The sequence below is a fragment of the Mytilus californianus genome, unplaced genomic scaffold (genome assembly GCF_021869535.1).
Source record: "Mytilus californianus isolate M0D057914Y unplaced genomic scaffold, xbMytCali1.0.p SCAF_2, whole genome shotgun sequence".
Lineage (NCBI taxonomy): Eukaryota > Metazoa > Mollusca > Bivalvia > Mytilida > Mytilidae > Mytilus > Mytilus californianus.
In genome coordinates this window covers 26064396-26136484 of record NW_026262668.1, presented here as the reverse complement: position 1 = coordinate 26136484, position 72089 = coordinate 26064396, and the positions used below count along the sequence as shown (strand labels likewise).

Here is a 72089-nt window from a genome sequence, read left to right as displayed (position 1 = left end):
CATTTATGAAAGCGGATTAAATGAATAATATTTCGCTATTAACAGTCAGTTTGGTTCAATTTCGTCAAAATAAGTTAAAACATTATCACTGAAGTATCATTGACTTGCAACTCATTTTAACCCGTTATCATGCAACCTTTAGTCTGATCTTTTTGCGCATGCATTCAGCATGTGGTGATCAGCATGTTCATTAATTATAATGAAAAGTATGTCAACATAAACAAGAGGCTCTCAAGAGCCTGAATCACTCACCTGTTATTTTTTTGCTTAAATCTTTCATCAATGATTATTTTTGCTTTTCAATATATAATAATGGGTGGCTTGAAAATGCCATTTAAATGTTCATTGTATCTGTCATATTTTCTTCAAAAGCAAATAAATACATTTTACCCATATGTTCCATTTCAGCCATAGTGTCTATGTTTCTTGACATACAAGGAAATAATTTTTACTAGATTTATTTGAGAAGATTTGTTAAGTTAAAAAACATAAACAACTTGTGTAAGATTGTCCTTAAAGGGCAATAACTCCTTAAGGGATCAATTGACAATTTTGGTCATATAAATTTTTTGTAGATCTTGCTTTGCTGAAAATTTTTGCTGTTTACAGTTTATCTTGTTCTTCAATAATATTCAAGATAATAACCAAAAACTGCAAAATTTCCTTATAATAACCAATTTAGTGGCAGCAACCCAACAATGAGTTGTTCGGTTTGTCTGAAAATTCAGGACCTTTTAAACATTTTTACCCCATGTCAGATTTGCTCTAAATGCTTTAGTTTTTGAGATATAAGCTAAAAACTGCATTTGACCCCTATGTTCTATGTTTAGCCATGGCGGCCATGATTGTTGATGGATCAAAAATTCGGATACAATTCATAACTAGATTCCTAAAGGAACATTCATTTAAAGGAACATTCATTTAAAGTTAAGAAGTATTAGGCACAATAGTTTCAGAGGAGAAGATTTTTAAATGTTAGCAAACTTGATGAACAAATTGTGTAAAATTGTCTTTAAAGGGCAATTACTCCTTAAGCGGTCAATTGACAATTTTGGTCATATTTACTTTTTTGTAGATCTTACTTTGCTGAACATTATTGCTGTTTACAATTTATATCTATCTATAATAATATTCAAGATAATAACAAAAAAATGCAAAATTTCCTTAAAACTACCAATTTAGTGGCAGCAACCCAATAATGGGTTGTTCGATTCGTCTGACAATTTCAGGGCTGATAGATCTTGACCAATTAAACAATTTTACTCCATGTAAGATTTGCTCTAAAAGCTTTAGTTTTTGAAATATAAGCCAAAAACTGCATTTGACCCCTGTGTTCTATTTTTAGCCATGGCGACCATGTTTGTCGATGGATCAAAACTTTGAATACAATTTATAAACTAGATACCCTAAGAAACATTTAGTTAAAGTTTGAAGGTATTTGGCTGAGTAGTTTCAGAGGAGAAGATTTTTTTTGAAATAGTTTACGACGACAGACGACGAAAGACGACGACGACAGACGACGGACGACGACGGACGCCAAGTGATGGCATAAGCGGTGAGCTAAAAAGTGAACTAAGGCAGACACTAAAAAATAAAAAAAATGTTGACTGATCCGGCCAATAAAAAATCATTCTTATACAAGTGAAAGGATGATTTACATGTATTTAAAACCTTTAACATCAAATCAAACAGCTTTAAAAAAAAAAATCATATTGCACGTGCTCGCTATCTATCTATATTTGTATTTATGTTTGTATCGGATTATATGATCGTCGAAAATGTTCGGATGTCATTCCGATATGTCATACGATGACGTCTGGTCTAAAACACCCACGAATAGGTGATACATTATAGTTGGTACATGCATTGTAAGTTGTTCCGTTTGGACTTTTTGTAAATCGAATAAACGATGAGGTATGTTATAAAGAAAAATAGACGAATTTGGGTCAAATTGGTGTCATGAATTTGACAGCTTATGTCCCTTTAAGCAATAACATTAAAGACAGGCAGATTTTTAAAATCGTATGAATACGATATTTCTAATATGACTTCCACTATCTTTGGATTGTATACAGCAAATGCTGGACAGATGTTTTCAGTAGAGCTCACTCCTTGAAAAGTGTGCAATATTTTCATTGTTTCTTTGTCAATGATGGAAAACTCTTGACGCTTCATATTGACAAAAAATCCCAGTCTTCCAGTGACATGAGTTCTAGCTGTGTTATCGTAACTGACGGTTTTGATCTTTTCATTTATCAACTGTTTCTTGTTCTGAGCGGAGATGCATATGGAAACCCAACAATTATGTATAGAAAATGACCATCCGTCACTTCCTCCAACATAATAGTAATTGTCCGCTTCGTTTCGACTGACCAAACCTACTTCAGCAACAAGTCCTCGTTCATTTACAGGCATGGTGTAAAGAATGGTAAACGTATACTTAATCTCGAAATATATTTTGTCTGTTGATGTGAAACACCTATTGCCTAGTGCTCCCTTGTAATACTGTAATTGTTCCGGATGGTTCACTGCATCCGATGCCTCTGTAGTATAAAAGTTACTTAATATTGTATTGTCTGTCGAAAGATATACCGATGAATGTGTCGATGTTCTATTAAACTTCAAAGTAAAATTGTAAGGGCTGCCTGCAATAAAGAGCACACATACTTATACACAAATGCTTATGAATTTAAAAATAGATACACTAAGCATGATAGATACCTTGCTAACACATTTGTACGGCAGACGCGCGTTTCATTAAAGACTCATCAATGACGCTCGAATAAAAAAAAAGTTTAAAAGACCAATTAAAGTACGAAGTTGAAGAGCATTGAGGATCCAAATTCCGAAAGGTTTTGACAAATACAGCTTAAGTTATCTATTCCTGGGATAGAAAATACTTAGTATTTTGAAAAATTCAATGTTATGTAAACAGTTAACTTATCATTATGACAATATCAATGATAACTCATGACAACATAGAACTACAACAGGATACCTGTTCGCAGGTAGTAACATTGCTCTATTGATTTGGAGATGTGAGTAATTACTAATTTAAGTCACTTCCCAAACAATTACGTCCGTTCTTTTCATATAGGCAAAAACAACGTGTCTACATGATGTTGAAATTAATATTGGACGTTAAACGTTCTACATTGAAATGGTCACCAAAAGAATTAAACGCACGTAAAGAGCAAGGTCGAAAAATTGGCAAGGTTAAGTTACGCGATTGACATGGTTTAGTTTATTGTTTATAGATTTATCATAGTTTACATGTTGATTATAAATTCTACAATGAACGGGAGCAGGATTCAAATGTGCAACTGGTGTACTCACAGCCTACATTCCTACGATACATATCATAATTAAGACTTCGGAATGATCAATTGTAGAAGTAACGGGAAAAAAATAAAATAATATTAACTTCATAATACAAAATACATGTACGTATTCGCACTTTGCGAAATCAAAAACAAACTTACAGCGCTTTAATTGCTGTTCTCAATCCACAATTCAAACGTATGAACCTTATAAAGTGTTGTTTACATTTTTTCAACATAAAGCCTACAACACAGATCAATAGGGCATGTTGAAGACGCCCTAAGCACCGCTTGGGATTTACCACTTTGTAAAATTCTGAAAACGCTACCCCAGTGCATTAAAAACTTACAAAGATGAGGATAAAAAAATCAACAAATACAAACTATAACCGGCAAGGAAATTGACATTTTTCATATTCAATTATTTATAAACACCTTTCTCATTTGGAAGTTAAATAAACAGTTGATACGCTATTTAAAGGAAAATGAAAAGGAGTAGGCCCGGTAAAACCCCTTTTTGGACCCAAAATATAGCATTTTTACAATTTGTTCAAAATGTAAAATGTTAACTATTTATTGGAAAGTAGAATATTTTAGTTACATGAATATGGACTGTTTTTGACAATACAATGCACTTCATGTAAAATTACTGAAATCCTCAGAATTTTAGCATTTGTATTAAGTTTGAGAAGGTTTTTGTCTAAAGTGGAAGTGACCGCACTTGTGTTCAGTCTTTATATTTAAATACATGTTGTATTTGATGATCATGTATAACATAAAGGTTGAGACTGAACACGAATGCGGCCACTTACATTTTAGACAAAAACAATCTGAAAAGTGACCTTTTATGGCATATTTGATAGATTTTTCGTATTGAAGCTTGGATTTGAGCGTCTTTAATGACAAAGCAAGTTCATGAGCGTCTTTAATGACAAAGCAAGTTCAAATATTTTACATTAATTTATTGAATCGAATGAAGTAGACACTTAAGTGTTTCCAATATGTCAAAAATCTTTCATCAGATGTATTTCATATTTTAGGCAAAAATGAGCCCTTACCGGACCTTCTACTTTGCATTTCCTCAGTACACATACCATTTTAAAAGCAGACTTTGTAATATTATCTATACAGATTGTCCAGTTTCCGTCTAGTGAGAGTGTGACACATAAGTGCTCATTATTAAATATATCAGCAACCTCATATGCAATATATGTACATTGTCATAAAATGTAAAAGTCTATGTGTATGAGCTTGAGAAGCAGGACGAAGGCGAGGGTCGCCGAGCTTTTCTCCTGTTTCGTATCTAAATAGTTGTCCCTGGTTTTTCAAAGAAATCGATATAGTTTAAGCGCGGACCGCGAAGAGGGCCCCGAAATGAACTGTTACGCAAAAGGAAATATTCACATTTATACCGCTTGCTCAACATTGAAGCGGGGTAATAGGGAACTTTATTTGTCCAAGAACAAAAAAGAAAAATTTACTTGTGTACCTGTGATTTGTACAAAAGATGACAGAATGCAAGATAAAACGTTTTATTTTTGAAACACTATAAAATTATTTAAATCCGGTTGTGTAAAGTTTGTAATAACTGATGGTTTGAATAACTTTTGCTTACTATTAACATTTTATTTCTTTTGCCAATTCATTAAGATTAAAAATGTTATGACTTATATTCACAGTTGATTAAAGTTGCTACCGGTTATGAAATAAAAGGGTAATCTGCAAACAGAGGGACTAGGTTACAGATATGTCGTGTAACCCAATTAAGATATAACAAAAATTGTTGATGACACTTATTTCTTTTCCTGAAGTCTTCATTTTTGAGATTTAACTGTTTATAATAACTACTAACTATCTGTTGCTGATGTAGAATTTGATCTTGTTCAAAGGGTAATATACATAATATAATCTCTATGTATGTCCTATACCAACATGAAAGGCAATATTAACATAGGAATATATGATATTTCATAAAATATTAAATTGTAAATAGTTTTTGTATCCAAATTTTTGACATAAAGTAGATTGACACGACGGGTGCCACATCTGAAGCAGGATCTGCTTACCCTTCCGGATCGGAGCACCTGAGATCGTTCCCACGTTTTGATGAGGTTCGTGTTTTTAGTTTTCTATGATGAGTTTTGTGTACTGTTGTTTGTCTGTTTGTCTGATTGTCTTTTTTTTCTTTTTTAGCCATGGCGTTGTCAGTTTATTGGTTCCGAGGGTTACAGTTGATTTATGATGATTAAGGTCGACTATATATGAACAAAAATACTCATTTCAGAGATGCAACTTATATCTTTCACTAGTACTGGAGTCTACAAATGAAAGTAACCTGAGCAAAAACAGCTATGAAGGACGCCTTAAATAGCTATTTATGAATTTGTGAAGTTTTACAACAGTTATCGAAACGGGAAAGTGGTTGTTGAAAAAACAATAAAAAGCTGCGCCACGAGCACATGATACGCTCGTCGTCTTGTGTCTGAGGTTTTATGCAATAATCATAAATCGTTTCTGAGATACGGCGCGACATGTGAAAACCCCCCTTTTTGATAAAAAAAATCAATAACTCTAAAATAAAATTTTTAATCATCACCAAAAAGTATACAGATCTTTAGATTAATATAACTAAGAAGTGTGTACAGTTTTAAGCAATAATCATAAAAAAAATTTGAGATACGGCGCGACATGTGAACCCCCCCCCCCCCTGTTTTAGTTACAAAGTCCCGTAACTCAAAAAGTTTTAATCTCATATTCACCAAAAAGTATACAGATCGTTTGACCATCATAAGAAACAACTATGTTAAGTTTCATGAAATTTGGATAAGTCGTTCTCAAGTTACGGTGCGACATGTGGACGCCGGACAGACAGACAGACGGACGCCGGACATTGTATACCATAATACGTCCCGTCAATATTTTGACAATATTTGACGGGCGTATAAAAACACTGATGACATACTTCCGTCAATTTCAGTCAATTGAATTGACCAGTATAAAGAATAGTCTAATGATTCAAAGTACCATCGCTAGTGTTTTAAATTATAACTAGCAAAGAGTAACAATAGATTTATCGTTGAACCAATGAGAGCGTCTAAGCATGAGAGGTGCGGGCTATACGTAAATGAGACAACAACCCATCGGCATTGATTACTAAATCGAACTTATATAAATAGTTGGATGAAGTTTGCACATTGTCATCACTACTTTAAGCCATTTGTAAACGATTAGAAATGAAAGTTCTGAACCATGACGATAATGAACTAAACAATGCTATAACTTAGCTAGTAATACAGAGTTATGAAAAAAAACTTAAAATTGACACTTATTATTTTTACCACCCTCTTTCCATTGCTTTCTAACAAATAAGGCTTAATGTTTGTGCTATGTATGTACATATGAATGGCAACAGCATTTTCCATGAATTTGAATTTCAATAGTTAAAATGGTGAAATAAAATCTCTTTTTGGTGTAACCATGGCAACAATCTGCATTTATTTGATACAAATTATTGCAAAAATTGGTTTGAAAATATCACAAAAATCCCCAAAATTTCAATCCATTAGAGTGATACTTTTTCTGAAACCATTGACATTTATTCCTCTATATGTATATTTTTAAAAAATCAATCATATGCATTTCACCTCAATTTTTCATAAAACTGAATTGGAAAGTTCGAGGGTCAAAAATATTTGTTGGGAAACACTATAATAATTTCTAGACCTTTGGGCTGTACGGACGTGAAAATACGTACTGTCAAATAGAAAATGGCCTATAAAACATGCAAAAAACAACCTTGATGTTCATATAAACCAATTTTGAAGGCTTTATTATTTTTCAGATATCTAAAAAAAATCTATCTTATTGCATAATAAGTTTCATATTGAAACAACTTATACGGACCAAAATGCGAAATAAAACTCCTAGCTGTGTATTGCTCCCTCAACGCAATTATGACGCTCGATTTTAACGGAAATTTGTTCCAGAATATTTAACAGCAATAGTACGTGATGAATAATTATATATGACGGTATAGGCAGAAGACAATGTTTGTTTTCGTGTATAGAAAATCAGTGAACAACTTTAAAATTTGACGAACGCAAATGTTTTTTGTGGTCATATTTTAACTTGTTCAATACAAAATTCAAAATAACAAACGTAACAGATGTCACTGAATGCAAAGATACTTACAGTGTAAATGGTGATGGAGTTCATCTTCATAGCTTAACCCTGAAACAAAAATCATTAGGTTTACATATGCTATTGTTTTTTTCATTCAAACACTTTTGACTGAATCATATTACACTGTAGCAAATAAACTCATGAAATAAATAATCCAGGTTTAAAATCGGAAAGCCAGACGCGCGTTTCGTCTAAAAAAGACTCACCAGTGACGCTCGATTAAAAAAAAATTCAAAAGGCCAAATAAAGTACAATGAAGAGCCAAATCATGAAAAAATCACTGTACTAAAAGCTTCGATATGACATCGTTACGTTAAGGTAAAAGCATAATGGCGATGTCGACTTAAATGATTAAATAACAAGTAAAACATAAAACCGAATAGCTGTTGTGTCTTGTGTCATTGTCAAATAATTGAAAATCGTTCCACATATATGGTAAAGATACCAGGTTTATAATTTATTACGCTGATCGCGTCTTTCATCTACACCAGACTCGACAGTGTCGCTCCAAACAAAATGGATGGAAGACCCAATCAATAACAAAGTTGAAAAGCGTTGGAGACCTAAAATTTCAAAATTAATGCAAAATCTGGCTAACATCTTCTATGTCTTGTGTTGAGAAGACCGCGTGACCGGCTACGTCACTTATTACCTTTTCTTCTAAGGTAAACGACAGACCAGTGACGTTTCTTTAGCTGTTCAACATACAACTGAATAGCTGTTATGTCTTTTGACAAAGTAAAATCGTTCCCTCCTTGTTGGTGCCACGACCAGATATATGTTGAGAGAGGAGAACCAACCTAGAGTTTTGAGTGATTCTAACTTTTTACGAACAGGAAACTTATATAAAATGACATGATATATTATACCATCACAGTTCTGACTATTTGGCTTGCGTCACATTCGGGTCGAAAAGTGCATCAGCAGTGGCATCGAACTAGTGGTTGTTAAAATTTATCAAAATTACCAGGTTTATAATGGAGAACTCCAAACGCTCGTTTCGTCTACATAAAAAAGAAACGGAAGCTACCAAAGAGACATTCAAAAATCCTAAGTCGAAGGTAAACTGAGAATGCCATGACAAAAAAAGACGAAACCGAACAAGTTAACAAAAAACTCCATAGGAAACTAAAGACAAAATAACATGAACCCCTAACAATTGAAGGTGATCGCATGTGCTCCTGAAAGGTCAGCAGATTCTGCTCCACTAGTGGCACCCGTAATAAGTGCTGGCTACTGGACTGGTGACCATTAACATATGTAAACCTATATGTGTCTATTGTATGAAAAAGATCTTGTTATTAACTAGTCAATGATCATGAGCCATCACCAAAAGATATAAGGTCAATATATTACGTTCTTCCGAAACACATTTATGTCTGATAAATTTTGGTATAATTGTCAATATCAAATGACATATTTTTTTCAGTTTTTTTTTTTACCCATGCCATTATTATAAATGTGAATTAGAGTTTAAATAACTGTTTACCTTAAAAAATAAAGGAACATGAAAATTATTACCAACAAATTATCAACAAGTTTAAAAATAAAGAAAGGATCAGAATTAATTAAAAAAACCTTTATGAGTTCGATTTCAGACAATGATTTTTAGGGATGATTTTGCATTGTTTTAGAATTACTGAAAAACATTAAAGTATATCTGAAAACATAGACACTTATTTTTTTTAAAGTCCTTTACTACTATATGCTTTGAAGTCAAGCAACTTTTGAAATAATTTTAATAGCAAAAGATAACTGAATACAGTTAAATAACTGATACAAATTCGATACATAATCGATAATATCATATACCACGTATATATTAAGTTACTTTGCGATATTATTCAAAAGTTGGCGAGTTAAGTTTATAGCTAATTACAGACACAAGTTTTACTAACTAATGAAGTCTTCTTGTTGAAATAAAAAACGAAGACAACACTCAATAAATTTCATGCGTCCAAAGCGCGTTTCTTGATTTACCTTCATCAGGACCGACCCAAGACGAATATTTGAAAGCCAACGATGCGTATGAACCGAAATGTTTTTAGAGCTATATGTCCATTAAGGACCTAAAATAATAGCCAATTAAATCTAAGATCAGCTTTGCTTGAAGGAGCTGAAACCTTAGTTTTTGATAATCTTTAAATTTGTAAACGGACAATTTAAAAAGGTTTGTTATAAATCATGTCTGTACCGAAGGACTGAATGCTAGAGATTTACAATAAGTGCATGACTACGACCCGTGTCCGATAACGAGCCAGAATAAGTTAAATGATAGGGGCGATCTTAAAATAATGAAAATGTTGTAAACCTTGTACTTTAATCATAATAGTACTAATTGAAAAGTTGTTTTTAGGCGATTGGCAAAACTGCCACAAACTACAACTATTGCTTTAACCTAAAAATGAATAATGAGTTTGACAACGGAGATTTCAATGCAAACGATGCTATAACGAAAGCTGCCCAAACTTCCACAGATAACGCTTGAATTAGAGGTGCAAATAGCATTGGTGATGCTACTGCATATAACGTCAATGATGCTCCTACAAATCTGTCAGCTACAAGAACAGAAAACTCCGATAAAAAGAAGAAACAGGGATTTATTTGAAAGTGATTAGACTGTTTAGGTCCAATGATGTCGTTTCGCATATAACATGTATAAGTAAAACAAAATTATGAAAACAATAAGTCTTATTTATTTTATTAATCAAAAAAGAAAAACATTTCATAACATATAAATCATATGCATTTAAACGCGTCCCTTATTTCCTCTACAACACGAGTTTTATATGTGTGTTTAGTGGTTCTTGTTTTCTGGAAAAACAAATTGCAAAAAGTCAAACAATCATGGAGAAAATAGTGTAAGTTCCAAACATAAAATAAAAATTTGTTTGGCTGTATATTATCAAATTAAATATTTTTTCTAAAGCCACATCCACATACATGTGTTTTCCATGTTCCTCCCACACACTACTCCGTTCCGTCGTTTTGATTCTTTCTGCCCTTTGTATTTCTATTATATCGTTTTTTGCTCAATTGTATTTCCCCCTTCTAAAATTATTTAAAGAAATGCTAATATAAGACACTCTTTTAAATAACAAATTCTGAAGGGCTACTGCGGACTGGATAGCTGAAATGTTAATGATCTTGCAGAATTATCTTTTCGAAAAAAAGAAGCGTTAGTGCAATAAAAAAAAACTTTTTATGGTCTTCCCTTAGACATATTGTTGTACACTTCTAAAATCAGAAAAAAAAACATTTGCAACCTCACTTGATATGGATGATGATTGGAATGACTTAGAAAGTTATCTTAATGAATTAAATGCATGCTGATTGAATATCATAATATTTCGCAGCTAAAAAACAAATATTCCTTACCGCAAAAAGTTGATAAAATTAGCAATCAGTCAATAAAAAAATATTTATCAAATCCTCCAAGACTATACACAATAGTGGAAACAAATAGCAACCCCCCCCCCCCCTCCTTTTCCCTTTTCCCGCCTCTCTTTGATAAATGCAAAGATTGAGCACGCTAAAACTAATAAGCTTATCCATTATTTTTGAGAACCTCATTATAGCTTACCTGTAGGATTTGTAGTCTTACTCGAACTAGAAATTTTAGTCCGAGAGTTATTGTAAATCTCTAGTGAGCTGATTATACCCTCGAAGACTGATACAAAAATAGGACACGTTAAAAATTACGAATGTTTTTCTTCAGAAAGATATTGTTTCAACTAGAAGTATCATAAAGTACAAGCATTTTTACTTTGCATGCAAGTTTTCTTAAGGTAACATGCATGAGTGTATTAACATATACATGTTTTCGTCAAATTATTTTACTGTGGAATCATTTTATCCTGTATCCGTTTTTTTCTATTTCCGTGGATACTCGAATTCGTTGTTTTGACAAATTTTAAGTAAGAGGCTAGTAGTATATGAAAATTTAAAATAAACAAATAACAATCAATCCACAGTGTAAAGTTATCATTTCAATTTTCACAAGTGATAAATTTAATGAACAGAGGAAAATAGTATACCCTTTTCCGGAGACGAGGATTTAGACACCATCACTGGAACAACTATCGCAAGGGTCAGGACTACACCACATATAAAAGCGAGTATGAACCACTTGTGCTTCTGAAATCTAATCAATATATCTCTGGCAATCACAGGCTCTGTGTTCTCTATGACTGCACGTGTATTCCTCTGAATTGGTGCATGAGGGCCCTGACGATTTCCGTCTACGTATCCAACTGAGGAGTTCGTACCGTTGATAGTACTAACTTGTTCTATTTGGACTCTTAAACTCTCATAATCATCAGACGACGTATCAGCATAATCTCCTTCATTGTTGAAGCCATCTTCAAAATTTAAAAAAAAAGTAATATTCAATAAAATAAATATAAAGTAAACGTACAATGTTTTATTCTGAACTGAAACATTAATTTGATGCTTACACGTTGAGCTTTTTCATTGCCATTACTTAAATGCGAACGTGAACAACTGGATGGATTAAGAGTTGTCTCATTTGCACTCATACCACATCTTCCTATTTATATAGGTGCACTATGACGTTGACGGTAATTTTAAGATTACTGCTCGCTCGAAACAGAGGCAGAATAATGAAAAAAACTAGAAAAGTTGACGCTTTTTGTAAACTATATACATATTGCCTTGGTTTATTTATACACCTGTATTTTTATAGTATAAAGGCCGATGCAGGATTTTTTAATCATAGTAAACGGTCCTACTTTTGTCGAGTTATGAGTTAAACTTGATTGCAGCATTTGATGCATTCAAAGCTAGACAGCAAAAGAGCGATATCAAGAGATTTCATGAAATGAGTTTACCAAGCATTTGTATTTAAAAATATGCGTTCTGTCACATGGAACTTAATCCGAATCACGTCACATTATTGCTCGTAGTTGTTAAGTGTATCAGACTCTAAAGAATTTTTCATATTCAGCTAATCGTGGTAACAGTCAGTTTTCTATTTCAAAACCATATACTTTATTTTCAAACATCCATAAACTGCAACATTTATTTTTTCAAGAGTATATGTAGCTATCTATGTATTTTGCGGATTGAAGTTTGCCTTTTTTACCATGCATGTTTTTTTATTGCTCCTTAACAACTTCCCCCGTTGTCATATATAATATGGATCAAGAAAAATTTTGAATGAAACATAATGCTAGCAATTTTGGGGTTCATCCAAATTCTGTGATTATGTTGAAGCCTACATATTAGCTCCATGAGGAAGGGTTAACCTCGAGGTGCTTTGTAACAGTTAATGGTTATTTCAGAACACCGGGTTGTTGTTCTCACGGAAATAATATCAAACGCATTAATGAAAAGAAAAATAACTTATTTGTGACATAAATGGAACAAACATATCTGTTTAAAGTTATTGCAGGAAGATATATTGGATTTACTAAAACCAGGAAGAAATATTGTATTAAGGTATTTGAGGAAGAAATATCGGAGTTTAGTCATTTCAGGAAGAAATATTGGAATTTAGTTATTTCAGGAAAAAATATTGGATTTGACATATGAGCAAGTCTATAATGAAAGGTACAAAAAAATGTACACAAACGAAAAATTTGTGAAATTCTAAAATGATTGGTAGCAGACTTGTGATATATTAAACACGGTTACTTTTTCTTATACGATTAAGTTGTAAGCTGTACGCACCTTTCAGTACTTACTACCTGTTTGTTTTACGATTTTGCTAAATTATTTCACTTTTGTTATTTATTTGTCCATGTATAGTTTAAGTGGTTGAACTTGCCTTTTCGTTATGTTCTCTCTGGTAAAAGTAGTGATAAGGCTCTCGCTTACAAAGCAGAAATCAATGCAATTTAATGGGGGCAGCGGTTCGAATCCCAACCAATGACGGTTGAATTATTCAATATTTGATAAATTATCTAAACTCTTACGTATATGTAGAGATGATGAAAAGTGTTGAACTTTTCTCTCTCTTGTGTCTTAAATAGTTTTATTTTGGCTCAGTATAGCATTGTCCGGGTAACAAATGATTTTACCTATCAGATATTTCTACATCTTTTTCCATTTTAACTGACAAATTCTGGACAGAATTGATTTTTATGATTGTTTACATTATCAAAAATTTTTAAGGATAAAATCGTTTTTCAAAAATGTTTTAACAAACTGTAAAAATGTGTCCTGTAAATTTTATCAAAAACATTTTTTGTACCTTTTCGCATTGAGTGGCACATATAAGATATCATCACGAGAGATGTACAAAATAGAGTCTATTGTTAGTTAATTGACACTTATGCTTGTCGAATATTGTGTTTATTTATATAAAAAAAAATTCCATGAAAGAAATTATACTTATAGGCTTCAAGAAAATAATAATATAAAAAACCTGCTTTTTGATTTTACTATATGAGTGAAGAATAAGTTCGTCTAACATAGACATACTTTTGTTGAACCGTTTGTCAACAAAACGGTGTACGAACTACACACTATTTGTCATTGAATGAAACGCAATGGCGGCGGTTATGTCTTATTTGTTTCATGAAATAGTGTTAATAAAAGGGAGGCGAAAAATACCTAAGGGACATTCAAACTCATAAGTCGGAAATAAACTGAGAACGCCATGGCAAAAAAAAAGAAAGAAAACATGCATGTCTCTAACAATATGTATAAATCAGATGAACACGTTTCACAGTGTTTATAGCTTTAAATTGAGATTTATGAATTCCGAATTATTGACCTTAATTGTCACTTTTAAGCTCCGAGAAAATAAAATAAAATGTATCAGTGTAGAAAAAGTAAAATTACATGTATTCAAAAATAGCTTCCATTGTTCTGCATGAAATGCCGTGGGGAATGTGTACTTTTCATTGTACTTTTATATAGAACCACCTGGTTAGTAAAAGCATACATGAATCACTGATATAAAATTAAGGAGATCTGGTATGATTGCCAATGAGACAACTATCCATTCAAATGACTAGGATATAAGCAATTATAGTTCTACGTACGGTCTTTAACAACGAGAAACCCCCATACCGTATAGTCAGCTTTCAAAGGCCCCATACCGTATAGTCAGCTTTCAAAGGCCCTTACATGAAAAATGTGAAATAATTCAAACTAGAAAACTAACGGCTTTATTTATACGTTACAATGCAAATTACGAAAATCAGATAAGACAGATTTAAACTAACGACAACCATGTCTGAATTACAGGCTTTTGACTTTAGACATGCCCATAAAGAATCTGGCGGGGTAAAACATATTTGTGAGCGTTCAACCCTCCCCTAACATTAGACAGTAGTGTTAAAGCACATTTTCACCGACACAGATTCAAATACATGCATTTAAATGCAAAACTCCTTCGTAACTGTGACAAATGATATGTTTTTAATGAGTTAATAGGTCTTTTTACATCCGATGCGTTCCAATTCGAACACAAAAACTTTATCTTTCAAATACCTACAAGAGCGACTGTAACCTTTTCAAACCTGGTGCAATCAATTTTTAAAGAACCAATACAAATAGTTAATATTTGCTCCTCTTACTAAGTGGCAATTCTTAAAAAAGAACAACAACAAAAACCAATCAAAATAAAATAAACGAACAAGAAACATGTGATGATGATGATGACGAATCTACTAGTCTAATAAAATGAATTAAATTAATAAAAACTATGTTATCATTAAAAACGTAACTGAAGTGCACTTACTGTTGCTATTCGACTCTTTCATTTTGATTTAAAGTTGGGAAAACCAATACAATGCAACAGTTCATTGTTTTACTAAATTACAATTCAATTACATTAGTATTTGTACTGAACTGATTTATAAGGACTATTGTATTTGTTTCATAAGATTGTCTTATATTATCAACGTCTTTAACAATATGTAGAGAACAGACAAAGAAGCTTCAAACAGTCTATTCTTGAAATATGAAATTGATAGTTTACGCATTCTTGTCTTTAACAATCTAAAAATACAGTCCATGAAAAAAGTTATTCTAAGTTTAAAAAACGATGAAAATTTTCCTGTTTCATAAACTGTAAAGAATAGAGAAAATTTGTCTTACAGGTTATGAAAATATAAAAAGAAATTTCGTGAACTCAAAATAATGTCTTCGCAAATTAATTTTACATTTTACCGTGTTCAATCTTTGTGCGGTGATAGGACAAAACCATTTATCAAATTAATTGACTCATTACTGAAAGGTAGAAAGTGCGCTTTTTCGATTAAGCTCGTTAACAGATAGAATGAATTTCATAACAGCGTGGACATGGACAAATGGTATTTAAATGTTATCGTGTGTATCACGGGATGTCGACAACAAAGACTCCACGCAATTACAGTATGTCAGGGACCTCTCAATGGGGATATACATAATTACTATCTTCACATGTCCATCCATAAAATAAAAGTTTTTACATTAAGTTTATAGGAATTTGTCTTGAATATATTTATATACAAACAAAAAGTTTCTTTTTTCAGAGGTAATATCACCAAGTAATCGAGAAAAAAAAAACGTTATGTTTTTTCTTGAATAAACGTTCTGTGGCTCCTTAAAAAATTAAGAAAACAGTTATTCGTACGAGTTGATGTAGAGTAACCTACGATCAACTTTCATACTAAGATTACTTTTGATGGTAATAATAACCCCGGACCTTCATAAAAAAATCATTTTAGTCATCTTGGTTGCATAATTTTTTGCACGGAACAAATTTGAATTCCCATCGAAGACTCCAACGATCAGATTTTCGTGAACATTTGAATATCATTCTTACAAAAAATAATTCGTGAAAAATATCAAGAAGCATATGAATCCGGTCTTGTGTGCAAAATTTACGTTGATTGGAGTCAGAGTAGCTTTTGTGGAAACATTGATATTTATTTTAGATTTTATTATACCTGAACACGTATAACAAGTTACGGGATCTATATTATTTTACTACAAATTAAGAAGGTAATTTTAAGGAATTTGGTCTTACTCAACTATTTTTTTTTGTTATTTGAGGACGCATATTTGAGACAATTCTGCACAACCGTTTATTTGTAATTTTATTCATACTGATATCAAAAGTCTCTTGCATAGACACCCCTACCTTATTTTAACTGAATCAGGAATGGTCGCCCCACTTCTTTTTCGGTTTCTGTATTTCAATATATATCCATGAATTTAATGAGATATTTGCCATACATCTGTTTTGGAATTATAAATCATGTGCACAAGACTAAACTGGTCAACTGTAACACGAGATGATGTACAGGTTATTACGGTAATATAACAGTAACAGTGTAATAATAACCTTTAAACTGGGTGCACTCGTTTAATTATTCTAGTATAAAAGGTATTGTGAACATATTTAATTCATGGATAAATACTGAAACACAAATTAGAAAAATTAAGTACAATTCTAAATTAAATCGCTGTGATCCGTCTCTTCATTTTTCAAATCAACAGAACAGCTGCATTTAACAGGTCGGGCAAATTTCCTTATACGGACATGTATTATTTAGCATACGTATGCCCCCGTCAATGCATGTATCAGTGTTTGTTTACAAAAAAAACCCATTTTTTTTTATTTTGGCGATTGACCAATCCACTGAATGATTTGCAATGCATTATGGACTACTTGTCTATAACTGACACACTACTTAATTTTTCACTTATTGCCAGAAAAGAATTTTCTTACTTTTTTTCTCTCGATTACTTGGTGATATCACCTCTGAATATACTCATTCTTTCAAAAGAAACTCTTTGCTGTGAGTATATAAATATGTTCAAAACAAATTCCTATAAACTTTCATGCAACAAAAATTATTTTATGAATGGACATGTGTGAAATAATAATTATGTGCATCCCCATCGAAAGGCCCCTGGCATACTAGTGTAATTGCGTGAAGTCTTTGTTGTCGACAGCCAGTGACCGACACGATATCATCTAAATATCAGGTGTCCATGTCCAAACTGTTATGAAATTCATTTTATGTTAAAAATTTAGAAACTTTCACAACAAATATATATTGCTCCAGTTATATGATAGTTTTACCGATTACATTAAAAAAAAACAACCCCTTTTCAAGTTTAAAAAAATATCCTTTCATAACTGACGAATTATGAAAAAGGGAATTGGGTAATACTATTGTTAAGTTTTTTTAATTTATTCTTGTTTTTGTTTTGGGGCTATTTGTGTCCACTGTGTATAGTCTTGGAGAATAGTACGGAGCCCCTTTAAGTGCTATGTAAATATAAATATTTTCGTTTACCGGAGATTGAATCTGGTGCGCAACAGTTTGACAAATCGCGTGCATGCAAGACTTTCAAACTTGTGCACAAGTTCATATAGTGTCAGTCGAACTTTGTTTGAAAGTTATGCCCACGAGTTTAAAAGTTGTGCACACCAGTTTAAAAGTCTTGCGCACGAGTTTGAAAGTCGTGCACACCAAGTTTTAAAGTCGTGCGCACGAGTTTTTAAGTAGTGCACACGAGTTCAAAAGTCGTGCACACTAGTTTTAAAGTCGTGCGCACGAGTTTTAAATTAGTGCGCACGAGTCTGAAAGTGCGCACGAGTTTAAAGTAGTGCGCACGAGTTTCAAAGTCGTGCGCACAATTTTTCAAACTGGTGCGCACCAGACTTAATAGCCGCCAAACGAAAATATTATATTGACATGGCTCTTTAGGGGAAGTAGTAATGCATACTCCTGTTTGCATTGATGTTGATGAGAATTAAAGAACAATGTTCCAATGTCCCCCGCGTTTCACATATTTAACTGGCCAAGGGCAATACAAATTGTTTAGATACCTGGCAAAAATTGTACACGTGAGTGCATTTACAATGCAACTTTCTATAGAATTTGTATTTCCATATCTGTTTAAAAACTAGTTGATGAACACTGATTTTCGAAGTGTCGAAGACACTCCAGATTATACACCTTTGATATAAATTTTACAAAAATCTGGCAAGAATTGTACATACAGGCAAACACAATTTTCTTATTTTTTTGGGAATAGACACTAAGTTTTCTGTATGATTGTTTTACGGGTGCCAGAATAATCTTAATCAACTCCGAGGCTTTTAAACAATTTTGGAACGTGTTGTGTAATAAATGTTTCGGGTGTTTCTTGTAGCTTCAAAATTAACAAGAGCATCATAAATATTATCTGCAGTTCTGGCTCTAGCTTTATCTGTGTCCATTTCTTCAGCTTTTGCTGTAGCATCGACTTCATTTATATCTCCATTGACAGGCCCATTATCCATTGTTTTAAGTTCAGGTTCATCTACAGTAACTGCTCATACAAGAGTGACTGGCTCCTGATCCTCGGCAAGAGAAAGAGATTGAAATATTTCATCAGACTTACACACCACACAGCAGATAACCACAAAGCCGGAACACAAAATAAAAGAGAAAGTGTAGGAGGCTCAACGTACTCATTGCAGAATACCGAGTCTCCGTTGAACATGTTATTGGCGAATTTAAATGTTATAAAGTCATTGGAGGCTTCCTCGTCACACATTTAAAGCCATAGTTAAAGTTTGCGGTTGTCATTGTCTTGTCAATCGCCAAAAACAACTTTTTAATTAGGGACGACATCAAAAGTTCAATGTAGGATAAAAAACTTAATTCACATAGTTTTTTCATTGACCCCCACCCTCTTAACTTAATTTGGGAAAAATTGATTGACCAATATGGATATATGTAAAATCGATTTTGGATAAACAAAACTTGCAGCAATTTTAACCCCCCACCCCCAAACTATTTGATTTAAGTTTTTTATCCTACATTGATCTTTTGATGTCGTCCTTTAATACTATAATAGTTAAAGTACAATGTTTACAATAATGTTATTATTTTGAGATCGCCCCCGTCATTTAAACTGTCTTACTCCGACTCGTATTTGGACTCGGGTCGGAGTCAGACACTTATTGTAAATCTCTAATGATATGTTAATGATAAGTACATATGCCGTTCTATATCCGGTACATCCTGATTCGAGCATATTTACTTTCCAACATCTACCAGAACAAACCCTTTTGCAAAAAAACCATATACATGGTTGGTATAGCTATTCATACTTGTCGACAATCTAATGTTAAAAAAATACTAACAAAAGAATACTACAACAAATAAAAAACCGAACAAGAAAATCATCGTACTAAAATAATATTAATAATAATAATAATCATGATATTAATAATAAATCAAAATGCAAAATGTGTCACTTTGTGGTGTTAATATTCGAACCTTTCATTTTGACCTGAAACCGGGAAAAAAACCAAAATCAATCAACCAAACAAAACAACACAAATTACAAGAAAACCGTGCTAATAATAAAATTAATCGGACAAACTTTATCACAAATCGTATAACTAATTTGCTAATTATAAATTTAATACTAAACAGAAAACAATAAACTTGCGGAAAAGATGATATACCGCCAACAAAAGGTGCAAAGGTTTTTGTACACCATATCCGGATTTCGACAATTAATGTCTCTTCGGTGATGTTAGGAATCGAAACAGTATTTGGAAAGCCATACAATTTACCTCAATTTAGGATAGACTCTTTAATTTTGAGGAGTCAAAATAGGATAAACGGATCCTATAAACCCGAAGGCAAATATAATACAAGCCCAAACGAAAAAATATAAAAAGTCTAAATTGAAAACAACGTTCAAACCTATCATTGCGTTGGATAAAAACACAATTTTTATACGTGTGCATGCAAAACAAATTTCTTTTTAGAGGGGTCTAAATACGTTGTTGTTCGACCTGTTAGTTAATTGCGTTTTGTTAAAATATACTTTTTCACTTTTTTGGTCTTTTGGAAAATGTTGTTTTTGCTGTATTTAGACCCCTCTAACAAGAAATTTGTTTTGCATGCACACGTATAAAAATTGCGGTTTTTATCCACAGAGATAAGATGAGAGTTTTTTAAACCGTGTTTAAGACCTCACTGTGACTTTGAGATGAAGATCAGCACGTAAAGTTCTGTTCCTTTGCTTTTTTTTCTTTCTACTGTGCATATACTGATGTTGTGTCATGGATGGATATCCCATATCATTTGTTTTTCTATTATACTATATTCTATTTGTATTAAATTTATAACAAAAGCACTGACTTCTCAACTGATGATCCCCATATTGGACTAGCAGTCTACAAGTAATTTAACAATGCATGCAACATTTGTTTCTCGATTGTTATGCTCCTGAACAGCAGGCAATGCTTTGGTAATGGTATGATTTGGATTTTTCAATTATAATACACAAATAAGGAAAGTGGACCTAAACTAAGTTTTTATCTCCCTCAGGTAAAGTTGTCCTTTGGTAACTATCAACGTTTTATTAAGGCTACCTTTTGATCTGATGCACTCAAATGTTTTATCTATTTAATCCTTCAAAACTTTTGAAGTGTACAAGAGAGGCGAAAGATACCAAAGGGATATACAAACTAATAAATCGAAAACAAATTGACAATATCATGGCATACCTAATTGTTTTCGAAACATGATTCGTACGTTGTGACATCTTTAGACAATTGTTAGACAAAGTCAACTAGTATTTATCTATTTGATACAAGAGAAACAAACAAAACAAGAACACACGTCATATAAAACTGAAATGAAAACTATTTTAAGGAATTGTTACTGACACCTTAAAAGGTTTGATCAATTTGAGTTTCTTTTGTTCTTTTTGGGGAGGGGTGATAACAAAAGAGTAATGGGGGAAGGTCTGAGTTCACCCTAATTCAGCATAGTTATGAAAAAGAACTACTAAAAAATTGAAAACAACACGTTACAGGCAAATTTACCATGTTTACGATGTTGTTTATGCAGCTTTCTGCAAAGTAATTCTAGTTGCGGTCTTTACTTACGTCACTCTAAAGACACAACTGTTATTAACCTTATTTCGTTTTACAGAGATGTAAAATATCACTTGAGGTTAGCTGATGGGCTGAATGAGAATGTGGATATATTGCTGCTTACAATCATGAAATTACAACTGAAGAAAGCAGACCTGTTTATAGTGTTATCCCACAGAGAATGGATATTTACTACTAATGTTTCACTCATAGTTTATCCATCACACTTTTACAAATTTGGTATAGAGTTTCGACAGGTTAAAAGTTACTGAAACTTGTTTACATCCTGTCTCCTGACCAAGAAGGCAAAAGACAGACATTCAGAGGCCTTTCAAGTTTCCATAGCCAAAGGATCCTGGAGGAATACAATATATTTCTCCCAGTTGGAAGTGGTAGGGTTATCAACATGATTACTTCTTTTTAAATGTGAATTCGAAGAACAAATACATTTATAAAAGGATTTTTTTTGGGGGGGGGGGGGGGGGGGGGGCTCAATTTAGTATTTGTTCAAGTGTTCACTGTGTTTCATGTATGTGAACAATAACTTTCATGTTGCTGTGGGTCCAGCGGGATCCGTCCCTAAAACTAAAATCTACCTGTCCCCATACATATTATACAGAATTCTCCACAGAATTTTCAAATAGCACCAATGGAAATTAACATAGCACTGGTTTTCCAAACATTATAGCACCATGGCCCCACCCCACCCCCATTACATTCTATAATAAATCGTCCAAAATAGCACCATGGTGGAAAATATAGCACCAGGGTACCATGGTGCTTTAATGCCTAGGGAAAACACTGTTATAATTTTAATGTTGCAATTGAAATGGAATGCCACACATGTAGTCATGACAGTTGACTTGTTGAGTTAAATTATTTATTATTACTAAAATAAACATAAATATGTGAAATATCAAAATAGGAAGATGTAGAATGATTGCCAATGAAAACATTCTCTACTAGAGATCAATTAACAGTCACATCAATTGCACATAGAAGTTAACAACTTTCTAGGTCTGACACTGTCACTAACACTGTAAAGTAAGCTATAAATAGCTCAGAAATGACAAATGTGAAGCATTTCAAACAAGAAAACTAACAGCCTGGTTTATATACCCAAAAATATATGAAAAACAAATATGATATGCATGTACAGAAACAAAGGACAACCATTGAATTACATGAATTACAGGCTCCTGAATTGGGACAGATACTTGTACATATGTACATATATAAAGTGGCGGGGTTAAACATGTATGCAGGTGCCAAATGCTCCTTCTAACCTGGGTCAGTGGTGTGACAGAAGGACATTATGGGAACAACCTATAAAAATCAGTTGGACTGGGCTTAACTCAAAAGCACACTGATGGGTTAACTATTTACCCGCCTCAGTATTAATTAACAGAAAATATATATATTTCTGTACTGAAACATCATGTCAAAATTATTGACTCTGGCAAGATAAGCTTATTTAGGGCTGGTACAACCTGATATTACCAAACATGCCAAATATCAATTTCTTCACAAATTGTAACCAGAGGTATTCCCGGTATATATAGAATAACCATACATTGAATACGTCATACATTGTCTAGGAATATAAATTTTATTTGTACAAAGCTTAGAAAAAATTAGAAAGCGAGGCTGTGTCAACGTCATAAACAAGGCGGTATACGGTCAGTGACTGTATATCACATATGAATATACGGTCAATTAGGAGATAACTGTATTGTATTTTAAGCTCCGACGGCATCAATTGGTGATTTGATGGTCGCAAATTTAGTTTACTGGCGACGCGTAAGCGGAGCCAGTAAACGGGTATTTGCGACCATCAAATCACAAACTGATGCCGTCGGAGCTTAAAATACAATATTGTTATCTCCATTCTAATGAAACTGATAGAAAACAACTTTAAAACACACATTTAAAATCTGTCATACGTCATCTGTGCTTGCGCGTACGTTTTCACAGCAATTGTGAATTGATGCCATGAAAATTAGTGACGTTATCCAATCAAAATGAACGTTACAAACAATGTTGCATTAGAATGCAATTTGACTGCGCAAAAAGCACAGCTGCAGTGTATACATATAGATTATAACATGGCATTTTTCATATCAGACCCCTTATCAGCCCTAGGTCATAATATCATCCCGAGAGCCGACAAAATAACAAGGATTTTATAAGATTTTCAAAAATGGCTTTTTAAACTATATGTAAAAAAATTATGAAAAGAAAAGTAGAGGTTAGTGGGCAATTTTTTTTATGGCACTACATGGATAAAACCAGAGGATTCCGAATATCTGACAAAAATTTAAATACAAGAGGAGCAAACATCCTTAATCTATTATTTGTTTTGCATTTTTTAATAATATATTTTCCTGTTTCCTACTAATCGTTTTTTACACTACTTAGTTATGTTTTTACACTAAAATGTACATGTAATCGACACTAATAAGTTAATTTGAGAGCCACTTAGTTGTAAAAATCATTATGGAATAGTATCTAAAGTAACTTACAAATTTCAAACAACATTTATCAATAATTCAAATATCAATATTTTTTGTTTTTTAGCCGATAGTAATTACTCTTTTCCTTATCTTGCCCGATCTCTTGTGGCGCTTAATTGCAGCATATGACAAAATATCGTTTTTATACTGGTAATGTAAGACTTTGGTTTCACATTAGTTTAATACATTATTAAAGGAACGGCTGCTGTATGAATATCATTTTCGCTTTAAAAAGAGTGTTTTGCCGTTTCAAATGTTTCAAAAATTCATCAAAGCTTATATCTCAATTAAAATGATTCTTTGAAATTAGAATGACAATACTCATCTCTTTCATTTAAACCACGAGCAAATGTTTCATCTCATGATTGTGAATATCTTATGTGATTATGTGATTATAGTTATGTTTTCCTGAGTAAAGATTACCTGTATTTGTATAGGTCTTAATGTAACGTTGGGTAACAATTTTTTCAGGTTACTAGGACTCGCTCAGCGTGAAATGACAACGTCCAAACTACGGTATTAATAATTTAATAAAGAATATATATGACATAACACTATTTACTTTATCTGACATTCAATACAGTTAACATCATTGGACGAAACGATCCAAAAAGATATTTCCCTGCCTTGTTGTATTTGTGCCACCAAATAAATAATTAATTATGAAAATAATTAAAGTCACATGAAACGACTTGTAATTATAATGTTATCGAAATTATTGAACCAATGCACGCATATATACTTAGTAGCCTATTAGGGTGCCCAGTCAATGGATTTGAATGATTTGGGTTATTAGAATAACACACGGCTGTACGTTATATCAGTAGAAAGAGGATAACAAGCCTCATCGAAATATTGATGTCGTCGTTGTCTACGGTGGTGACGATTGTCTTAACTTTGTGTCAATGGTCAAAGCTAAAATTTCAGAGAAAACGCAGATCCACCTTTAAACAGCGTGCCGACCTTATATATATCCGTTTAGAGCGAAATAAATTCGAAGAATTTAAAACGATTATTACTTTAGTTTCTATATTTTGTTGATTTGATATTTAGGTTGCAAAATATGATTCGAGATTGACATTTGTACTTTTCATTCAACTGATAAATAACAGTGACATCAATCGATTAAAATCTCCAAATTTTGAATTTTCACATAAGATTCGATACAAGTGATCATAAGAGATGTCATTTACATATTAACATTTATAAGTTGCCCTTCAAAAATGTTATTTTTTCCGTCTTTTGATAGAAGGTGTTTGTAATGCTTTTCTGGGTAAATATCCAACTTTCTTTTGCTAAGTGTGGAAGCACATACAATTGTACTTTGTTCCAAAACAGGTGTAATAATAACGCAGAATATATTGAATTAGCAGGTCTGAGTATATCTTTGCTCTATAGAAACGAGAAATACTGCAAACGGTGAAAAAGGGTGAGGGGTCTGTCAAAGTTTAATCACTCCATCTTACACACTAATATGACTTATTGAGCATCATCTGGCTATACTATTGACATGAAGTTAAAGATTATCTACAAAATGAGTGCTATGTACAGCATCGAAGTATTCTACTTACACCATTTTGTAACACATATAAACAAAATAGAAATATTGTCAAAGCAAGTAGTAGCTTTTACGTTTCATTGTCTACTGTTAGTTTGAAAGTCTAGGTCTAAGTCAGAGAGCTAATTTCAGGTGTTTTTATTTTTAACTTGTATTCGACGCAAGAATGCGAGGCATAGATAATACAATCTGATGGTGGTGGCGGCGGGATCTGCGTAAACTATTTGTATAGTTTTATGTTTCAGAATGTCTCACTTATCATGAGTTCTGGGATAACTAGATCTGGTTACTAGTATATGGTATCCATGCAAGGTCTACATGTCCATCAGACATGGTTCACCTGACCTTGACCTCAGTTCATTGATAAGTGAACAAGGTTACGTTTCCGTGGTATAGTCCATATCTCAGATACTATATATAAGTTGTGGGTCAAATATACTTGTATGGAATGATAGCAATGTATACATTTCTTTGTGGAAGAGTTCAACTGACCTTTCCTCATTTACGCGTGGATCATTGACAATGTTTATTTTATGTAATACTTGGTCTCTTAAACTATCGACATAGTTCAGGTATGTTTAATCAAGCATGCTGTACCTTATTCCTTATCTTATAGAAAAACCTGATATAACATCCTAGCTTTTACAGTAATGATCTTTATGGTCTTACTTTTCACGTACACTTGTTTTTAAAGTACAGTAAATCGTAGCCGTTCAAGTACATAAAACATGTTCTTTTTTTTTTTAATTTGAAGTTAATATTATTTTTCGACGTCCAAATACCTTATTAGTGAGGTATAAATTAAACAGAGTAAAAGAGATGGGATTCGAAGTAATTTCACACGGATTCAAGTAAGATTTGTCGCCAGGGAACCATCAGCTACTATGCAAGACTAATATTAAAATAGTTAAAATTTTAGCAATTAGACAGGTTGAGACATTACAAAAATTCAACCAGTTGAACAAGATTTTTTTTTAAGAAATCAAATAAGTAAGTACTATATATATACAAAGAACGCAAATTACTTGAGGAGCAATAAATAGGCAACACAAATCCTTTAAAACTTTGAGGTTAGGTCTGATTTGTGATAATATATTATTTTACCATGCTATATATATTAAAATGGTTACTGAATAATATCGATTAATCCTGCGTCATATGCTGTTAAGGTAACAAAGGTGTGTGGGGTTGTTTCAAAAGTCGAAGCAACAAAGACAGCTTTTTTGTTTATTTCGAAATCTGTATTTTTACTAACTCAGACCCTAACCATAACCTAACTAACAGGCTTGCTATTTTCCCCAAACGAAAACAGATGAGTTAGATTTAATTATAAGGTTACCACAAATAATTCTGTATATAGCAAAGGTCTCTTAATTCTAATCATATCAGTTCAGAAAACTAAAACGTATCTATGTCACAATCTCGTCCTCTTTTCTTTGATCATGACATAAGGTGTCACATGTGGAACAGTATCCTGCTAACCATTCTGGAGCACATAAGATCGTGTTGTTCAATCTTTAGTTTTTTATGAAGTGCTTTGGAGACTGTCGTTTGTTGTTTGTTTGTTTTTCCTTTTTTGCAAGTTTTTGTTAGTTTTTCTGTGATTTATGGAGTTTGAATTTTCCTTTGGATACCGTACTCTTGTTAACAAGTCGTGAAGCGTGTGAAATTGATTTTCTTACTTTACATCTGTAAGGTCAAGTATTCACTTATTTGAAGCTGTGCATAATTAAAACTATCGCATTGATCTGAGTTTGATTCTATTACACCCTGACTAGTACATGTAGTGATAGCTTATATATAATCTACGCTGGCTGTGGCTATTGTTTTAAGTCCCTATATTTAACATAGCTCCACAAGTATGTATACATAACTGACTTTGCAAGTTCGAATCTAGCCGTTTTGGATGAAGGTGATATCAATTGGAAGCACGAAATTTGTACAGTATCATTTTTGATTTAACATAAATACAACGAAAAAATAAAGACGATTGCGATGTTTGTTTATTTATAAAAAAAAAAGCCTTCTGGTAAAAGCTATGTAGATGAATCATGTACAGAGTTCACTAATTATATAATTTATGCATGTCTTCGTTCAAAATGATTTGATAGGACTTGATTCATCAAGTTTATGTTCTGTCATAAAGCAATGTATTTTCTAACTATACTTTAAATGATATAACTGAATAGGAAAAATATGTACCCTTACCATTCATACACATGTTCATCATGGTAGTTCATTGAGTCATCTGCAAATATTTAACGAAATCATTCGCTAACTTACCACACAAACACGAAGTTGTATGTTTGATTGTTGTAAAGCTTTGATAAAAAAAAAAACAATCCAGCGTTTACGATCTAGTAAATAGTTATGACGAAAACATTTGAGTATCACCCAGGAAAATGACAAGACAATAATAGACGAAATACCGTTATTTAAAAAAAAAAAATATATTTGGTATACGGAATCGAACACTTAACAAAATTGAAAGTCCCTCTTTACTCACATTGAACCGATGTAAATGTAACTTCATGTACTATTTTGTCAGATATTTGATTTTCTTCAACCATATGTTAAAATCGGTGAATTGATTTAGAATTTTATTAATCGGTTACGCAACATCATGTATTAGTTTCTAAGATTGCTTATTAATGACGCAAAATAACTTGGAAATTGATATACATTAATCTAGCAATTATATTCGATAGTCTTTACGGTGCATTCGTAAATAGTCAAGTAGTCAAGAACTAAGACAAAAAGCGTTTAAAAGTACAGAAACCGTTCAGGTGCAAAACGATTATTTTAATACCATTATAGGTTATACCTCTCTACCGTTAACTTAATATGCTTATTCTTCAAAAATCAAATAGCTTCTTGAAACGTGTGACATATGTTATACATAATATGTTTTAATAAATAATTGATCATAGTTAATGTTGTATGTATTCCTTTCCGACAGAGGGGGAGCAAGACGTGCATGGTATACACATTATATCTGTTTGAGTTTGTGAAAAAGGAAAAAAGAAATCCAGTCACATCATTTGTATTGCTTTTTTTCTCGCCGTTATGTGCGGAACATGTAAGTCAAGTCTATAACTACTTCTATGTGATATAATTTTTATTTTAACGAGAACATACATTATACCCACTGACGGTTTATATGAGATAAATAAACATTCTCAAAAATGTTTTCGGAATTAGACAATATTTGATTGCACAGATAACCGCATAATTTTCCGATAAGAAGACAGTGCTCCGGTACTGGCATGATAAGCATAGCATTTTTTCCGTAATTATAGATTATCGATGGTTTTTCAAACGAGACGGTGCTTCTCATCTACAATTTTATCGGAAGGCGACAGCCCTGAGCTGAGATGTGGCCGAGAAACATCCTAGAGTTGTACTCAATAGTTTTTACTTATGGAAAAGATCTTTAATCTCTTGTCCATGGTTCAAATTTGAATTTGATATTTTTAAAAAGGCTTCAAATAGACATGACAAAGGTCAGTTTTTATGATTAATATGACTACTATATTAATCATGAAAACATACTATTTTACATATATTTTGATTTCATTGCTAAGTGTAAATAACTGTAATAAGATCTTTGAATTATACATTATCGATGGTTTTTCAAACGAGAGGGTATTTCTTAGCATTAATATCATCGAAGGGCGATAGTCTTGAGATGAGGTGTGGCCGAAAAACATCCTCGAGTTTGAAAGACCATTGATAATTTGTTTATCGTTATTTTGCCTATGATGTAGTTGATGTTTACATTGACAACGCCACGTGCGCCCTTAGTTTCTGACGATGATTTTCTATCCCAAGCGAGTAGCATGATATGAAAATTTTTACAAAATAGACCAAAGAAAATACACAAAATGGCGATGATATTGTTTTATCGTTTCCTGCATCGATTTGTTAATCAATAAAATAAAGCAAAAATATAAGTTATTGCTATACGACTGTAAATGTTAACGGTCCTACATTCTGTCGAAACATATTTCATGGCATTGCACAATATCATGTTTTCTCTGACTGTGTATGACGTCTTTATACTAAATTTATTGGATGTGTACTGATTGATATTTAAGTACATGATTTTTTCATTAGTTGTTATTGTCTTTGAACTATCTTTCAGTAACTCTCGGTCATAGAAATACACTCAGAACTCGGAGTATATAATTTGTGCTCAAAACACCAAAAACAGTAGGTTGATTGGTTGAATTTCTGAGTCTCAGTACGATAATCGTACTCGATTTTTTTATGACCATAAGGCCCGTACTTTGTTTCTTAAGTCTTGGGTGTTTTGTTTGGATCTCATGAGTCAAGCCTTTTTCAACTAATTTTCATAGTGGATTTTTATGTTGTGCTGTTACATCAATGTTCCAGGTTCGAGGGGGAAGGGGGTTGTTGGGCGCCACATTCTGTGTGTGTCTGTCCATAGTCAGAAGCCTGTAATTTAGTGGTTGCCTTTTGTTGCTGTATATCATAGTTGTGTTTCGTTTATTGTTTGTTACATAAATCAGGTCGTTAGTTTTGTCGGGCCCTTTTATACATGTAGCTTGCTATCTGGTTCAGGTTTTGCTCATTGTTAAAGGCCATACGATGACATGTCGTTGCTTACCTCTACGTTAGTTGGCCTCTGGTGGAAAGTTCTCATTGGCATTCAAATAACATCTTATTATTTTTATATGTAACCGCTTTTCATGTTTCTATGGTCAATTTTAAGTTTTCGCTCAAATATTGGTTTCTCAGTTAGATATAGTAAAAGATCAACAACCTTTGAGTTCTTTAATGTTTATAGTGTTGAGTGCAGTCTGCAGATTAGTTTACATTTACTTTATTACCATTGCTCATATATCAGTCTGTCAATAGCCATCTGACTATAATCTCTTATAGTTGTAAAACATGAAAACTTTCTGTTTAATGATATTATAAGTGAATATGAGCAATAAGACATAGAATTGAGAATGGAAACGGGGAATGTAACAGAGACTTTAGACATAAGACATCTATGTTTTATCATTTTGAATCCTTTGTAGATATTATTTTAATATTTTAGTGTTATTCTAAATCATTAACAAAAATCAATGTTAGTACCGATAGAGATTCAAAGATCTGATAACATAGTTACATTGATACTGTCTTGAATATTTTAGATTAATAAGTTAACATGGATCATATCTAAGTTTACAGGTTCTATAAACAACTCTACCGTTAAAATCAGGATGTATCCTATTTGTAAAAAGGTTTCTACAGTTACAATATTAACTACCGAACTTTCAAACTAAACGTATGTATCTATGAAAGAATTTGAAAAATTTGTCAAGTAATTTGTAGTTAAGAAATCCCTGACTTAATAATTTACCAGTTATATATAGATTGATTTTAGCGAAATTTGAAATTTCATTACAGACTAAGGCATAACGAATGTGTTTGGAAATATACACATCGTAAGAAGGGACTAACTAAATATAAGCACCCCAAAAAAAAAGGATAATCAGCAAGAGGGACTGAAAAATCGCCTCTTTTGTAGAAAAAAAAATGTGTTTATATTTGTCTGTGTGGAAATGAAATGACCAAACCTAGAAAAGGTAACATTATAACTGTTATATTAGGTGCATATTTAACATGTTTGAAGCCGTTTGCATGATGTCAATATGTGTATTATGTTTAGAAACTTCTTGATTATTCTAAGCAAAAAATTATCACCAAAGCAAGTGTTATAAAATTTTTCAATCGAATTGATTTTAACGGATCTCAACTAAATTTTGCCACAAGCTAGCTGTGATTTACAACAGTACAGGAACACATCTGCTCTTAAAGGGTCTCAATTGGTGTTCGTATGATAACCTTCAACCAGTTCATATTATCACAATTTTAGGAAGTAAATGTAGCATATTTACCATTTTCATTACAAAAAGGCTTTATATTAGTCACATCAAAATCATGTCTAATCACATTCTTCAAAGGACTTTTAATAAAATAGTAAAACAACTCTTTGTCAATGATTATATTGTATAGACATGTAATATAGAGAGTCATAACTATATATGAGTTGAAACGAACATCAAAAACACGGAATGTATGTAAACCATTCGAATGATGTTTTACACTCCAAAAAATCATTTCCATTTCTTTTATCTTACACAAGTAATAATAAAAGTTTTAATTGGAGAAGGGGAACTTGTTACAAGAACACACAGATAAGTTGTAAAACATTTACTAAAATGAAAGATGAAACGGTATTTGACGAGTTATTGTTTTGTTTGTTTTTTTTTCGCAAAACTATGGATTTATAATTTCCCTCTGAAAGCCTCCTTTCACATACTTTCCATATATATTTTTTAAACTTAAGTTTGTTCTATCGTGTATTATATATTTTGAAATATAATGTGTTTACATCTTGTTTTCCCGATCAGATACACTTTCTAAACTGAATGAATTGTTAAAGTAATTAACTAAATGTGGAAGCCTTACATTTTACAGGTTATTCAGCATTAAGGTGTAGGAGGAGTGGAGGAGTTTGTACGAAAAGCTATTGTCCAAAGGGGTATTTTGAGGACCATTTGCCACACGAAGACTGTTGTTCTACTGAAAGATGTTGTCTTCTCTTGTGGCATCAAAAGCCATCCAAATTTCCAAGTACTTACTTTGATTTAAATCAATTAGGTTTATTTGGTTTATTAGGAACTCATGTACATTAATTGTCCAATTATGTGCTGTTCATTTCTTCAACAACTATTATATCAGTATGAATTTCATATAGATATGAACATATTGATGACAACGCGCTATGAATCGAATAAGTCATTGATCAGTAATCATTATCACTATTATCGGACCTGAAACCTGGACATATGAATATCAATCATAGTATGCACAACTGGGTTTCTTGAATATTTATCTTTAAATCCGATCGCCACCAAAAGTTTGGAAAGCGGAACGCATTTTAATTTTCAGAGAATTATCAACAACATGCCTTTAACAGAACAACATAATGTACTTAATCTACATGTAGCATGAGATACGAGGATAATTAATAGACAATAAGACAGCACCCGAACGACGAAAAAAACAAACAGACATCTCCACAGCAACATATACAATCTTAAACAATAGTCGGGGGTTTTAGGAATATTTCAAGGTCTATATCTAACCCAGTCTATACAAGTTGTGAATAAATTTGAATGACACAATTTTCAATCTTTGTTTTTTGTTAGTTGTCATATTAATCGACACTAATAAGTTAATTTGAGAGCCACTTAGCTGTACAAATCATTATGGAATAGTATCTACAGTAACTTACAAATTTAAAACAACATTTATCAATAATTCAAATATCAATACCTTTTGTTTTTAGCCGATAACAATTACTCTTTTCCTTATCTTGCCCGATCTCTTGTGACCCTAATTGAAGCATATGACAATATATTGTTTTTATACTGGTAATGTACGACTTTGTTTCACATCAGTATAATACATTGTTAAAAGAACGGCTGCTGTATGAATACGATTTTCGCTTTAAAAAGAGTGTTTTGCCGTTTCAAATGTTTCAAAAATCCATCAAAGCTTATATTTCAATTAAAATGATTCTTTGAAATTAGAATGACAGAAAAAAACAAAAAATAAATATTACTTGTACATATCTTCAAGTTTTTAGCAATACTCATCTTTTTCATTTAAACCACGAGCAAATGCTTCATCTCATGATTGTGAATATCTTATGTGATTATGTGATTATGGTTATGTTTTCTTGAGTAAAAGAATACCTGTATTTGTATAGGTCTTAATAGAGATTTCCAATAAAATGACATACGTACCTAACTCGACGTACGCACGTAAGGGGACCGGTTATTGATAACCTATTAATTTTATTAAATGCATCACTCAAGTTTTAACTAAGTATTCCTTAACTATTAAACCTATTCAGGATAAATTTTATCAATATCAAGTATTTCTAAGATGATGAAAAACGAAAGAAACCATGATTTTGATATATCGCGTGATTATTGAGATTCCCGCCTAAACTTCACTGTCATAAGACCACGTATAGATACGTATCGTTACCTATCATACGATTGATTTGAGTTGTCTTTCATGGTTTTGACCATGACTTTGTTTTTCGATATACTTTGCAAATGAACCTTTTATTATTTAATATTTTACATGCTTTTATTTGTCGTTATCAGATTGGTGTCCCTTCTTCTTTTCGTTTTTTAATGTTTTATGATATTTAATTTCCGTGGGTGGTTATCATGAGACAGAGATTTTTCTAGCAATTTCAGAAATATTGAATTCAAAGTGTTAGTCAGAATTTGTCTCTGTTAAAGTTGATAACTGGGATTGCATCATCCTTTTTTAAGCATCATTTCAAACGTTCTCTTCTTCTGCAGTTAATCTTGTTTTTTTACAATTTTCGATTTTTTTTCCTCGGGAAAACGTACATATTTAAAAAAAAAAATTAACACAGGTCTTGTACTTGACATACATTTTTCTTTCAAATGAAAGTCAACTAACATTAAAATAAAAAGAATTTTGTAATCAATAATAATATATGTAAATAAATGTGTACACCAATTCGTTATATAGATTGTAATTTGGAAGGTGTACTTGATTAGCAATTGATGACTAATAATCTGCATATAAACATTGACCGCTGTGGATAGTAAACTATCAATTCATAGTACATAGTAATTGGCTAAAACAAGTCCTGTCTAAAGTATCTCTGATTAAAAGTGGATTAGAATGCCAATTTACATACTTTTTCCCTTTTTAAGACATCTATAATGTCACTTCAGTCTTTACAGGAATTTTTGTTTTTAAAATGAACTTTTAATAAGAAAGACGTGATAGTTGTTTTTGGATTAAGAAAACTCTTACTAATCCAATTAGAAGTGGATTCTAAAACTATCACATATTGATTGAGTAAGCGAAAATTTTGAGTTTCAATTTTTCTCTCGCTTTGGAGGTATATATATATATATATATATATATATATATATATATAAACAAGTCTAAATTGAAAACAACGTTCAAACCTATGATTGCGTTGGATAAAAACCGCAATTTTTATACGTGTGCATGCAAAGCAAATTTCTAGGTAGAGGGTATATATATATATATATATATATATATATATAAGTACGTCTGAACCAGTGACAACTCTACAACAGATGTATCCATCGATTCACCAGCAGTGATGGTAATACATGGTTGTGTTCATTCTGTATATACAACTCGTCTAAACATCAACCCAACAATGTTAGATCTGTAAATTTGCTTTCGCAATTTTTTTGTTCTTCCCTCGCCGGGTTTCTAACTCATGCTACTGAGAAGAACAAAAACATTGCGAAAGCAAATTTACAGATCTAACATTGTTGGGCTGATGTTTAGACGAGTTGTATATACAGAATGTACACAGCCATGTATCACCATCACTGCTGGTGATCCGATGGATAAATCTGTTGTAGAGTTGTCACTGGCTCAGATGTACTTATAAATATAATTATTTCTGTGACTGTATCTTGCATTAATTTGTAGGATCCTTTACAATAGATATTTCAGCTGATCTGTAACAATTCCATCTTCATGCCTTATATATCATGTACTGTATTACGACGCTAGATTAAAACTGTCCCAGGCATAGGGGGAGGGAGCACTCACAAACATGTTTCACCCGGACACATTCTTTATGTGGCTGTCCCATGTCAGGAGCCTGTGGTTCACTTGTTGTCGTTGGTTCATATCTGTTATATTTGTTTTTCGTAAATTGTTTTGTTTTAAATCAGGCCTGTAGTTTTCTCAATTGAATTGTTTCATGTTGGCCCCTTTTATAGTCGACTATACGGTATGGATTTTTCTCATTTATGAAGGCGTACGGCTGACTATCATTGCTTACATCGACTTCATTTCTCATTGGCAATCATACCACATCTCCTTATTTTTTTATTTTCTTTTTAACTAAATACGCTTAATATTCTCAGGTATTTTAACATGTAAGAATCAGCTTTCAGTACCTGGGGGTACTTTAAGATCGGTATTCGCTGTCTTTCATCATTCAAATTTGATTAGTCGAGCTATGTCCAACTGAATTTTACAGTTTTTTTTTTCTTATATTGTGCTGTTACACCAGAGTGTTGAGCAATGATAAATGTGTTTAATCAAGCCGAATTCTATATTGGCTTTCCCAAGTCAGGAGCTTTCAATTCAGTGGTTGTCGTTGGTTACTTTCTGTCATATTTGGGTTATTTAAACTTATTTTTACTCTTGTAAAAAATTTGTTTTTCGTTTGAACTGTTTACATTTTTCCAAGTCAAATGAATGCCTTATATACTAGTATCTTATAATACGGTATGAGTATTTGTTTATTGCTGACGACAGTACGAGCCAATGTAGTCGTTATTCACAACAGTACAGGAACACATCTGCTCTTAAAGGGTCTCAATTGGTGTTCGTATGATAACCTTCAACCAGTTCATATTATCACAATTTTAGGAAGTAAATGTAGCATATTTACCATTTTCATTACAAAAAGGCTTTATATTAGTCACATCAAAATCATGTCTAATCACATTCTTCAAAGGACTTTTAATAAAATAGTAAAACAACTCTTTGTCAATGATTAGATTGTATAGACATGTAATATAGAGAGTCATAACTATATATGAGTTGAAACGAACATCAAAAACACGGAATGTATGTAAACCATTCGAATGATGTTTTACACTCCAAAAAATCATTTCCATTTCTTTTATCTTACACAAGTAATAATAAAAGTTTTAATTGGAGAAGGGGAACTTGTTACAAGAACACACAGATAAGTTGTAAAACATTTACTAAAATGAAAGATGAAACGGTATTTGACGAGTTATTGTTTTGTTTGTTTTTTTTTCGCAAAACTGGATTTATAATTTCCCTCTGAAAGCCTCCTTTCACATACTTTCCATATATATTTTTTAAACTTAAGTTTGTTCTATCGTGTATTATATATTTTGAAATATAATGTGTTTACATCTTGTTTTCCCGATCAGATACACTTTCTAAACTGAATGAATTGTTAAAGTAATTAACTAAATGTGGAAGCCTTACATTTTACAGGTTATTCAGCATTAAGGTGTAGGAGGAGTGGAGGAGTTTGTACGAAAAGCTATTGTCCAAAGGGGTATTTTGAGGACCATTTGCCACACGAAGACTGTTGTTCTACTGAAAGATGTTGTCTTCTCTTGTGGCATCAAAAGCCATCCAAATTTCCAAGTACTTACTTTGATTTAAATCAATTAGGTTTATTTGGTTTATTAGGAACTCATGTACATTAATTGTCCAATTATGTGCTGTTCATTTCTTCAACAACTATTATATCAGTATGAATTTCATATAGATATGAACATATTGATGACAACGCGCTATGAATCGAATAAGTCATTGATCAGTAATCATTATCACTATTATCGGACCTGAAACCTGGACATATGAATATCAATCATAGTATGCACAACTGGGTTTCTTGAATATTTATCTTTAAATCCGATCGCCACCAAAAGTTTGGAAAGCGGAACGCATTTTAATTTTCAGAGAATTATCAACAACATGCCTTTAACAGAACAACATAATGTACTTAATCTACATGTAGCATGAGATACGAGGATAATTAATAGACAATAAGACAGCACCCGAACGACGAAAAAAACAAACAGACATCTCCACAGCAACATATACAATCTTAAACAATAGTCGGGGGTTTTAGGAATATTTCAAGGTCTATATCTAACCCAGTCTATACAATTTTCAATCTTTGTTTTTTGTTAGTTGTCATATTAATCGACACTAATAAGTTAATTTGAGAGCCACTTAGCTGTACAAATCATTATGGAATAGTATCTACAGTAACTTACAAATTTAAAACAACATTTATCAATAATTCAAATATCAATACCTTTTGTTTTTATCCGATAACAATTAATCTTTTCCTTATCTTGCCCGATCTCTTGTGACCCTAATTGAAGCATATGACAATATATTGTTTTTATACTGGTAATGTACGACTTTGTTTCACATCAGTATAATACATTGTTAAAAGAACGGCTGCTGTATGAATACGATTTTCGCTTTAAAAAGAGTGTTTTGCCGTTTCAAATGTTTCAAAAATCCATCAAAGCTTATATTTCAATTAAAATGATTCTTTGAAATTAGAATGACAGAAAAAAACAAAAAATAAATATTACTTGTACATATCTTCAAGTTTTTAGCAATACTCATCTTTTTCATTTAAACCACGAGCAAATGCTTCATCTCATGATTGTGAATATCTTATGTGATTATGTGATTATGGTTATGTTTTCTTGAGTAAAGAATACCTGTATTTGTATAGGTCTTAATAGAGATTTCCAATAAAATGACATACGTACCTAACTCGACGTACGCACGTAAGGGGACCGGTTATTGATAACCTATTAATTTTATTAAATGCATCACTCAAGTTTTAACTAAGTATTCCTTAACTATTAAACCTATTCAGGATAAATTTTATCAATATCAAGTATTTCTAAGATGATGAAAAACGAAAGAAACCATGATTTTGATATATCGCGTGATTATTGAGATTCCCGCCTAAACTTCACTGTCATAAGACCACGTATAGATACGTATCGTTACCTATCATACGATTGATTTGAGTTGTCTTTCATGGTTTTGACCATGACTTTGTTTTTCGATATACTTTGCAAATGAACCTTTTATTATTTAATATTTTACATGCTTTTATTTGTCGTTATCAGATTGGTGTCCCTTCTTCCTTTCGTTTTTTAATGTTTTATGATATTTAATTTCCGTGGGTGGTTATCATGAGACAGAGATTTTTCTAGCAATTTCAGAAATATTGAATTCAAAGTGTTAGTCAGAATTTGTCTCTGTTAAAGTTGATAACTGGGATTGCATCATACTTTTTTAAGCATCATTTCAAACGTTCTCTTCTTCTGCAGTTAATCTTGTTTTTTTACAATTTTCGATTTTTTTTCCTCGGGAAAACGTACATATTTAAAAAAAAAAATTAACACAGGTCTTGTACTTGACATACATTTTTCTTTCAAATGAAAGTCAACTAACATTAAAATAAAAAGAATTTTGTAATCAATAATAACATATGTAAATAAATGTGTACACCAATTCGTTATATAGATTGTAATTTGGAAGGTGTACTTGATTAGCAATTGATGACTAATAATCTGCATATAAACATTGACCGCTGTGGATAGTAAACTATCAATTCATAGTACATAGTAATTGGCTAAAACAAGTCCTGTCTAAAGTATCTCTGATTAAAAGTGGATTAGAATGCCAATTTACATACTTTTTCCCTTTTTAAGACATCTATAATGTCACTTCAGTCTTTACAGGAATTTTTGTTTTTAAAATGAACTTTTAATAAGAAAGACGTGATATTGTCATAGTTGTTTTTGGATTAAGAAAACTCTTACTAATCCAATTAGAAGTGGATTCTAAAACTATCACATATTGATTGAGTAAGCGAAAATTTTGAGTTTCAATTTTTCTCTCGCTTTGGAGGTATATATATATATATATATATATATATATATATATATATATATAAACAAGTCTAAATTGAAAACAACGTTCAAACCTATGATTGCGTTGGATAAAAACCGCAATTTTTATACGTGTGCATGCAAAGCAAATTTCTAGGTAGAGGGTATATATATATATATATATATATATATATATATAAGTACGTCTGAACCAGTGACAACTCTACAACAGATTTATCCATCGATTCACCAGCAGTGATGGTAATACATGGTTGTGTTCATTCTGTATATACAACTCGTCTAAACATCAACCCAACAATGTTAGATCTGTAAATTTGCTTTCGCAATTTTTTTGTTCTTCCCTCGCCGGGTTTCTAACTCATGCTACTGAGAAGAACAAAAACATTGCGAAAGCAAATTTACAGATCTAACATTGTTGGGCTGATGTTTAGACGAGTTGTATATACAGAATGTACACAGCCATGTATCACCATCACTGCTGGTGATCCGATGGATAAATCTGTTGTAGAGTTGTCACTGGCTCAGATGTACTTATAAATATAATTATTTCTGTGACTGTATCTTGCATTAATTTGTAGGATCCTTTACAATAGATATTTCAGCTGATCTGTAACAATTCCATTTTCATGCCTTATATATCATGTACTGTATTACGACGCTAGATTAAAACTGTCCCAGGCATAGGGGGAGGGAGCACTCACAAACATGTTTCACCCGGACACATTCTTTATGTGGCTGTCCCATGTCAGGAGCCTGTGGTTCACTTGTTGTCGTTGGTTCATATCTGTTATATTTGTTTTTCGTAAATTGTTTTGTTTTAAATCAGGCCGGTAGTTTTCTCAATTGAATTGTTTCATGTTGGCCCCTTTTATAGTCGACTATACGGTATGGATTTTTCTCATTTATGAAGGCGTACGGCTGACTATCATTGCTTACATCGACTTCATTTCTCATTGGCAATCATACCACATCTCCTTATTTTTTTATTTTCTTTTTAACTAAATACGCTTAATATTCTCAGGTATTTTAACATGTAAGAATCAGCTTTCAGTACCTGGGGGTACTTTAAGATCGGTATTCGCTGTCTTTCATCATTCAAATTTGATTAGTCGAGCTATGTCCAACTGAATTTTACAGGTTTTTTTTCCTTATATTGTGCTGTTACACCAGAGTGTTGAGCAATGATAAATGTGTTTAATCAAGCCGAATTCTATATTGGCTTTCCCAAGTCAGGAGCTTTCAATTCAGTGGTTGTCGTTGGTTACTTTCTGTCATATTTGGGTTATTTAAACTTATTTTTACTCTTGTAAAAAATTTGTTTTTCGTTTGAACTGTTTACATTTTTCCAAGTCAAATGAATGCCTTATATACTAGTATCTGATAATACGGTATGAGTATTTGTTTATTGCTGACGACAGTACGAGCCAATGTAGTCGTTATTCACGTCAGTTGGACTCTGTTTGACAGTTTGACGCTCCACATCACCTTATTTGATATAATTAACTATAGTTGATGAATTCAATCTCTATATCAGAAGTTATACATGATAGTGAATAATTATGCAAGTTATATTTCAAACAGATCAATATATATTTCTTACAAAAAGAAGATAATACAAATTCCGAAGATTTTTTATTCATCTATCTGTATTTAAAATATCTGTTCGTCTTTTGGAAAGACCGGCGCACAGTTCTACCTAACATGACATGTGCCATCGGGAATGACGATAAATTGTTTAACGATCCTATTGCCCGAAATGTTTGTATCTCTTTTATAACATGTTCGATGTATACACGTCTCTTCCTATGTAGTGCATTCAACTTACGTCGCCGACGTCTCTCTGGTCTTTGTTGATTTCTGATATCAGTAGATTTGTACGGAGTTATCAATGGATAATTGTTTGGATATATGCTATCCGCTAATATATAACAATTTAATGGGAAGTTTAACGGCAGATTTGGTCCAATCGGCCTTATTTCATGGTACGAGTTCGCATCGTTGTCATGCCCAAGAAAACCTGAATGTACAAAGCAAATATTCTTGTCGTTGTCAGCAATAACCTACAATCAAATAAGCAATAGTATAGAATCTTTGTATTTTAGAAATACAAGTGTGGATACAGATCAGTGTGGATAGTATTTTTGGAAGTCTGTACAAATACAATAACAAATTAAATAATTAAGAAAAATGTTACACTGTAACAAATGTAACAGCACGAGACAATCAGTTGATAATTTAAGGATTGAATAACTTTTGTATTAGATTTGCCTATATTTAATAATGGTGTCTATGCGCTGAGAGTCTCAACATATAGCTAGGTTATATTCTTTGTGATACATAAATGACATCGCTACACTCATGTATTTATTATAAACGGCTATTTATCTTAATCTTAGAAACAATGTCTTGTTTCAAAGCAGGCGAATTCATCAGTGTTTGGACACATGAATTTTGGTGAAGGTTGGACATATTATTCAAAACATAACATTAGGGAACAAGATTTTAACCACTATCAGTCCATCAATGGCTGCTGTAACCCTGAACTAGTGACCTCAAAATCAATAGAGATCTTGTCTATTTTATGGGGCTCAATCAAATCAAGTAAGTTAAATTGGTTATGAGTTTCAAAAGATAACATCTGTTAACCCAAATTTACCAAAGTTTTGCACTTGATACTTGCTGCTGTTACCTTGATATTTGACCATATAATCAATAAGAATGTTATCATTCCAGATGTCACAATCAAAAACGACATATCGTGAAAGTTTGAAGTTACATCTATAAACCTTATTTTTTTGTAAATGTGGCCATGATCCGTCTAGTAAATAACCAAACTTCAGTTCATTACATCCAAGTAAGATATGCTGGATGTCACTGTGACTCCGAGATGAAAAACAGCAATAAAAGCGTTGTTCCTTTGTTTTTGTGGTTTCGCTTTGCTTTTACTTACTAGGTTTTATGGATGGATACCCCATATCCTTTTTTTTTCTATTGTTACATACTAACTATTTAATGATCAATAATTACCTGAGTATGTATATGATATTTACGATGACCGCTGTAAAAGTCTTGTTGGGGTTCATTCATTGGAACTATATTTCATGCGACGTCCCATCTATCATTCCAACGACATTAGGCATTTCATGCCATTTTCCCCTTTTGTCGAGACACTCTTCCGGCGTCGGCCATACTACTATAGAAGAAAAAACCTCCCACAATTTTATCCATGTATGCCTTATGATGTGACTGATGGTTGATACGCTAAGTCCGAAATTTAGCGAAAGTATTGCATAGGTAGGATATTGACGAAGCCAAATTAATGTCATTAAGATTCTATTGTTAACTGACAGGATCTTGTTACCATGCCCTTTCATGTCGCCTGCTACTAATCCAACTAAATTATGGAATGAGTTTGGATTTTCTCCGGTCAGCATCCAGAAATCATATGGTCTTCTGATAATCAATGAATAAACATCATTTATAACATAGTTTTCGTGTTCCCAATTTTCTATAATTTTGTTTCGAATAGTCATGTTGTAAAATGGTAGCGGTCTTTTTCTTTGTTTTGAATATTGGTAAAATAAATTAAGTAAAATAACAAATCCAAAATCATCAGTATCACGAAAAAAGAAAGGTGGTGGTGGTTTAAGCAGCATCTTATATCTCACAAACATCATAAGAATAATAGCAAACATTTTTTTTCTTCTTTCATTCATGATGTGACGTTGAATTGTAATCTTCAGGCGTCTGATAATCAACTTATTGTTAAGCGGTCAATTCGATTTGTATACATTAGGCTAACTCTATTATTTTTTGTGCGAGGTCGGTTTGGTTTTTTCAGGTCAACTCGGTCAACAAAAAGCTTATAACAAACTGACCGAATAGAAAAAAATGGCAACCGAAAAAACGCACGTATAGGTAACACCAACAGAGGTTGATTTAATTTTGGATAGCTATTCCAAAAATAGCAGCAATTGGGTGGCTATTCAGGCCGACGTTAGACATCAAGTACATCTTCTTCCACCATCTGCCAGGAATCTATAGGAGAACGGGAAATTTGACAAGGTGAAAAGACACATGTCCGACCAGATCAAAAAGGCCATGAAGGAAGGTTTTGTCAGCTCTAGTGAAGATATGAAAAAAATAGTGGAGGACATTAAAGCAAAAAACAAAAGATACCAAACAAAGGAGCACACTAGGGGGAAATCTAAAAATGAAACAAAAGAGGTATTTGAAAATATTGGCACATCTTTATAATTTTACTAAAATCCCTTTCGAAAAAAAACCCCAAATAGGTTGCCTAATTTTGGTACATTTATATCAATATATTTTTCTTATCTATAGCTAATCTTTTAATGTTTATCTTTAGGAAATGACAAATATGGTCAGATTTGAACCGCATATTTTACTCTGAGTACACACAAACCTGTGCAAATTCAAGAGTGTTAAGGCAAGGCTGGACCTAAACTAATACAATTAAAATGGTTTTTGTTTTTGTTTTGTTTTTTTTTGGGAAGGGGAGGGGGGGAGGGGGGCGCTCAGTGACCCAGTGGTCTAAGTAGTTGAACAACAGTATCAATACCTTGTCAAACTAAGATTAAGATTATGAGTTCAAATCCTACACGAGACAGGTGCGCTGGACTCAAATCTTCATTTACTAGAATTGTCAGTTTTCCTACCGAAGGTCGGTAGCTCTCCCCGTGCACTGTGGCTTCCTCCGCCAATAAAAACTGAACGCTACGAAACAGAGCAATAGTGCTGAAAATGGTGTTAAACACCAGTCAATCAATCAATCAATCACTTAATCAATCATTTTTTTTTTTTTATAATTATCATTGTTTTATCATGATTTATTATACTATTTGAATGTGTTGATTATTTTATGAGCCCTTTGTTAATCCTTCTTATCCACCTATGGTATTTACCCCACTAAATAAATTAAGTGCCTTTTCTTCGGGATAAAATATGATAAATAAAACGTAATTCTTGTACTTTTTTGTAGGTTGCACCACAAAAGCAAGAAACCGACATTCGTCAGGCTGTCATCAATCCTGACGCCGATGTGGATGTGCCAGATTTGGAAGATGAGGTGGTTGAGGAGGATAAGGAAGATGCAGAGAAAGAGGATTCGAGCGATGAAGAAGTTGTGAGACCCAAAGAACCTGACAATCAGGAAAATGCAAAAGATAAAGAAAAGAAAAGAAAATCAACAACGGAAATGGCAAGGGAAGCCTATGAACGCTACCTTGATGATTACGTGGACGGCCATTAGAGGCAAAGATGATGAGGTGCATGGACAAATTTTAAGACATGTGATCTGCAGTAACTTGTTTGTTTTAATTCCATATTGCTAAGTAAATCTGTTTGGTTGGAATAAAATAATTTAATTTATAAGTTATGCACAAAATATTTTTTTTTTTTTATTTAATTCAGAAGAAGCTTCAAAATATGACAGTAGGCAGCCTATGAATAAAATACATTGGTTTATAACATTTACGTGTTATTTTGTATATGGTTGTGGCTACTTCTCTCCAAATTCTAGTCGACCCTTGCAAGAAATATATCTCATTTTGTTTAGAGTTTTATTTAACTTTAGAGAATTCGTTCAGACAATAATTTCAAGGAGTATAAAGGAATGAAAATACATTAAAAAAAACAGAAACGAGAAACACCTTTGAACCACACGTACAAACGACAACCACTGAACAACAGCCTTAGGACAGTTGCTTGTTTAGCGACAGTCTTACCAAAAAAATAAGGTAGGGTGTTCCATTCGTTTGTGGGTCAGGATATAAGTTTACTCTATATTTAGATCCATGTCGGAGTGTAAGGAATAAATCGAAAAAAGAATGCATGATAGTATACTAAAGCTTTGAAGAGAAAATTGAAAATATGTGTTGGACAGACTGGCGGACGGATGCGGGTACAATATTTTGTCAGTGTATGTATCTTAGATGCTAGTGGTAAGGAAGTCTAGATCAAAAATGGGGTAATCTTTACTTGTTAAAATATTTTATACCATTTAAAATATTAATTGCATGCCTACTTAATATTAATAATAGCAAGTCACAAGGAGAATGGAAGCTATGAAACACCATTTTACAATAAAAACTGAGTTTTTTTATACAAAGAAACAAGCAGAAAAATCAAATAAATTATGCAACAAAAAGTGTTATCAAAACAAAACAAGTGTTGCTAGAATAATAATATATGCACATAAAGCATACCATATAGAAACAGGTTTTTATTAAATATGGAATTGACTGGTAGCAGGCTAGCCTCGATTACGGGTTCAATTATTTTGTTGGACCCCCTGATCGAATGACTGGAAGACTGGATTTTTCGGCTTCTCCACCAAGCATGATGCATTCACGAGTAAGAACAGGTATTGGTTTACTCGAAGAAAGACAAGTGTGTCTTTGTAGCGGAAACGCTATCTTGTTACCTAGCATATAAAAATGCTACTGTAAGTGTTGGTCATGTACAAAAAGGTATATTCATTTATCATTATCATTTCATCATCCTTAATATATATGTAATATTTGTCGCTGGATATAAGACATACATCATCATCATCATCATCATAAGTATTATAGCTTGAGGCTTCTTCGTCGTAAGTATTATAGTTTGAGGCTAAATTCTTATCTGATATTTTAGCTAATTTATTTCGAGAACTTATTTAAAGCACTCATCTCTATGCTATGCTACATATTTTTTATAAATGTCCAAGTTAAAGCCAATAGAGATCATAGAAGTATGTTTATCAAATGATCATGTCTACTCACAATTAAAACAGTAAGAAAAGGATTGACTCGTCCGACTAAAACGAAGCACAAAAACAGCAATTACTAGTATTTCCAAATAAACTCCATGTACCGATCTAAGAGTATTCACAGCTACTGAACACTATCTTAAAAACAACTACAACTAAAAAATAAAGAATAATTATCCAGTCTAGAATATTAATCAATGATGTTATACTGTTACACCACTGTCCCAGGTAAGGGGGCCCGCGAACATGATTAACCCCGCCACATTATGTATGGATGTGCCTGTCCAAAGTCGGGAGCCTGTAATTCAGTGGTTATCGTTTGTTGCTGTGTTTTCGTTAATTTTTTTGTACATTAATTAGGCCGTTAGTTTTCTCGTTTGAATTGTTTTACATTTGTCATTTTGTTGTGGCCTCTTATAGCTGACTATGCGGAATGGGCTTTGCTCATTGTTGAAGGCCGTACGGTGGCCTATAGTAGTTAATTTCTGTGTCATTTGGTCGCTTGTGAAGAGTTGTCTCATTAACAAGCATACTACATCTTCTTTTTTGTACATATCACAAATTAAGTATAAAAAAATCATAAACAGTATAGAAAAGCAATTAGAACTTTTGTCATGTCAATAGCACAGAGTGTCTGTAGGACTATTAGTGTTCATAACTGTATAGCAGATTATATGAAGTTTCTATAAAATGTAATGATAATTTATCGGCAAACGATACATGATGAATTGTTAGTGGAATTATATATAACTATATAAAGAAATAAATAATATAAGTGCCTATAAATAGCAACACATGACATACAAATCTATGGGAGTGTGGATTAATCAGTACAGAGATTAATACAATTACACAAATAAAATTATAGATTGCCTAACAATGTAATTTACACACTATTTAGTATTAAATATTAGAATGTTTAAAATATTAAAATTAAATAAATAATATATATATATATTTATATTAAAAGAAACATCAGAAACAAGAATATTTGTCCATTAGATTACACGTCAGTATCACATTTCCGTGTTAATAGAGCTACTAAATTCAGGGAAAAATCCAATTCAGTATGTAGTCTTAAACTTTTAAATCTCATGCGAGATGTCCAATGTTCAAATATTGTTGTTTTTAAAACATATTTATCAAAGTCAAACGACAATCATTTATTTGTTTTGTGCAATACAATTTGTGATTATGGCCTTATCCAAGATATTTGAAAGAGGTCGTAGTTCCCGATAATTGAATTTATACTGCCGAGCAGGGCGATGCGAAAAAAAATTGGACGATTGGATACTAAAAATTTGTATATATAACGTAGAAAACATGAGATTTTCAAAATTATTTGGCGATCAAAAGGGGGAAAGGAGTAAGCCCTCTACCCCTGTATCCGCGAATGCACGTTTAGGTATACATGGACAAAAACCTCGTCCCATGCATTATTATAGTTAAAGACGAAATGTACAATTTGATAAATGTACCAATGATATTAATTTCTGCCCACGTCAAATTATTCTGAATTAAATTATAAAAAAAATAATTTAAAAAAAAAGTTAGTCGCGTACACCTTTTACATTCGGGTTGGAATCTACTTCTTAAACGTTAAAACTTTGAAAAACAAAAAAAAAGATAACCTTCTCGCTTCGGATGTCATTATTTTTATATTTTCATGCTTAATTTTGACTTGGTAGTTTTTAAAATTCATATTTTGAGAAGAACTGAAATATGGGTCAAGTGAAATGACAAGAAATGATGGGTGTATTTGATTACAAGTTACTAGTTTACTTATTCCGTTAAAATATTTTTGTCAATGAATTATTCAAAATTTAATAACAAAATATTTAAAGATTAAAAAAAGCAGTTGGGTTGATTTTTACTTTAAGTCTATTCCAGCAAAAAATGCGTGTTCAAAGAGCAAAAAATGCATGCAGTGTATACTCCCCTCCGTCATGGTTCAATGCAATAGGACGAAATACGTTGAGTTAGGTCGGTTATGTCGAGTAAAGTCATTTTATTGGAAATCTCTATTGTAACGTTGGGTAACATTTTTTTCAGGTTACTAGGACTCGCTCAGCGTGAAATGACAACGTCAAAACTGCGGTATTAATAATTGAATAAAAATATATATGATATAACACTCTGCTTGATCTGACATTCAATATAATTAACATCATTCGACGAAACGATCCAAAAAGATATTTCCCTGCCTTGTTGTATTTGCACTTGAATTTAAAAATAACAACTCCGAAGCCACCAAATAAATAATTAATTATGAAAATAAATAAAATCACATGAAACGAGTTTCTTGTAATGATAATGTTATCGAAATTATTGAACCAATGCACGCATATATACTAAGTAGCCTATTAGGGTGCCCAGTCAATGGATTTGAATGATTTGGGTTATTGGAATAACACACGGCTGTACGTTATATCATTAGAAAGAGGATAACAAGCCTCATCGAACTATTGATGTCGTCGTTGTCTACAGTGGTCACGATTGTCTTAACTTTGTGTCAATGGTCAAAGCTAAAATTTCAGAGAAAACGCAGAGCCACCTTTAAACAGCGTGCCGACCCTACATATATCCGTTTAGAGCGAAATAAATTCGAATAATTTAAAACGATTATTACTTTAGTTTCTATATTTATGACTGATTTGATAGTTATGTTGATATAGCATCGATGTATTCTACTAACACCATTTTGTAACACATATAAACAAAATAGAAATATTGCCAAAGCAAGTAGTAGCTTTTACGTTTCATTGTCTACTGTTAGTTTGAAAGTCTAGGTCTAAGTCAGAGAGCTAATTTCCGTTGTTCTTATTTTTAACTCGTATTCGACGTAAGAATGCGAGGCATATATAATACAATCTGATGGTGGAGGCGGCGGCAACTGCGTAAACTATTTGTATAGTTTTATGTTTCAGAATGTCTCACTTATCATGAGTTCTGGGATAACTATATCTGGTTACTAGTATATTGTATCCATGCAGAATCTACATGTCCATCAGACATGGTTCACCTGACCTGGATCTCAGTTCATTGATAAGTGAACAAGGTTATGTTTCCGTGGTATAGTCCATATCTCAGATACTATAAGTTGTGGGTCAAATATACTTGTATGGAATGATAGCAATGTATACATGTCTTTGTGGAAGAGTTCAACTGACATTACCTCATTTACGCATGGATCATTGATAATGTTTATTTTATGTAATACTTGTTCTCTAAAACTTTCGACATAGTTCAGGTATGTTTAATCAAGCATGCTGTACCTTATTCCTTATCTTATAGAAAAACCTGATATAACATCCTAGTTTTTACGGTAATGATCTTTATGGTCTTACTTTTCACGTACACTTGTTTTATAGTAAATCGTAGCCATTCAAGTATATAAAACATGTTCATTTTTTTTTTAAATTTGAAGTTAATATTATTTTCCGACGTCCAAATATCATTGGTCAGGTATAAATTAAACAGAACAAGAGAGATGGGATTCGAATTAATTTCCAACAGATCCAATTAAGATTCGTCACCAGGGAACCATCAGCTACTATGCAAGACTAATATTAAAATAGTTAAAATTTTAGCAATTAGACAGGATGAGACATTACAAAAATTCAACCAGTTGAACAAAATTTTTTTTTAAAGAAATCAAATCAAGGAAGTACTATATATATACAAAGAACGCAAATTACTTGAGGAGCAATAAATGGGCAACACAAATCCTTTAAAACTTTGAGGTTAGGTCTGATTTGTAATAATATATCATTTTACCATGATTTATTTATTAAAATGGTTACTGAATAATAATCGATTAATCCTGCGTCATATGCTGTTAAGGTAACAAAGGTGTGTGGATGTTTCAAAAGTCGAAGCAACAAAGACAGCTTTTTTGTTTATTTCGAAATCTGTATTTTTACTAACTCAGACCCTAACCATAACCTAACTTACAGGCTTGCTATTTTCCCCAAACGAAAACATACGTCCATCTTTAACACAATTATAGTAATAATATAACTCATATTTCAATCAATATCTTTTTCACAGTTATTGTTAAATTGCGTTTTGTTCTAGAGATTGAGCATCGTTTGTGTCACTTTTAAAAATGGCAGTAACGTTTTCGACAAGTTATAACGAGTACATCAAACAAACAAACAAGTCATAATATATAATGTTGTTAAAAACAAATATTCATTTTTATTGTATGAAGGATTCCAGCATGACAGCAAAAGGGGGACTTGTAAAGATAATGTGAGAAGCGCACGAAATATGTGTACCTTACTCCAAATCTGTATGGTCATTTGTTCAATTATTATAATTGGTTAGAACTGATGCTGATTCTGATTATACTATATCCCAGGTTGAAGTAAGCTACGTTTGCAACGTCCATTAGTCAATATTACAGGGATATATTAAGGATAATGCCACATAATAAACTTTTTATTTTCTGTACATTGTTTCGTCTTTTTAATTTAGACCATCAGGCTCTAAAGTATGAAGCTGGTGGATTCAAAAGTTTTTTTTCTTCTCCTTTTAGCCGCGGTGTCCCATTCAATATAAATAAGAAGATGTGGTATGAGTGCCAATTTTTACATTTATAATTTGAAAAGTAACATTAGCAAAAAGGAAGTTTCTTTCAGCGAAGATATATTGTGAAGTGCCAGTTTTTGTTGATATTGCATCATGATCGATAGATTTTTAGCCGAATGTTAAAGTTGTCCATTGTTTCTTCCACGTATTGAATCCACAAGTTAGTACATCAATTGAGTTCTTTGTTTTACAGTTTATATTTACGTAGATGGTATGACTTTGTTTTGTAAAGGATCTGATGAAAGAACTGCAAGTATTGGCAGCTTTCCAACAAAAACAATTCCTTTTGCCACATTGTATGTAGCTTCCATGAGTTGGAGTAGATTGCTTTGTTTATACAACTGTTACTAATGTGTCACGAATAATCTAAAGTGGCGTATCTTGACCCTTATTTCTAATTAGGCATTTGAGGTTTTAGTTAAGACTTCACCGAAGCCGTGATGCAGATTTCGAGGGATTGGGTGGTTCAATGGCGAAACCGACGTCGCAAAAGAGTTTTCAGCAGTTTTGCTCAACCCCTATTGACAAATATTTTATGCGTTCTTTTAGACTAGACAACGTTTATATCAATTCAATTGGATGAGTCGATTAAGATGAGAGCACAAAACTCGACTAAATGCATGCAAGACATGAACAGAAAATTTACCCTGCAACAGGTCCCTTACGGACTAGGCACCGGATTTAACGAGCCGATTCAGACCTGATGTGGCTGTGAAGTTTTACATCCCACACTGCCAAATAGATAGCAATCTTAAGCATTGGCTGAATGTGAGAAATCCAAACATGACCATATTTCTATACCCCAGTAAACCTTTGTGGTTTATTCAGAACGATAACTAATCAAGAAATCCACTAAGTTTTGCAAAAGAGGTCGATCGGAATATGTGGACTACCATTTTGAAAAGAGGGAATATTAGGATAGGGTATGGGTATAGAATACGTACATCCCGCATAGCCAAACAAACTTATAATGTTACTATGCTGGTTAAAGTTTTGATAAGCGATATTCAAATTTAGATAGGGTCTAACCTTATCAAAAATAGCTGTCATCGTCATCACTAAAAATGTTAACTATGTCTTATAACTTTAGACGTTTAGGGATTTTGTCAAGGTGCATGGATGTATTATAACTGCATGAATTATGATGTCTGTTTCGTATTATTGAAGGAAAATGGCGATGGGAAGAGGAGCACAGTTGGTTTCCATAGTTAATCGGAATCTCTGTTTAAAAACACGAACTTAACGTATAAAAATGTTAGAAATAAAAATTTCATGTCAGTTTCAAAGTTCTCTCCTCTTGTTTGAATCCGTTTTTTTTTTCAAAGTATATTTTTTCCGTTCCTACAACAAGGCATTTGTATAAACATTGGTCATTTTTATGAAATAAAGTAGATCAGCTCGCAAACAAGTTTAACCCAGCCACATTATGTATGTGTCTATCACAAGTCGAGAGCCTGTAAATCAGCTGCTGTCGTGGTCTAGCATGCCCAGTTAGTTTTTCTTGTTTTAATTTGTTTTACATTTTGTCAAGTTGTGTCCTTTTATAGCTTACTATGCGGTATGGGTTTTGCTCATTGTTGAAGGTCGTACGGTGACCGACAGTTTCTAACATCAACATCAATTACTCTCTGGTGGATAGTTGTCGCATTGGCAATCCTACCAAATCTTCAATTTTAGACTGGACTAAATGTTTAAAGTCAATAATGAGGAATGCGCGTGGAAGCCAAATGTTTGAGCAATCGTTATTCTATGCATAGGAAAGCATTTTATCTGGCTTCTTAGTGGGATGTTTTCATCGTTAAAATTTTGTGAGGCAATTGCTTCAATGCCTGAATGACAGCTTTGCTTACAGAAGATCAGGGGCAATTAACATAATGGCATTTTGTAAATTGACCCGAGATGGTAAATTATTCTTTAAAGGTACAATTTAATCATTTAGCTTCGGAAGTACAAATAATAAGACATCCTTGGCTTTTATTTTAGGTTTGTTTAACGAATTCCGCCAGAATTTGTTTTTACATGCACCATCTATATTTTAATAATATAGAGCAAATTGAAATAGAGAATAGAAACGGGGAATGTGTCAAAGAGACAACAACCCGACCAAGGAGTAGAAAAACAGCACAAGGCATATAATGGGTATTTAACGCATCGAGAAAATCACGTACCCGGAGACCGGCTTCAGCTGGCCCCTAAATAATAATGTATACTAGTTCAGCGAAATGAACTCCACACTTAACTCTGAAACATACTATTTTACCAAATAAATAAAGAACTGCGCCATGAGCGCATAATACGTCCGTTGACCTTTAAACTCGTCTTGTGCTTTAAATGAATTTATATGATCAACTAGAAATACTGTGATCACTGCTCAAATAGACTCCCCACTCCAAAAAAAAAAGAAAAAAAAAACAAAACAAAACAAAACAAAACAAAAGCACATGCACACGCAGTGGTACCCATTGACACAAAACATGAAAGATTTTGGCACTATTTTTGAACGAATAAAATTCTATAACTATCCAAATGGTGAAAAATGAAGAGTTGTCAACGATTTTTCATCGAATAAAGTTTCATTACTCCGCAATGTCATAACAGAAATTAAAAAAAAATAATATGGGAGCTTATTTCAATAGATATAAACAAGTCACCAAAGTTTTATGAACACTGCTTAAAGCAGTTTTGAGTTATTGTCCGAAAATTTTAAAAGCCCCCCTTTTTAATTAATAAAGTCCGAATACTACCAGACATAAAATCAAAATATTTTAGAAATTCAAAAGGGAGCTTACGTTTATATATATAAACAACTTACCAAAGTTTCAGAAAAAATGATGAAAGCGGTTTTAAGTTATTGTCCGACGTGTTGACGACGGACGGAAGGACGGACCGACAACGGTTTACCATATAACGTTCCGTCTTAGGACGGTTGTATAAAAACTGTATTGAAAATCCAAAACATGCGGTGGTTTTCAATGCAATGACATGAATTTCCCCCAGCGTTACAACAACTATCGACAACTACGCAACTGTCGTCCATTGTCGAAGTCACGTTATATTTCTGATTTGCATCAACATACTGCGGTACAAGATGAGTCACTATCTTCAAGAAAGAATAATAGGAATGAATAACAGACACAGTGTAAAAAGGGAAAAATAAAAACTATGTTCCCAAATGTTTAACTTAAATTGTCTAACGAAAACAAAACAAACTCACAAATTCCTTGAAAGACGATCATTTGAAAAAAGTTTGAAACGATACAAATTCAGTTAATGATCTAGATTTATAGAAAGAGGTATATTTCATTAATTTTATAAATTCAATTTTTCAGTTTATTTCAGTGCTAAACGTGGATGTTCTGCCACTGGACTGTTCTGAACAAAAAATTAAATCGTTAAGGAATACTAGCAAACTATTTTTGTCTTGCCTGCGATTGCTGCTGTCAGTGTAAAAGTGTAATGTTGACTACCAAAATACTAGGACCATTTATCGGTAAAATAAAAAAAAAATAAGAATAAACTGCTTTCTTCAGATGTTATTTCAGGGCCTGTTAGAAGTTTCTATCTAAATTTTATAAAGTTCCATAAAGGATAAACAAAGTTATTTATATCTTTAGAAAAATAATCCTAGTTTACGTAAATGTTAACTCTAAAAATACTTAAAGCATCTATCAGTAAAATATAGGAAATAGTTCATAGACTAGATTAGCCGGGTAACGCAGATTGTGTCTTAATCAAGTTCCCAAGTCTGAAAAAAAAACGAGAAATAAAAATCCTCAGACAATTCCAAAAAGAAAGCTGCGCAACTTCAACATATGTGAAATCTTCCTGTAAAGTTTCAGGGATCCTGGAGGAAAACTGTAGGAGTTGATTACACAAAAGAGTGGCAAAAGATACCAAAGGAACATTTAAACTCATAAGACAAAACTAAACTGACAACGCCATAGCCTAAAAAAAAAAGGAAAAAGACAAACAGACAAACAATAGAACACAAAACACAACTTAGAAAACTGGGGTCGATCTCAGGTGCTTCGGAGTGGTAAGAAGATTTTACGCAACATGTGGCCACCTCTTTCTTAAATTTTGCCGAAAAATGACTAAGTTCCCAAATAACGAAAAATGAGAATAATTCATCAAACAATTCAAAAATAACAGGTGCAAAACTTCAACATATGTTCAATCGTCCAGTGAAGTTTCAGGGATCTGGGTTGAAAACTGTAGTTCTATGTGGAGTTGATTACACAAACTAAGTACTACACAATTTCCCCCGCCTGCCCACCCGCTTGACATTTATATACTATTAGACGATTTGGGACTACGTCAAACCCGGAAAAAAACCTTAATTGCTCAACAAAAAAGGTAGCCACGTTTGAAAACAGTTGGGATCTCAACTTGAATACTTAAAAGATGATGTATTTAATTGTAAAATACTAAATATTTAAGCACAAATGAGTTCTCTTCCATTTTTGCTCAGATTTGTATAATGTTTTGTGGATAATGGTTAATTTTGTCTCTTTTCTAAAGGTGTTTTAAAGCTATTCAGTTGTCTGTCCTTTTTGTACTTTATATTTTTGTATTTTCCTACTATTTTCGATGTATCCTTTTAATATTAAATCTTCTGAGGCAGTTAGTACTTCAAACAATCTTTGACATAAACTTTATTCGACTCAAATGAGAATTGAAGGTGCTAATATGCTAACATGTTAGTTTTTCATTTTAGATTGTACTAATTGCTAAAAATATTCAAATCATGCTGATTTTCCAGCTCATCTAAGATATTGCATAAATCCAGAACAGGTGTTACAGCATTTACACTGTTGATTTTCAACTATATTATTTACATTTCAGAGGGGTATAACTTCAAAAAAATATTGGATCTGCACTTTTTTGCTGTTGTTAACCTTTGACACAACCCCTTACGTTAGGGGTTTAGTATCATACCGTCATAAAATATACGAGAATAACATAGCCCGTATCATGCCAGCAACTGGCTTTAGAATAAATGTGTTTATATCCGATGCAAAGACCCTATGAGCGAATCAATATTAATTTGAAATAATGCCATCTTCAATGACCTGACAACAGTATCGTAACTATATCCCATCTGAATAAGTCTGTTTAAAGATTTGATTAGCTTTTGAGGTGAATGACGACATTTTTATGCTTTGTATAGAATATAACCATAAAAGATTGGATCTGAAATGTCTGAACGTATAAGATGTCTGCATGTTGATTTATATTTACGAAACACGTCCTTGTACCGATGATAACATTTATAAATGTTTTAACAGGTTTGTGATAGTGAAAACCCTGGTGTAATAATTTTTCAATTATACAGAGATTTCGTTCGTTAAAACCAAATACGTTGGTACATGCATCTATAATTAGAAACAGCTACTTTTGTATACACTACTCAATGTATAAACTACGTAAAAAAAAAACAAATTATTTCATAATAAAGGGTAATTTATTGAATACTATTGATGCAACAGATGTCCAAACAAACAAGTGGTTGTCGTTTGATGGTTTGGTTCATACGTGTTTCTCGTTTCTCGTTTTATATATATATATATATATATTAGACCGTTGGTTTTCCTAGTTGAATTGTTTTACACTGGTAATTTTTTAGCCTTTTTTTAGCTTGTTGCTCGGTGTGAGCCAAGGCTCCGTGTTGAAGGCCGTACTTTGACCTATAATTGTTAACTTTTTATACATTGTGACTTGGATGGAGAGTGGTCTCATTGACACTCATACCGCATCTTCTTATTTATAAACACATCATAAAAAAAAGAATGTGAATACAACTAATCGTGTTATACGGATTAAAGCAAAGGAAATGCTTGATAGTAAATATATCAATTTTGACTATCAGCGCTTATCCAACAATATGGGATTGTATAGAAACAAATTATCGATAGTGTCTCCAATACCCGAACTTTCAGACCATTCGATTGTAAAATACTCTCCTCTTCCTGAATTGGTCCCAATTTTATAAGTCTTTCTAGCCAATAGCAATAAAATCCCAGAATATGAAGTTTCCATTTCAGCTCACAGTCAGCTTTTTTTTACGGACTTTGTTTTAGAGAAGAAAAAAAAAGAAACTGGCTCTAGTAGGCTAGATGCTTCCACTTTTCTCTAAAACAAACTACATTGATGCGTTGATATGTCTATAGAAAACCTTATGCTTTGACGTTGCTGCAATCATTACATTCACATGTAATCTTAAGCATCTATCAAATAAGAATTGCAAATAAGAAAGACAAGGCTGTAAATAACTACAGGTCGCCATACGGTATTCCACAATAAATAAGACTAATATCGAAAGTCCGAACAATGATTTATTAAGTCATGTTCAGTCTTTCACTCAATTTTCAAATACTGCGGTTAATTCAGTACTGTTCAGTACTTTTTCATATAATTCAGTAACTATATAGTTGATCTTTACAGGTAAAATATAACTACTAAACATTTTTAACATAGACTGAACTGATCTTATTTGACTACAGTCGAAAAGTACTGAATTAACGCAGTGGATGAGTCTGACAAAAAGATTGAAAAACTAAAAATAGCTTTTAAAAGTTATTGTTCAGTCCTTTATGAGTTGTGCAGATCAAATGACAGTTTCAAACTAAAATTCGTTTACAAAAAATAAAAACAACCCGTTTTAAATTACATGCATCCAAAGCGCCCTTCTGGATTAACCGTCATCAGTAACGCTTAAAGCTGAATATTTGAAAACCAAGCAAGTGGGTATTTATACTTTGAATTACCTTGAAATTATCAAAGAAAATAATTGACCAATATAATTATGACTTTTATCAATAAGTTTCTTCAGATAATATGCCATGGTATAGCAACAATTTATAAACTTATCTACTTGTGAATACTATATCTAGAAGGATGGTTGTGTTGCTCAATTAGTTTTTGTTGTGTAGTGTGTCATGAAATGATCCTTGTATCATTCTTTTACTCTTATGACCATAACGTCGCTTGTTTTTCTCCTACTTGTGCATTTTGGTTAAATGGTTAGTATGTCATCCACTATTAGTTGAAATGGTGTTTGCTGTGTCTTTATGAAGATAAGAAAGAAAAGAGACGAAAGATAGCACTTCGTGTATATATACATCCGGCCTTTAAAATTTCCGGGTTTAACGTTCCCATTGATGGGAAATCCAGAAAGCGCCAAATTTGCTAATGTTGCTTTTATTAACTTATGTTACTAGCACTTGGTCTGTACAACTACTGTTAGTCCCGAGAGTGTTACTAGCCAGATTGTCAGTCATTCCCTACTGATATGATATATGAGGTATATATTAGTAAGTAAGCATAAAATCTACGCCGGCTGTGGCTATTCTTTTTAAGTCCTAATGTTTAATATAGCTCCAAAAGTATGTAAACATAATTGACTTTGTAATTTCGAATCTAGGCGTTAAAGGTGATATCAATTAGAAGTACGAAATTTATGAAGTATTATTTTTCATTTAACATAAATACACGAAAGACGGTTGTGATGTTTGTTCATTTATAGAAAACAAGCATTCTGAGAGTATTGCATGGCAATACATAGACTACTACCGGTTAAGAATTCATTGTACTGGAACAAAATGCTAACTTGATCTATAACTTTTCATGATGTAAACTTTATTACAAATATCAAGTCAATATTTTCATGCATGACGAAAAAAAGTGTGGAAAACTGATTATTTGAGTGATTTTTCTATGTCCAAGGACCATAACTCTGTACAAAATCATCAGACAGGAAAAAAAATTCGAAAGTGATCTGTAACTTGTCATGATAAAACTATATATCAATTATTAAATCAATATCTTTATTCATGACAAAAAAAGTGCGGAAAACTGATTATTTGAGTGAATATTCTAAGTCCAAGGACCATAATTCTCCACAAAATCATCAGACCGGAACATAATTTGAACTTGATCTGTAACTTGTCATGATAACTCTATATACCAAATTTCAAATCAATATCTTCAAGCACGAAGTAAAAAGGGTGGAAAACTGATTTGCCGGACTGACGGATGGCAGGCAGACAGACAGACAGACAGAGAGACAGACAGACAGAGTGCAAACCTAAAGTCCCCTTCGACTTCGTCGGTAGTGGACTAAAAACATACCTGGGGTAAACGACATGCAGACAAATCCTATACAGAGCTAACGAATTACATAATATATGGGTTTCGTCGTTCAAAAGGATTTGATAGGACTTAAATCATGAACTTTATGTTCTGTCATAAGGCGGTGTTTTCGGAACAAATACTTAAAGGATATAGTTGAATAGAGAAAAACTAAGTAACTATGTACTTTACAATTTCTACACATGTTCATCATGGTAGTTCAATGAGTCATCTGCAAATATTTAACAAAATCTTTCTCTAGCCGACCACACAAAAATAAAGTTGTATGTTTGAATGTTGTAAAGGTTTGGTTAAAAATTATCCAACGTTTATGACATACGTTTAGAAATTAGTGCATAGTTATGATGAAAACGTTTGAGTATATAACAGGACAAAAATAGAAAATATGCCGTTATTTAAAAAAATAAAATACGTATACGAAATCGAACAAATCACAATGTTTAGTCTCTTTTAATTCCCATTGATGATAAATGAAACTTCTTGTAATATTAAGTAGGATAATTAATTTCCTAAACCATATAAAAATCGGTGTATTGATTAAAAATTTTTATTAATCCTAATCAGTTGCAAAACATCATTTATTGGTATCAAAGGTTGCTTATCAATGAGGCTTACTAACGTTGAAATTTAGATACATTAATGCGGTTATTATTTTCTTTATAGTTTATTTGCTTTTACGGTGCAATTTTCATATATAAAACGTATTGCGGTGTTCATTTAAATAATCCGTCTTCTTACATGGCTAAAAGTAAGCTAGATTTAACATGTAAGACACATTGCATCTACTTAAACAAATAAAAAAAAGGTAAATTGTATAATTTTATCAATATTGAATAAGGTGGCAATTAAATGGGACAAGGCTGTAAATATCTATAGGTCGTCGTAGGATATTCAACAATAAATAAAACCCTTATCGTCTTTTAGCCAATTTTCAGATTAATCTGCGGTTAATTCAGTACTGTTTCAGTAACTATATAGTTGATCTTTTACAGGTAAATCATAACGACTTAACATTTTGAACATAGGCTGAACTGATCTTTTTTTCCATAATCGAATTGTATGAACAGTACAGAGTTAACAGCAGTGGATGAGTCTGAAAAAAAGAATTAAAAACTGTACACTTTGACTACACGCTTATTATGTCATCTCCTATTTACTCAATAGGTGTTTGTTGTGACGTTATGATGTTAAGAGGCGAAAGATACACAGAGGAATAATCAAAACTCATACTTGTATATCGAAGAGAGACCGACAAAAATCATGTTATTAATAATAGTTCAAAATTGAATAGGCCCAGTAAGTGTCCATCATCCTAATATTTAAGCAAATAACAAATTAAAAACAAATAAAAGGGTCAAACCCGCCAAAGGATTTTGAGTAATGCATGATGAAAATAATATCTTATCTCCTTATATCTTAATCGATTAAGAGTGCGAATCAAAATGAGTAAATAGTCATATTAAGAACTAAAACAAAAACCGTACAGTACAGAAACCGTGCAAAAGGATTATTCTAACTTTCTTTTGTCTTAAAATCATCAGACCTCCAATTTCAAGTCTATAGATTTTTTTTTTAAAACTATATGATGTTGATACATAAATTTCTGTTTTAATGCTGTAAAATAATAATATGGTTTTCGACTTGGTTTTTATCGTATAAAAGTGTTGTTCTAAGTGACAAAATAAAAAAAACGTCGAAATAAGCGTAATGTTATTGCGTTGTAGGCCGTAAAACGTCATTACCAACTAGGTAAAACGATTGGTTAATTAACTAAAAATGAAGTCTGTGACCATACGATTATTTTATATCATCAAAACGGAAATTTATGTATCAACAACATATAACTTTTTAAGAAAGATCTATTGATTTGATATTGGAGATTTGAAGATTTTAAGTCAAATTTCAGAATGTTTTTCGCCGATTTTAACTGCTCTTTGTACACATGTTCACCTATTTTGTCAGAAATCAATCAGTAATAATTCCGAAATTAAAGGAGATCAATGCATTATTTTATGTATTTTCAGTTATAATTCAAGACGCCAAAGCCGTATGCAAAATGTTACCAAAATATGTGACATAGCTCAAAAACTGTATTCAGAATTGGCATAAATAACTGCGCAATTTTCATCTCAGTGCTCCGGTAATGGCATTATCATAACAGTAGATTTGTCCGTAATTATACAATATCTTACTATTCTAAACACTTTTGAACCTCCAAAGGCTAAGTCACGTTTTTTCTGCAAAGGCAATTTTGCCGATATGCAAACAACAGTTTTTTTTTTATTTTGGCAAATATCTTTAATCTCTTGTTCATGGTAAAACATTGAAATTTATATGCAAACCTTTCACACAAACGTGACTCCTTTTTCTGCATGAATCTGTTTTATGACTAAAATGACTACTATTTTTATACTATTGTTAAGTATACATAACTGTAATAAGATCTTTGAATATCATTTATCGTACAAAGATTGATTTTGTTATCAAAGAAATATAGCACAACTAAATGCTTTTGCTATACGACTGTGGACATTCACATTTGGTTGATTGTTATAAAACATCTGTTTCACAGATGACGACGAATATGTTCCAACTGTCGTAACCACAATCCCGTCCTGTTTTCCCGAATGTGACCTACCGAAATAGTCTTATCACTGGATATGTATTTGCATGAGCAACATGACGGGTGCAACATGTGGAGCAGGATATGTTTACCCTTCCGGAGGACCTGAGATCACCCCAGTATTCGGTTGGGTTCGTGTTGCCCAGTCTGCAGTTTTCGATGTTGTGTTTTGAATACTGTTGTTTGTGATTTGGTCTTTTTTTTTGCCATGGCGTTGTCAGTTTATTTTCGAATTATGAGTTTGAATGTCACTTTGGTATTTTTTGTCTCTCTTTTCAGTAAAAAAGACTTCTGCAAGCAGTTTAATCTTTCATTTGTGATTAATTATGGTTATGTTGATGATGATAAGCTTTAATGTAGTATGGACATTAAAAACATTTGACAGGTTTTTCCCATACTTTGCCTAAATAAAGTTTAATGTGGGCTGTTTTCAAAAATACTATAAAAGGTATCAGTTACTCAGAGATTGTTATCAAGCCACAGGTTGTGCAAAAAAGACATATTTTGTATGGATTAAACTGGAAAAAAACCTATTATGTGAATAGAAAACTAACTGATAGAATTTTGAAATAAATTTTAAAAATATGTGAAGAAAGCTACAATAAAATGTTTCATAACATAATTTTTTTTTTGCTATAAAACAATGAAGACATTTTTTATGTACCCAACCCTTATAAAATTGAACAATCTGAGTGATCTCCCCTTAAACAAAAGTTTGAAAAGTTCTGAATTGAATCAAAATATTATAAAATTCTGTATTTATGAAAAAGTGTTGTGGTATGACATTTACGATAAAATCAAATAATTTTTATCGTTTAAATGTAAAGTCTTGCATATATAAATTTTATTCGTGGGGTTCAAAATACCATATGGCATCGTCGTTCTTGTGTTTTTTTGTACTGTATTCCTGTCACGTAATGTTGTCATTTTAGCGGTATTTTTAACATTGCCATATAAGCGGGAGGTTTGGCTAGCAATAAAACCAGGTTCAACCCACCATTTTTTCTTAAAATGTTCTGTACCAAGTCAGGAATATGACAGTTGTTATCAAATAGTCTCAGCATATCCTATCTTTAATTCAAAGTATCCACTAATAGGAAGAATTTTGCATTTTGTGTGGCAGGTTGTTCATTTTCATCCTGTCTTGTGCGAAGCGATATTTTTCAGTTCTTCTTTATTTTCACAATCCTCCTACCTCACCATCCTTCCGAAATTTAAACGGTCGTCATCTTCGTCAATTTCTTTTTTTTTTCACATAGCATAGTAAAAGACGATCTTTTGCGCACGGAAATTTATTTTCCATTTTGCATACATTTGTTTCCTGCATTTTGTGTGGCAGATTATTCATTTTCACCCTGTCTTGAGAAAAGTGATTTTTTTCAGTTCTTATTTATATACAAAATCCTCCTGCATCGCCATCCCTCCAAAAATTAAACGGTCGTCACCTTAGTTTGTTTTTGCTGTTTTTTTTTTTTTTTTCGAATTGCATAGTATGATACGATCTGAAATAGCATGCATTGTCAATAATATGGCAGTTGTTTTCCATTCGTTACGTTGGGTGATAAAGTCTTACGTTTGATTTCATCAGTTTGTCCTTTTGGACTTTCCCTTTTTGAATTTACACATGTTACATTTGAGTTCGGTATTTTTGAAAATACTTTAAAATACCACTTTGCTAGATTTTTCATTGTTTGAAAAATATTGTTTTTGTTATAAAATCTTTTACTCACTTGCTAAATTGCTTGTATTCGGATATATAATTTTTTCAGAAAAAAGCACTCGTTCGTTTCTGCGAAAAATTTCAAGTGCGGTTTATGTGAACGAAAGTTTATCACGACCAGTTCAGTGATACTGACATCAGCGTAGCAGCGATTTCACATAAAAGGAAAACTGTACAACTGACCGTAAATAATTACATATCGGTTAGTATCTAGCCAGCGAAAAGAGCTATAAATGTAATGGCTGATGATCTGATATTAATTTAAGAAGCTGTCTCGGTCTACACGAAGCAAACTATGAAATATGGTCCAGAAACAGTATCAAAGAAATTTTATGTTCCAAGAATCTACACATCAAGAGGATCTAAGATATACATTTTTTCCTTTATCGTTTAAACTGAGAATGGAAACGGGGAATGTGTCAATGAGACAACAACCCAACCACAGAACAGAAAACAGCTCAAGGCCACCAATGGGTCTAAACACAGCGAGAAAATCTCGCACCCGGAGGCGGGTTTCAGCTGGCTCCTTAACAATAATGTATACTAGTTCAGTAAAAATGGACGTCACACTAAACTCCGAACCATATAAATGAGCAAAAATTAAAAAAAAATACAAAACTAACAAAGGCCAGAGGTTCCTGACTTGGGACAGGCGGAAAAATGCGGCGGGGTTAAACATGTTTTATGCGACCTTAACCCTCTCCCTATACCACTAGCCAATGTGGAATAAACAAACACATAGCAATACGCACAGTAAAACTCAGTTTGAAAGAAGTCCGAGTTTGAATTAAGAATAGGTAACAAAAGAACCTAAGCAATATGACAATGATCAACATGAATAAACAAAGGACTACCATCAGTTAATGACATGCCAGCTCCAGACCTCAATAAAACTGATTGAAAGATTATGTGTTCATTATATTAAAATCAAGTACAATCCTTTCAGTTAGGGGTTAAGTATCACACCATTATAAAATATACGAGATTAACATAACCTGTATCATGCCAAAAACTTGTTTTAGAATAAATGTGTTTATTTCCGATGCCAGGACCCGATGAGTGAATCAATATTAATTCTAAAAAATGCCATCTCAAATGACACGACAACAGTATCGTAACTATATCCCTTCTTTATACGTCTGTTTAAAGGTTTGGTTAGCCTTTGAGGTGAATGACGACATTTTTTTGTGATTTGTATAGAATATTACCATAAAAGACGGGATCTGAAATACCTGAACGCATAAGACGTCTGCACGTTGATTTGTGTTTACGAATAACGTCCTAGTACGGGTGATCAGACGTTTTGACAAGTTTGTGATATCGAAAACCCTGGTGTAATAATTTTTCAGTAATACAAAGATTTCGTTCGTTAAAATCAAATACGTTGTTACATGAATCTATTTTTATACGCTACACAATGTTAAAACTACAAAAACAAAATATGTCATTATAAAAGGTTTTTTAATGAATGCCATTGATGCAACAGATGTCCAAACACACACATCATCAATAGGAAAGAATGTGAATACAACTAATAGTGTTATACGGATTAAAGCAAAGGAAATGCTTGATAGTAAATATATCAGTTCTGACTATCAGCGCTTATCCAATATTATTTGATTTGTTTGCAGCAAATTATCGATTGGATCTCGAATACTCGAACTGTCAGCCCATTTGATTGTGAAATACTCCCACCTTCCTAAATTGGTCCAAATTTTATAAGTCATGTCAGCCAATAGCATATTAGCGCATAATTAAGCAACCAATCAGAATTTACTGATGGTTAGTAAGAATTTAAAGATAGCGTGTATATCGAATGAAACAAAGCCTCGCACCATGATGCTAAGCAAAAATCCCAGATATATGAAGTTTTCATTTTAGGTCACAGTCAGCTTTTTTTTACGGACGTTGTTTTAGAGAAGAAAAAAAAAGAAACTGGCTCTAGTTGGCGAGCCACTTTTCTCTAAAACATACTACATTGATGCGTTGATATGTCTATAGAAAACCGTATATGCTTTGACGTTGCTGCAATCATTACATGCACATGTAATCTTAAGCATCTTATGAATAAAAGATGTTAACATATCACGTTAACTTTCTAAACTGATGCAGTTTGTTAACTAATGTAAATTAATACGTACTTATATGGATTTTATGATTTTGATATGAATATTCTCAAAGGTAATTGCTCGTATTTCAAAGAACAAAAGTAACTAAAATAGTACGCAACATGTATTAATGCAACAGGTTTTAATAAGGTTGATTATTTCTTAATTCAAGCTAAATTATGGAATGTTTTTGGTGAATTTTGAGTGCATAAGGAAGTAAATGTTTTACGTGGTTACACGTGATGTGTAATAATCAAATACAAAAAAGTTTAGAAATAATAAAAACAAAAACAATAGTATAAAATTGTGGAAGTAAAAAAAATTCTTTTAAATACAATTCGGAAATTAAGAAAATGAAGTGTCAACTGAGCAGTAACATTTCATTACATGACCGACTTGTGACCGGATTTTCCCTAGGCATGCGCAACACAACGTATATGTTATTATAACCACCTTAGTATCTTCCCTTTCTTTTCAAACATTTCCAGTACCCCAGTTTTTAATATTCCTCGGCAAAGTTTATACTTAAAGCCGCAAATAAATACTTTCCTCATGATCTTTCATTTGGTAATCACATGATTACACATACGAACGAGCAGTAAACCAACAAAACACACAAAAATGAAACAAAGGAGTAAGCCACACAACGCACTTTCCTGCAAAAATAAGTAAATCAAATGTTTAGTTTTAATATATATAATATAATATAATAATTTGTTTTAATTAACCTGATTAAAATGATAAATGTCTGATTAAAAAATAAAAATATATATTTTTTGTGTTTTTTTATTAATGACATTGACGATGTTGATAGTTCAGCACGATTCTTAAAAAATGCCATCAACGTTTTTGCTTGTGTTAAAGTTGACTGTCAATTTAAAACGTAGCTGTTTGTGTTTGTAAGGCTATGACCAAGAACATCACCCATTAATTCACTATTGATCTAAATATTTGTCGACTGAAGTGCTGTTGCAATAAAAGATTCACATATATCAATTATGATAAATCATTGCAAAACACTAATAAACATTGCCCCTTTTATTTTTCCCATTGCAAACAAAATGATTTCATAAAAAAATGAAATAGTTGATATATTTGCAACAATGCGCAGTAAACTATATATGGTAAGAATGGTCAAATTCATTTATTGCTATCGATGTCCTTTGATTTGTAATGGATAGTTGTCTGATTGACCATTATACCACAGTTTCCATTTTTTACTACATGCGTTAGTCTTATGAAACTTACAAAGTCAATGCAAAACATGAAAATTTCAAATTGATTTTTTGGGTTTTTTTTTCATTGAATGTTTTTGATATTTGGTCAAACATATTAAAAATCTCAATTTCTGATAATTTCAGGTGGTTACCTGTTGTTGATTTAGAAATACATGCCGCTGCTTGCAACATTTCACAGTGCATTATCTCCAAAACGACAACAGATATCTCAAATCTGTTAAAAGTAAAATGATCTACAGTGAAAGAACAACATTGCAAAAAAAAAAAAATAGGGGATAATTCCGAAGTTCATCAAGGACACAATGAATCATCAAATATATAATGCAATACCAAACTTGAAAACCGGAAGTCGTATAGACATGTGACTACCACCATTCAACTCAGGACAATATTGACCTTTCAAATATTACAAGGTTAAGGTCATAGTACACTTGAAGGTCAAGGTAAAATTTCATCATGAACTGACATTGACCTCAAATTAAAGGTCTTAAATTACTGATCATTTTTGCAATCTATAGTAGGTTGATATCTGTTACCTTTAAAAAGATATACACATAATACTATACTTTTAAGAATTATCTCGTTGCAACTTTTGAACAGACGGTCGGACAGTTTGAGCTTAATGTATAAAATGTAGAGCTCGTAGAGAGGAACATTTTATACACAGTATGTATGCAGCAAACGCTTATGGTTTTCTAAATATGTTAGCTTGAAATTGCAGCGTAAATTTTTTTTGCACTCAGTGACCTTTGATCTTAGTGCAAATTAAAGGTCACATGAATTAAAGATTATTGGTGGAGGTCCCAAGTCTCTACGACTTCCGGTTCTCGAAATAGAATTTTTCAAAAATTTTGTATAATTTTTCAAGGGAAATAACTCCTTATAAGGGTTGATATCAAAATAATTGTTTATGTTTATTAACATTGCCATCTGTTCCTGTACATGCTGACGTTTTCAAATCGATTCTATCGCTAATACTTTTTAAGAAAAATGCAAATAAATGAAACGCTTTAAGGGGACATAACTTTCAAAGGGGATGACGAAATCCTACGTAGCCTCATATGGTAATACATGATGATGAGATCTACCTATTGTCCAAATGAAGTCATGATATCTTTATAAACAACGAGGAGGGGCCATGTCGAAAAAAACAATAAAAGGGAGATAACTTCTAAAGGGGATGATGAAATCCTACACAGCCTCATCTGGTAATATTTCGTGAGGGGGGGGGGGGAGGAGGGCGTTGCTTTTTTGTCATGGCGTTGCTAGTTTGACTTTGACTTGTGAGTTTGTATATCACTTTGGTATTGGGTCGATACCTCTGCTGGTGGACTATCAGTCCCCGATGGTATCATCAGCTCAGTAGTCAGTACTTCGGTACTGACATGATTTATAACAAACTTTTCTAAAATTGTCCGTTTATAAATTTTGAAATTATAAAGAAACTAAGGTTTCAACTCCCTCAGGCAAAGTTGACCTTAGATGAATTTGGCTATTTATTTTAGGTATTTTTGTTATAAAGCTCTTCAACTGTTTCGGTACTTATACATCCCTCAGATTTCAAATGTTTGGCATTGAGCGTTCCTGATGAAGGTAAATCGAGGAAAGCGCTTCGGACGCATGAAATTATTAAACGTGTTGTTTTCAATTTTTAACATCATTGGGTCGATACCTCTGCTGGTGGACTATCAGTCCCCGAGGGTATCATCAGCTCAGTAGTCAGTACTTCGGTACTGACATGATTTATAACAAACTTTTCTAAAATTGTCCGTTTATAAATTTTGAAATTATAAAGAAACTAAGGTTTCAACTCCCTCAGGCAAAGTTGACCTTAGATGAATTTTGCTATTTGTTTTAGGTATTTTTGTTATAAAGCTCTTCAACTGTTTCGGTACTTATACATCCCTCGGATTTCAAATGTTTGGCATTGAGCGTTCCTGATGAAGGTAAATCAAGAAAAAGCGCTTCGGACGCATGAAATTATTAAACGTGTTGTTTTCAATTTTTTACATCATTGGGTCGATACCTCTGCTGGTGGACCATCAGTCCCCGAGGGTATCATCAGCTCAGTAGTCAGTACCTCGGTACTGACATGATTTATAACAAACTTTTCTAAAATTGTCCGTTTATAAATTTTGAAATTATAAAGAAACTAAGGTTTCAACTCCCTCAGGCAAAGTTGATCTTAGATGAATTTTGCTATTTGTTTTAGGTATTTTTGTTATAAAGCTCTTCAACTGTTTCGGTACTTATACATCCCTCGAATTTCAAATGTTTGGCATTGAGCGTTCCTGATGAAGGTAAATCCCGAAAAGCGCTTCGGACGCATGAAATTATTAAACGTGTTGTTTTCAATTTTTTACATCATTGGGTCGATACCTCTGCTGGTGGACTATCAGTCCCCGAGGGTATCATCAGCTCAGTAGTCAGTACTTCGGTACTAACATGATTTATAACAAACTTTTCTAAAATTGTCCGTTTATAAATTGAGCGTTCCTGATGAAGGTAAATCCAGAAAAGCGCTTCGGACGCATGAAATTATTAAACGTGTTGTTTTCAATTTTTTGGTATCTTCTGATGACCATAAGCGTTCACTAGTTAACATACCTATGTGCGATCAAACATCTTTCTAGACTGGAACAGCGGCATAGTCGCACATCGTTAGAACATAATGTCAAAACAATTTAAACAATAAGTTTAACAATAAGTTTATTTGTACGTTTTAAATTGATGTATGACATTTAACAACGAACAGTCTCCGGGACAAGTTTGCAATTCCGCTGAGTGCAAAAGTTGTCATATTAATTTTTGGAGTGAGGTCAAAATGAAGTTGATAACTTGGTTGGTATTGGTTCCTTGATATTTGTCCTAAAAAAATTTGTCTCTAGCACTACTGTTAAAAAAGTTATGCCCCTTTTTTACAAATGTCCTCAAGGGAAATTTCCCTAATGGAAAAAGATTTTTCATCAAGGGAAATTTTTTCTTCCTCAAAGGAAAAAGATTTCCATTTGGAAATTTGCAGCATAAATTTTCCTTTGAGGAAATTCTATTTCCTATGAGGAAATTTGCTGCATTAAATTTTCCTTTGAGGAAATTCTTTTTCCTGTGAGGAAATTTTGTCAACTACCATTTCCTTTGAAGAAAATGTTAACAAACATTTTTCCTTGAGGGAAAATTCAAGACAGCAAATTTCTTCTCAGGAAAATATTGTTCTCCAAATTTCTGAATATCAAATTTCCCCTATTTTTCCTCTATGGAAATTTCTTAACAATACAAACAGTATGAAGATAATTTTTGCTAGACTGAATAAATGATACAAATGATTATTAAAACTTTGATAAATTTTTGACTGATGAGTTACATGACATACAAAAACAATACAGTCTGGCTGTTTGGGTCCAGGTATCATGGGTATTGTACATACTTTATATGACTTAAACTTTGATTCATAAAATAATTTTTGTAGCAAACTTTTTTGTTATTTGTTTTCTTTGTTATTGTTTCATTGCAATACAATAATAAGCAAACCGATATGAATATCATACCATTTGTATTGTTCTTAATATTGTGCTCATATTTGCAGATTAAATTAAATAAACACTTTTCATGTTAATTTGAATTTTCTTCTGTTTCAGCTGCTGTGTACAATTATTCAATTCACTATATAAGAGTTCAGTGCATAAATTATTCCATCCACTAGACATTTTCCTCCATTGGTAGAGTAAACATTTTTGAAATTTGTTCTACAAATTTCCTCTGTATATTTGATATGAGGGAGCGATGTAAATGAGTGGATAAAGCAGGTGTTAATTTCAACAACACGATTGTGTTCCTGTACATCTATGATAGTATTCCATTTTGTTTAAAGCCATTTTGTTGAAAGTTCCTATTTCTTTTTGCAGGAAAGCACACATTCCATTTCACATTAATCCAATTAGCACACAATGTAGAAAAATATCAACTTTAAGTTTCCTCTTCAGTATTGACCTGTTGATGATCATGAACACCTAAATGTCTGACCTATAAAAAAAATGAAAAACAAAAATGTTATAAATGGAGAAAAAAACAGCAATATAGATTAAGCTTATTTTATCATGTTTATGGACATTTTGAGAAACTTCCATTTGATATTTTTACTTGTTAGTTCTCTTATTTCAGTGCTTTGTGTCCACGGTTTAATATTAGTCGTTTTAGTGCCTTGCAGTGATATTTTTAGTTGAGCCACCTGCAACAGTTTTTACAGTTTGTTCTTATGTTGTGCTATTAAAACCACTGTCCCAGGTAAGGGTAAGGTTGAGTGCTCACAGACATGATTTTTTTTTATTAATTGTAATTGGCGTTGAACAAGCTATCAGTAACTGTGAGTACTAACAGATCTGTACTTTGTGTCTTTTCTGTTATAGGGCATGTATAAATTTCCTGCCACGTCCGGTCAGCAAACATGTTAAACCCCACCACATTTTGTATGTGTCTGTAATTCAGTAGTTGTCCTTTTATGCTGTATATCATATTTATTTTTCGTTTATTGTTTTGTACATAAATCAGGCTGTTAGCTTTAACCTTTGAATTGTTTTACATTTGTCATGTCATGGCCTTTTGATACCATACAGTTAGCTATTATAGTGGCCTTACCATTTAGGCCTTTTTGTCTTCTGTTAATCTTGTTTTGCCGATCATTTCTACTGTTTATATTTTTCTTTATCTTCTATAGTTCTTGCCCCAAACATAAAAAGGGTAAAAATTATCATTTAATGACAATAACTACTATGAGTAGTCAACTGACTATTTTAGCAATGTTGACTCGTTTGTAGATCTAGTCTTGCTGTTTAATTCCTTTTTTTACCTATTACAGTTTTTGACAAAGAAATAGGTAACAGGCCCGAGAACACAGTTTTTATGTTGTGCAATTCTTATAGACAAAAAAATCCAAACTTAAAAAATTGCACTGGCTCTATCCCAAAAAGAATTGTACAGTGTAGTGTACTATTTTTGGGACAGATCATATCAAAATTATAGAAAAGTCTATTAGCTATAACTCTAAATATGGAAATTTTATGTTTAGGGGGTCTATAATTCAGTTTGACAACTTCAGACATACTAATTTTTTACCTTTTCAAACTATACCAAATCACTACTTTACCTATAAAAATGGCCGCAATTTTTTTCCAATGTAATTTCATCTCCCTTACTTACTATTTTATCCATAAAATATAAAGAAATAAATTTGGAAGGAGTATGAAAATTATTTGCAAGTTCTACACTTTCCACACTAGGGACCTAAGAGTGTAGAAATACTTGACTAATTTTAATCAAACTTGGTATGAACTAAGATTAGGGAATTATAAGAGAGTTTACCTAGTTTCATGGCAATAGCATATACATTAAAGACTATATGGTCATTCTTATGTTTGAACTTTCGGTGTTTATGTTTTTACGTGTAAATCGAAAAACTTCAACTATCAAGATTTGGGCCTTCATAATTTAAATATTGCAAAAAATTGCTTTTTAAATGCCTTAATATATAATTTTGCATGTATTTAAAGCAGCTGAACACTCATTTGCTGTCTCAGATTTATTACAATTCTTCAAAAGTCAAATTTATATGAGCCTGTGCCTGAAAATAGAGATTTTCTATTGAAGGGGGGGAGGAGGCTAATATAGAATTGTAATTTTATCAAACAAATTTTAATTTGTGAAGTAATTTTTCTATAAATAATTCTTCCATATATATTTAATGTATTTTAAATTGAACGAAAAGTTACAAATAGCATACCACATCAGTTAAACAAGGTCCTAGGCCATGCAAGACTGAGTCAATTTAGACCGTAACACATATTTACATATAAAACATGAAAAATGCATACAGAAGCTAGAAGAATGTTTCT

General features: G+C 32.4%; 1 long non-coding RNA gene across 2 annotated transcripts; it reads left to right on the top strand.

Moving 5' to 3' along the window:
* The first annotated feature begins 28387 nt into the window (after positions 1-28387).
* LOC127729577 (uncharacterized) lies at positions 28388-47869 on the top strand. 2 transcript variants are annotated; one of them, XR_007994729.1, is made up of 3 exons: positions 28388-28507; positions 36535-36690; positions 47824-47869. It is a non-coding gene; the product is annotated as an uncharacterized LOC127729577 (long non-coding RNA). The 2 variants fall into 2 exon arrangements; XR_007994728.1 differs by lacking the exon at positions 36535-36690 and adding an exon at positions 31924-32079.
* Positions 47870-72089: the final 24220 nt, after the last annotated feature.